Consider the following 60,948-nt stretch of genomic DNA (forward strand, 5'->3'; position numbering starts at 1 on the left):
GTCCCCAATGTCAAGATAAGTGTCTGATTCCTTTCAAAGGTATAGCGGGGGTATCGCTACCGGAACAGGTTAAAACGCAACTACCAGAGATTTACAAGGCATTTCAGAACGTCTTCGACAAGGAACAAGCCGAGGAACACCCACCTCATCAATCCTACTGTATGATTGTCCCATCAATTTCTGCCTGGCGCCATCCCTCCAAGAGGAAGCTCTTATCCACTGTTTCCTCCCGAAACCAAGGCCATGAAGGAGTATATCCAAGATAACCTTCTGAAGGGCTTCATCCGTAAATCCTCATCACCCGCAGGTGCAGGGTTTTTCTTTGTAGATAAAAAGGATGGCTCACTCAGGCCTTGAATCGACTTCCACGGACTCAACAAGATAACCATTAAGAATTGCTACCCACTGCCATTAATTTCAGAGTTATTTGATAGACAACCTGGTAAGAATTCATCAAGGAGATGAGTGGAAGACAGCCTTTAATACTCAGGATGGTGACTATAAGTACCTAGTAATGCCCTTCGGCCTCTGCAATGCACCTGCAGTGTTTCAGGACTTCGTAAATGAGATCTTCAGGGACCTCCTCAATCAACACGTAATTGTTTACTTGGATAACATCTTGATCTTTTCTAAACCTGCACAGGAGCATCCAGCATGAAGCTGGTTCTTCAAAGATTTCGAGAAAATCACCTTTTCGCAATGCTGGAAAAATGCCAATTCCACCAGACCACGACTTCCTCCTTGGGATACATAATTTACGATACAGGACTCGCTATGGATCCTGCCAAAGTCAAAGCGGTGGTAGACTGGCCTTGCCCCCGGTCTTTCAAAGCCATACAAAGGTCTCTCTTTCTCTCAAAGTCATACAAAGGTTTCTCGGGTTCGCAAACTATTATCGGAGATTTATCTAGAACTTCTCCTCAGTGGTTGCGCCAATCACAGTTTTGACCAAAAAAAGGAGCCGATCCAACATTCTGGCCTACTGTAGATATTAGGGCATTTGAAAATTTGAAGAAAGCCTTTGTCTCAGCACCTATCCTTGAGCACCTATCCAGGACTGCCCTTCACGCTCGAGGTGGATGCTTCCAATGTGGGAGCCGGAGCAGTATTGTCGCAGACATCTTTGCACTTTTTTTTCTAAAAAAAATTCTACCACTGAACAGAATTATGACATGGGAAATCGTGAACTTCTGGTCATTAAGATGGCCTTAGAAGAGTGGAGACATCTACTTGAAGGTACAGAGAGTCCCGTCCCTATTCTAACCGATTATAAAAATCTCTTATATATTAAAGGTGCGTGTCGCTTGGGGGTCACGACAAGCATGTTGGTCCTTGTTTTTCTCTCGATTTAACTTCGTCATATCGTACCTGCCTGTCTCTTAAGAATATAAAGGCAGACACTCTTTCCAGACAATTCCTGGTGGAGGATAAGACGGAGGATCATCAGGAGCCTATACTCCCCCCTGGCTTGTATACTTTCTGCCAACACCTTCAACGCCTTACCAGACATCACAAAGGCTCAAGCACTTGTCCCAGAGGGCCTCAATGTCCCAGAGGGATGCCTATTCACGCCACCTACCCTTTCACAGGAGAGTAATGCAATGGGGTCACGCAATGGGGTCACGCATCCAAGACTGCTGGTTATCCAGGTACGAGGAGGACAATTGACCTTTTGGAGCGGACCTTATGGTGGCCAGGTATGCGTAAAGACATCAAGAACTTTGTCTCTGCATGTGCTACTTGTGCTCAGAATAAAATGCCTCGTAATAGACCTTCAGGCCTTCTTCAACCGCTCCCGATCCTGGACTCACCTTTCGATTCACTTCATCGTGGAGCTGGCTAGCTCTAAGGGGTTGGATGCTATCCTGGTGGAGGTCGACCGCTTCTCCAAGCAGGTGCACTTTATCCCGCTCAAGGGTCTACCCAGCACTTCCACACTGTCTGAAGTATTCATCAGGGAGATCTTTCGGCTTCATGGAACACCCTAGTCATCGTTTCTGACCGAGAGTCCCAGTTCATTTCCAAATTCTGGAGGACCTTCTGCCAACAAATAGGCATTCATTTTCCTCTGGATATCATGCTCAAACCAATGGCCAAACTGAACGGACCAATTAATCCCTTGAGCAGTTCATTCGCTGTTTCATTTTGGATGCTCAAGACAATTGGACGGATCTTCTGCCATGGTGGAGTATTTGTTTGGTTATCTGCATCTTGACAGTGCTCTGTTTAATATGCTCTGTTTATGAGATTTGTTTGCTCTCTTTGCATTAAATTGCTTTGTGTTTAACCTCTGAAGCCCTCTTTCCTACGCTCTAGAGTGACTACGGGTACTGCATACACACACCTGTGGCTCCAGGAGATCTGACCCTCCGCTAGCTGGGAGCCTGGTATCTTATTGGCAGCGCCTCCACTTACCCAGGATCCCCATCGTGTAAGATTCCCCTGGGCAAGAACAATAGCAAAACACATATGATGGAAACGGTTTACTGTAACGCATAAATGAAGCCTTATAACACTATCATAGCAATAACACATTCACTAACTTATACTATCCTTAGTGGCTCGGCCACTCTCCTAACGAGTAATGTCTCTGTCCCGTCACCGCGTGCCCCACACCGTGTCCATGTACTGTAATTGTATATAGGCTAAGTCCTTTGGCCACTCCACTTAGTGTCCCCAAAGAGTGTTCCCTAAGGCGGGATCAGCGCCTGTTGACCGGTGTTGGTGCACTTTATTTAAATACCTTCTGCAGTGACCAGTGACAACTTCAAAAAGGATCCGCCGATCCAGCGCAGTTAGTCTGATGTCACGATGCTCAGCAACCTGGTCCCAGATGACTGCAACAACCGCAACTCAGCACACTTTGTCCCGAGCTGTTATTCAGTAAGGGGATAATGTCACTATCACTATAGGGCTTCCCTGCAGTCCACAACCTATGGTGACTCAGGGAATCTCTTAGGGTCCTCGGGGAAGATCTAACCTATGCAGGTGGGTCACAGACTCCCTGCGCTCACACTACCTCCTTCCCTGCTCCTCCGGCGCCCTCTGGCTTGCGTGGCCTCTCCCCCACGCTTCCCTTTCCTGCCTCTTGCTTATTCAGCCCTCCCATTGGCTCCCTGGCGTCAGGTGACTTCGCTAGAGCTCCTGGGATTTGTAGTTCCTGGCTGAGCCTCTTGCTTATTGGCCAGCAGTTCGCGCGCTTCCATCTCGCATGCGCGACCTCTCTCTGCTCTGACCTTACTCTCCGCTATTGCGCAACAACATGGCGGCGCCCTATGCTGTCGGGCCACCGAGGAACCTCCACCACCACACGGGAATGTACTGCAACAAGGAAACATATACCACATCCCTACATTCTCCCCCTCGCAGACTCCAAAGGCCCCGCTTGGAACTATACCATAACATATTTACATATACTGTACACCTTACACTGTATACTCTACATGAGGTTATACATTTCACTGAACATGCCAATGACAAATCTCACTTTATGGCGAGCCCACTGCTGAGCCTCGAATTGATCGTAGACCATCCTCATTGGAGGTTGACCAATTCTTTGGCTTCTGCGAAGCTGCTCTTCGGTTATCTCCTCGGGAGCATAACAAGTCTCATTTGGCACTTCAAACTCTGCCCTTGAGGGGCTCAATAGATCTACACAGTCCTTTTGAGGCACAAAGCACGGGCTCTGAGGGTCTAGTGGCTGGCTCACTGGAGTCAGCGTATCTGTCATTGGACTAAGGGGCTCTTTACCCGTAGCTCCTTCGGGAGATGCCCCCGTGGTCGGAAGGCCCCTTTGAGAGGTTCCTTCCATAGGATTCTCAGAGGTGGCATTTGTTACAGTCTCTGGGCCATCCTCTGTACTATCAGCTTCTCCATCGAGTGAAACAGTGGGCACTTCAAAGTCGTTATCCCCTACTTGAGGTATAGGGAGGAGATGGTTTGTATGCCATACCTTTTCCTGGCCCTCGGAGGCCTTGATGTGTATACCGGGAGGCCAGGCATCTGTGATTCCACTTCATACACCCCATCCCTCCACCGGTCAGCCAGTTTGTGCTTTCCAGGAATGCCCAAGTTTCGGAGGAGAACCGCATCCCCGGGCGGATGTCTTTATCTTGCACCTTGTGATCATAGCGCCTTTTATTACTCGCATTCAACTGCGCTGCTACCTTCTCAGCCAATTTGTAGGCCTGCTGCAAACTGTCTTGTAACCTTTGCACATATCGAAAATGCGTCCTATTGGATACCCCACCGTAGTCGCACATCCACTGGCAGCCTAGCTTCTCGCCCAAACATTAAAAAGTACGGAGTATACCCTGTAGACTCATGTCGAGTACAGTTATAAGCATGCACCAACGTCTCTACGTGCTTACTCCACTCAGTCTTTCAGTGTGCCCAGCATGTCAAGTAGCGTTCGGTTGAAACGTTCGGGCATGGCATCCCCTTCCGGATGGTACGGGGTAGTCCGCGACTTGGTGATGTTCAACAACTTCAGTAGTTCTTGAATGAGAGTACTCTCGAAGTCCCTGCCCTGATCAGAATGCAATTGGTTCGGCAATCCATAGTGAATAAAGTATTTCTCCCATAGCACCTTAGCCACTGTCACCACCCATTGGTCCTTAGTAGGGAAGGCTTGAGCGTATCTTGTATAATGGTCTGTGATCACCAGTACGTTTCCAATGCCCCAAGTGTCGGGCTCAATGCACAAGAAATCCATGCACACCAAATCCATGGGGCCGGAGCTCTTCAGATAGGCCATGGGGGCCGCCCACGTGGGAAGCGTCTTTCTCTGGATACAGCGAGTGCACTGCCGACAATGCATCTCCACTGATTCTCTCATCTTTGGCCAATAGAATCGGTCACGAAGCAACCCGAACGTTTTGTCAATGCCCAGATGGCCATGATCATCATGTAGCGCCCGGAGGACCATGTTTCTTAGGATTTGAGGCAAGAATAACTGTCGCCGGTTGGGATGATTATGGTACGGTATGACCCGATACAGTAGGCAGTTGTCCAGTTCAAATTTTGCGAACTCTTTCATTAATAGTTTCACCAATTCTCTGGGGGCTTGCTTAAGTAGGGAAGGATTCTCTTGTTGCAAGGCTTGACGAGCTAGTTCCACCACTGGGTCTTGAATCTGATATTGCACCATGTCCTTCCATGAAATGATCTTATCCTCCGTGATATTCATTCCTTCCGGACGTCGGTACGCTCTAGGGACTGCCCGGGATTGACACCCTAGCGAATCAGCTAGTCTTAATTCTGAAAATGCCACTGCAGCTAGAGAACATAGTGCACGTATGCCAGGCCCCAGAATCTCTTCCCACACTTCCTCATCTGTAGTAGGATGGAGCCCCGGTCTTCGCGACAGAGCATCTGCCCCTATGTTGGTGGGCCCGGGTTTGTACTTAAGATTGAACCGATAGTTAGCCAGCGCCGCTAACCACCGGTGACCCGTCGCATCCAATTTGGCGGACGTATTGATGTAGGTCATTGGGTTGTTGTCAGTCCTGACTTCGAACTGTACCCCATACAAATAATCGTGTAGCTTGTCCAACACAGCCCACTTGAGGGCTAGAAACTCCAACTTGTGGACTGGATAGTTCTGCTCGCTTGGGGTCAAGCTTCGACTAGCATATGCCACCGGTCGGAGTCCAGTATCATGTTTCTGATGTAACACAGACCCCAAGCCGTTGAAGCTGGCATCCACGTGCAGAACGTATTCTCAATCGGGATCGGCATAGGCCAACACCGGGGCTTGTGTAAGGTTGGTTTTCAGCCCCAAGAATGCTTTATTCACAGGCAGGGGTCTATTTCTCCCCAAAGGGTGTTTGTGCAGTGGTAGCTTCCTTCCTGGGTCTTCAGGATAAATCTTTAATAGGTTATTCAGGATTTTAGCTTTGCTTGAGTAACCTTCCACAAATCGATGGTAGTAACAGCAAAACCCCAGGAAGGACCGTAGTTCCTGGACATTGTTGGGTCTGGGCCAATTCACTACTGCCTCTATCTTCCCCGGATCAGTTGATATCCCTTCCGCTGATACAATATGGCACACATATGTCACGGACGTGCGGCAGAACTTGCATTTGTCCATAGACAGCTTAAGCCCCTCCTGTCGGAGTCGATCCAGCACCTTTAGCAACCGCTCCTCATGTTCCTCCAGGGTTTTCCCGAACACTATAATGTCGTCCAGGTACACCAGGCATTCTTGCGGGTTCATGTCCCCCAGCGTCTTTTCCATCAACTGCTGAAAGGTTGCGGGGGCTCCACATATCCCCTGCGGCATGCACGTGAACTGGTAGAATCCTAGCGGGCAGATGAAAGCTGTTCTCTCTTGATCTTCCAAGTCCATGGGTACCTGATAGTACTCAGACCTCAAATCCAGCACGCTGAACCACTTGCTCCCAGACAAGGCATTCAGGAGATCTTCGATTCGTGGGAGGGTGTACTGGTCGGGTACAGTACGATTGTTCAACATCCGATAGTCCACACATAGACGTACGGTCCCATTCTTTTTGCGTACTACCACGATAGGCGAGGTGATCCTTGAACAATACCGACTTCCTCCATTTCAGCTAATAGCCTTCTCACCTCTTCCACGTCTCGGGGTGCTATGCGGCGGGACCGTTCGCGGAACGGCGTTGTGTCATTCAGTCGAATAGTATGGCAGGTGCTGCGACTGCACCCCACGTCCATATCACTTATGGAAAACACCTCCCGCCGAGTTTCCAGCATGGTCTGCAATCTCCCCTTCCATTCCTCTATCAACGGCGAGTCTCCGAAGTTGAACGCCAACTTTGGAGTTACTGTATGAACGGTGACCACCGGGCGTCTACCTTCCTCTCAGGGGTCACCGGGTAGATTCGACCCAGCTGCTTCCGATGATCAATGCTTATGGGGTAAAGAGAAAGGTTTCTCACGTATACTTGAGTTCTGGATGGGATTCTTCCCGCCCACTTCTTCACCGAGGCCAACACCTCGTAGCCGAGTCGCTGGTCATCAAGTGCTGTGCTTTCCAATGAGAATAGTCGATCCTCCGGACGTCTGGCGGGATAATGACACGTTGCAACCATCATTTATCCTTCTCCGGGAGGAATCTCGGTCACCCCACACTCTTGATTGTACAACATCCCATGTTCTTCTTCGGTCGCAATTCTACCACAAGCCTCTTGTAACACCGGGCAAGCAGCGAGAGCCAGCAACGGTAGTTCACCTGCTTCCTGCAAATACATGCGAATCACCGCTTGGACGATGTCTGTATTGGTCCCCATGATTATAGGAGCGCTGGGATGGTCCTGGCATTCCAGGCACACTAACGCTTCCACCTCCATGAGATGATGCTTGCCTGTGTTCAACTGAGGGATATCCAGGTGTACTTTCACCACTCCATCAAAAGGGTAGTCTTCATGGCTCAGCCCTCTCAACCTCAGGGAGTCAGCGGATAGTAGCGTCAGCCGATGAAGATGTTGATCGTAGAAGGGTCAATACACTATGGTCACCTGGGATCCAGTATCCATCAGTGCCAAGGCATAGATACCTTCAATCACCAAATTGACGATGGCCGCCGGTCCAATTCGGCTATTCATCGGGGACGGGCCCGCCGCTTCACTGGTTTGAGAAGTGCACAGCATGGACTTGGCCGGTCGGGATGCCGTTCTTCGTTGGGAATGGCAGTACTCTCGAATATGCCCCATCTTTCCGCAGGTGTAACACTGGAGGTGGCTGTGGGAGGGGCTATCTCGGAATGTCGGTGACGAAGGCCCCGAAGCGGGGCGCTACCGGGCAGCCATAGGTTCTTCAAGGTCCTCCTTTTCCGGGTTCGCATCCCCAACCGTCTCAACTTTAGCTTCTGACTTCTTAGCTTCTTTGGCAATCACCCCCGTCTTCTTTCCTGGGGTCAAGTCACGTGCCAACAGCACAGTCTCATGTGCCTGCACTCGATCCATCAGGTCATCAAACGTCAGCGCTTGTCCCGGCACTAAGCAGCCACTGACGCGCACGGACACCGGATGCAGGGGAAGGAGTCCTCTCAGTAATTGGGTGGTGCGCAGTCCGTCGGCCTCCACCTTCCTTCTTACCAGGGTCCACAGATCCAAATGCAGATGCCTAAGGAAGTCAGACACCATTTCTCCCTCCTTTTGAGCCAGGGCATGTGTAGACGGACGTTCACAGAGGTACACACTTGGAGTCGTTTATAATGTGAAATTATAATAAGGCTTTATTGTGCCTTTTACTATTCATCAGGAAATTCATCCAAACACAGGGGGGGCAACAAAGCTTCTATTCACTTAGGAGTATTTCTAGAGAAACACTATGCAATAATTCACATCTCCCTTAGTCAAGCAGTTCTCGCAGCCCCAAAAACATAGCATGCAATAAGCAGATATAAGCAGTCTTTTAAGAATGAAAGTCTTATCTGTTCCTCGTGGTTTGGAGGAAAAATCTTCACTGTTCCTGCTTCAGCTCCCTTATCTCCAGGGTTGATCAGCATACAGGTTTAGAAGTTTTCCCTGTGTCTTGTAAGCAGCTCTGCTGTACCTTCTGGCAGGGCTCAAGACTGTTGTGAGAGTCAAAGACAATCTCTGCTCTCTCTCCCAAGTTCAGCTCTCAGTCACAGCTAAGGAGTTCTCACTTCCTGTTTCAAAAGACAGGCTTTCTAAGCCATCTAATCAGGCAGGTGGTGTTTTGTTAATTGACTACCAGCAGTTAACCACCACACTGCTGGATTAGAGGCACATTACCTGAACAGGGATAAGTCCCCTGTTACATACCTCCCCTGTTTGTGCGAAGCTCGGGCTTACCACGGCCAAAGCCCATCCTTCCACTCTCATTCGAGATCTTTCTGTGACTTGAATGAGAGTGGATGGAGGAAGAGAACCCTCTGTCCCGCTGGGATTGGAGCCCTTTCTCCAGTTTATTTTTGTCTCCTCCCGTAGGTGCTTGAGATCAGCACTCCTCAGTCGCTCGAGGAGGACTTTTTCCACGTAAAGTCTTTTTATCTCGTGCGCGGTCATGAGATTTCTGTTGCGTCGGGCACTCCTCTTTTTGTGACAAAGTGTTTGGCAACAGTTGTAGGGCCGTTAGGACTAGCCCTTAGAGTTTTCTGCTCTTTAAGCGGTCTTTCTGCAGTTTCTCCACACCACGGAGTCGCCAGTTCAGCTTCTTTGGGACCGAGTTGCACCTCCACCTCCTTTTCCAGAGAACGTCCTATTTTTTCAGCTTCCTCAGCTAAGGACTCTTCTGGTTTTGATTATGCACTCCTACTGTTTGTTGCCTGTTGGGCAGCTGTAGGTTTGGCTAGTGCTTTCTTAGGTGGCTCAAACTTCGTAATTTTGTTTTGAAGTTGCATGGAGTCCCCAACTCTCACTGTACCCTTGTCCTCACGGGCATTAGTTACTGTGGATACTGGTGCTTTCTCCGAGTCTGTATCAGAGTCTCCTTCATATTCTGGAGCTCTGTAATTTTTGTTGGCTTGTGGCGCACTATGAACTTCTTTGCTTGGGCCACAGTTACTTGTTTCAGTTTCTGGACCTTCTTGTGCTCCCTTTTGTGCCACGTCACCTGGGTTCTAAACTTGGCTTTTAGCGTTGCTTTGGTGATGCTCAGGGTAGCCTTCAGTTACTCATGCTCCTTTGCGGGGACATACTGGGTCATCGGACGTTCCTGCAGCACTTGAATTTCTTTAGCAGCCTGCAGCTTTTCTTCCTGCAGCGTTTGCTGCTTCTCCTCAACATACTGGAGGTGTGTACGCAGACCTTGCAGTTGGTTCTGCAGTCGGTGCTCTGCTTCAAACTTATCCTTGACGTCTTCTGTTAACTGAAAATTTTCTTCTTTCAGTTTTAAGTTTTCTGTTTTTAATCTTGAATTTTCTCTTTTTTCAGTATCTGTATTCTTCAGGGCTTCTTTGCAGTCCTCCTTCCATTTACGCACATCTGCCTTGAGAATGACAATCTCCTGGTGTGAGACTTCCTTCTCTAGGTTGAGGGTCTGAAGCTCCTTCTGAGAGACTTTGAGAACTGTACCAAGATTACCAATAGTTTCTTTAGCAATGTCCAGCTCCTCAGTGAGACTGTGTAGTTCCTTTCTGGAAACTTCCAGGTCTGTGCGGCAGCTGTTGGTCTCATGATGTGAGGCATCAAGCTCTATGCGAAGAGTGTGAACCTCTTGCTGGAAGACTGTCATCTGCTTCAGTGCCTCCTCATACTTCCGCTATAGCGTAGCAACCATTTTAACAGATTGGCTCTGCTTTTCATCCATGGCGGAGACAGTAGGCTTTGCAGTATCTAGCTCAGTCTTGAGATCCTCCAATTCGGTCTTGGCCGCAGAATAAATTGCGAGCACAGTCTTCTGTAGCTCAGCATTATTTTTTCTCTCTCTTCCTAATTCTTCACAGAGCAGATCACAGTCATGCCTGGCAATTTTCAGGGCGTCTTCAGGGCTGGTCAAGGGATCGTCACCCACTGGTTCCGGCTCCGCTTCCCTGGGATGACTAGTTGAGGGTTCCTCACTGTTGGCACCGGACAGACACTTCTTTGGGGTACACGACTTCTGCCTTGGGCCCTCTGGATATTCGGTTAACCGTGGGACGAATTCTCAATTTTCTCTAGTCTGCAGGGCAACTCAGTCCCCTTTTTCCTCCACAGGATCTGCGGACGTGTCTGTTCCTTCCACGGTAAGTGAAGAACTGCTTTTCTTTTTCTTTTTCTTCCTTTTTGATTTGGATGAAACCGTCCCTTCAGGGATACTGGGGTCTCCATCTTCATTTGAAGTTTTAGCAGCTTCATTATATACGCCAGGCTTTTCTTGCAGCTGATTTAGCTGACAGAAATATTCGGTGATCCACTGCTCCCGCTCTGTCTCCTGCTGATCATATTCGTCATCAAAGGGAGCGGTCTTTTCTGTTCATGCCGAGTTCAGGCACCCCCACCATTCTTGGGGTGTTTTGTGGGTGTGACTCAGTTCGGGTTCCCCGTAAGAGATGTCTTCCTCTTTATTGGACTGGAAGGGCCACTCTTCCGTGGGGTAGGGTTCATTACAGGAACGCTGCATCTTGTCCTCCATTTTTAGGTGTAATTATCTTCCTGACCACAGGAGGCGCTATTGCAGCTGTTGCCACTGTATTTGCTAGAACCCCCAATTGTGGTAGTCCTACAGATGGGCATATTTTGCTTGTAGCGGTCGTAGCTCTCACAGGCATCTCTGTAGACTTTTCTTTCTTGGATAATTTTTTTTTTTTTTCAATATCAGCAGTACTGTGCATGCATTTTCTTTTATCAGGTATACAAGTTGTGCAGCGGCTAGGTAAAAAAAAAGTCTATTTGCTATACACCATTTACTTGCTGGGTGCAATCCCTCCGCTTCAGCAACAGAATTTGGTTTTCTGCCTGTATTCAGTAATTTTCAGTCTCATCTTTGGGTATTATGGCATTCACACTTCACTCTTTGGGTGTCTCCCTTAGTCAAGCAGTTCTCGCAGCCCCAAACACATAGCATGCAATAAGCAGATATAAGCAGTCTTTTAAGAATGAAAGTCTTATCTGTTCCTTGTGGTTTGGAGGAAAAATCTTCACTGTTCCTGCTTCAGCTCCCTTATCTCCAGGGTTGATCAGCATACAGGTTTAGAAGTTTTCCCTGTGTCTTGTAAGCAGCTCTGCTGTTTCTTCTGGCAGGGCTCAAGACTGTTGTGAGAGTCAAAGACAATCTCTGCTCTCTCTCCCAAGTTCAGCTCTCAGTCACAGCTAAGGAGTTCTCACTTCCTGTTTCAAAAGACAGGCTTTCTAAGCCATCTAATCAGGCAGGTGGTGTTTTGTTAATTGACTACCTGCAGTTAACCACCACACTGCTGGATTAGAGGCACATTACCTGAACAGGGATAAGTCCCCTGTTATAGCATGAAACTTGGCCATCAGTGCAAACGCGTCCACTGGGATCCCATAAGCTTTGGTAAGGGCGTAAATTATGCCAGCCGTATCGGCATCCGGATAATCGTCCCTGTAACAGTGCACCATGTGAGAAGCTGGAGGTCGCAGGCATTCGATTATGCGCTGCCTTCGAACGGAATCCGTGCAGGACCACTTAGGAAGTACCTGTTCGGTATGATCCAACCACTCTTCAAAACCGACTTCTCCCAGAGGGGTTGGTTTGTCGCCAGAGAACGCCTTCAGCTTCCGGTATTGATGGGATTGTGTGGAGTGGTGTATGGCTTCTGCTAGCACAGGAAGAGACACGTTATCAGGCAGACTATTCCCAGCAGGGGAGTAGGCATCCAGTCTAGACATACTGGTCCTACTTAGCGCCGGCCTAATGGTGGAGTGGGTGAACGAAGCGCCTAGACCCATTGCAGCGGGCCATCTGGGTGTCAAGCTGCTCTCAGGGGTACGGAAGGGATTGGTCGTGACTGTGCGGGAAGGGCCAGGGTAACCCCTCTGTGGTGTGGACGCAGCCAGGGGTTCGGCGTTATCCACCTGTAATAGCGGTCAATGAATGCTGGAGCGTCGGGCAGGATTAATACTGAGGGAATGGCTTCAGGGCATATATCCCGGTCTGTAACGATTAATATTTTACGCCAGTTATGCTCCCCGTCATAATAATGGTCTTGCACTCGGGCAGTGTCCATGAACGGAAGCTTCCGTACTTGATCAGTCACAGTGCCCAGGGAGATGGCGACGGGGACGTGTCCAGTGGTGAGAGCACAGGTCAGGGGGATTTCATGCCGCTGGGCCCACTTATGCACCTCGGGCTGTGAGGGCACAAACATGGCGGAATAAAAATAGAGCACGGTTGAAAAAAAATATAGGGCACCCCAGGTCTGAGATCTCAGCAGCGTCTCCAAATGTAGCCCTCTTTCCTACGCTCTAGAGTGACTATGGGTACTGCATACACACACCTGTGGCTCCAGGAGATCTGACCCTCCGCTAGCTGGGAGCCTGGGGTAACAAGTATCTCATTGGCAGTGCCTCCACTTACCCAGGATCCCCATCGTGTAAGATTCCTCTGGGCAAGAACAATAGCAACACACATATGATGGAAACGGTTTACTGTAACGCATAAATGAACCCTTATAACACTATCATAGCAATAACACATTCACTAACTTATACTATCCTTAACTCTAGTGGCTCGGCCACTCTCCTAACGAGTAATGTCTCTGTCCCGTCACCGCGTGCCCCACACCGTGTCCATGTACTGTAATTGTATATAGGCTCAGTACTTTGGCCACTTCACTTAGTGTCCCCAAAGAGTGTTCCCTAAGGTGGGATCAGCGCCTGTTGACCGGTGTTGGTGCACTTTATTTAAATACCTTCTGGTCACTGCGGTGACCAGTGACAACTTCAAAAAGGATCCGCCGATCCAGCGCAGTTGGTCTGATGTCACGATGCTCAGCTACCGCAAATCTGCACACTTTGTCCCTAGCTGTTATTCAGTAAGGGGATGATGTCACTATCACTATAGGGCTTCCCTGCAGTCCACAACCTATGGTGACTCAGTGAATCTCTTAGGGTCCTCAGGGAAGATCTAACCTATGCAGGTGGGTCACGGACCCCCTGCGCTCACACTACCTCCTTCCCTGCTCCTCCGGCGCCCTCTGGCTAGCGTGGCCTCTCCCCCACGCTTCCCTTTCCTGCCTCTTGCTTATTCAGCCCTCCCATTGGCTCCCTGGCATCAGGTGACATCGCTAGAGCTCCTGGGATTTGTAGTTCCTGGCTGAGCCTCTTGCTTATTGGCCAGCCATTTGCGTGCTTCCATCTCGCATGTGCGACCTCTCTCTGCTCTGACCTTACTCTCCGCTATTGCGCAACAACATTGCAGCGCCCTATGCTGTCGGGCCGCCGCCGAACCTCCACCACCACACTTGGGAATGTACTGCAACAAGGAAACATATACCACATCCCTACACCTCTATTAGTGTCACAGCTGTTTTTGAGTGCTGCGGGTACTCTTTTATTTTTGTGCTTCATATGCACCACCCTCCATCTCAATGCACTGCATTTATTATGGAGGTGATTTCCTCCACTCAGCCACTTACTATCTATTACACCACTGCTAGTTGTTAGGAGTCTGAGTGCACGCAACTGTGGTCTTTCCTGTCATCTTCTCACCTAGGAGACATCTGACAGGACCTCTGCTTTCTTGCTAACATGAAGCCCTGACGGATGACATTGCATGGAGCAGTACCAGCAGAGCCGTCCCCGGTAAGTATCTGTCTTACTGTCCCTGGCACCGCGGATGAAGAAGCAAAAGTCGGCGGCGCCTGGGACAGTGTCTGCCATGATCGAGCTGTGGAGATCCATGCTTCTGAGTGGGAACCCCACAGCATTAATCTTTTGGTGCTGTGGCTGCTGCAATATCATGACCGCAGGTGGCAACGTAATAGAAGACACTAAGCTTTACTACATCTGTACATGTCCTGGAACCTCTCTGTGTGTTTTCCTAGTTCTGAGGAAGCAATTACTCCTCAGTGTATTGTTGCAACAAATGTAACTTTCTTGTTGGCTTCCCAGCCTGTTGCCCTGGCAACCCCCCTGCCATTTCTTAGGTAAATAGACTGTCCCTCCTCCCCGCTACTTGGCATAGTCCTAGTTGTATTTCCTGCTTGCCCGGGCCAGCATGTTTCTTTTAGATCCAGCAGCCATCTTGGAGCAGTCACATCTCCTACTCCTCTGGTAAAGCCATTGCAATGTACCTATCCCTTATACCATAGCTATCCCTATATCTTGCATTATACCATGGCCATCCTAGCTCCGCTTCCCTTCCATTGCTCCCATGCCCCAGTGTTTTCGCTCAGTACTTTTTTCCCCTTTTTATTTGTATTGTTGTTGCCCAAAATAAACACTTCAGCAAATAAGAAGATTCCCTTGCTTGGTATATGAGATTGAGTTAAGCTGCCTATCTCTACTCACTTGCCACAGTGAGCTTGAGTCAGAACAGTACATGTTAATAAAAGGGGTGAGAGGTGGAAGAACGTAAGTAGGGAGAACGCCCCCTTTAAAGTTTCTTTACTAACTAAAAATCACACACACAAAAAACTGAAACTTGTAGCTCAAAGGACTGATTCTCTTAGTAGGCTATTTACCATCTCAAGATGCAAATTCGAAATTCTGATAGCAACCTTGGCAGCTAAATTTGGGTAAATAAACATTTACAGCAGTTTCCTGTTATCTTAATTCTAAAAGGTCAGAGTACAGCAGTTTGTAATATGTAAGAGAATAATTACAATTGTAACTTTCACAAACTTTAACTTTTTTTTTTGTTTCAGTGTGCATATTTTCCTCATATATCCAATATGAGGGAAAGCCTGCTGAGTGTATATTATACAGTACATTCACGAATATGCAGGAAATAGACGTTATAAAACAGTCTATTAATAACCAACACTTCAGGTCTGACAGCTCACCCATGCAACAGATATTTTTATAGTCATTTGTGGCACAGCTTGATGATGAAAGGATCTAGAGCCTTCCAGCAAAGGTATCCAGAATTCCTATTGAATAGGACTTCCATGGCCTTCAGCTAGTATCAACCCCCAGTATGTGGTTGCCTCCCATAGCATGAACTCACTTACCAACTCTCATACTCAAACTGCTTTTCTGCCACTGTCATTCTCAGCTTGTGTGCCTTTCTGGAATTTAGAGGGTTTTGCTACACTGTCATCCTCATCACCTGGCTTCTTAACCACTTTATTACTGTATATTGCAGACCACTACTTTTTGCCTAACTTATCTACATATATATAGATAGATGTACATTAAATAATTTCACTCATGGCCCAAGATCTTCCCTTCTTAGAACTCTGAGTCTGGGATGTCTACTCTATTTAAAATGACCATGGCCAATATTTCCTAAACTAACTATACCCTTGATCTGAAACTACCTACAATTGAACCTAGAGCATGTTATTGAATGGTTACTTAACTAAAGTAGAGCCACAATAAACTAACATGTAACTAAACAGATGAACATATGGTATCCCTATCTTAAGACAGTAGACATAGAATATATATAATAAAAGTTTTTCTTGTACAGTATAGTGCTGACAATGTAAGCAGTGCTGTACATATAATGTTTGCGCTCATGAGTCCCTGCCCTGTAGAACTTACAAACTATTTTTGGTGCCTGAGGCACAGGGAGATAAAGTGACTTGCTCAAAATCTTACTCTGCACTCACTCAACTAGGCTAGCCTTCCCTTCTACATGGAGTACCTGAGGAATATATTCCACAAAGTACTACAATTACTGTAGATCCAAGTCTTCTCATATTGTAGAGCTCTCAACAGGGATTCCCCTCCATACATCTCAAAACCTCATCGGCAAATACTGTCCTTACTCTGTTATGTTCAATTGCCCATGGTCTTCTCCTCTCTTCATCTCACTCTCACTTCCAACATTTTTCTTGAGTCATGTCTCACTCTTGAAATTTGGTGCTCTACATCGCAGTATTTACCCATCCTTCACACGTAAAATATGTCTGCATGCTCAATTCTTAAAGCACGACTGTGCAACATCCTCTTGATATTCTCATTGTATCTTCTACGGCCTCTACCACACCTATCACTTGCTAACTCCCACTTCTTACCATACTAAATAGGATGCCAGGGGGCAGATTCATCAAGCGCTTGGACAAGTTAGCACACTCAATCCAGCGTTAACTCACATTGACTTGAAGTTGGCATTAAAGCCAGTTTGGGGGCGCTAACTCACATAATCTACCCCAAAGACTCTAAATTGCAAAAATTGTGTAAAGAACAGCACCAGATTAATCAAATAAAGTATTCCAGTTGAAAGCCTCTTCTTTGATAAATGTTTTGTACTGCTTTGCTCAAGTGTTAAAGCTCTGACTGATGCATAACTATTAAAGTTTATTTCTATATTACAAAAAATGTTTTATAGCCTTTTAATGCCATTTTCATCCTGCTTGCAATGAAACGAATACAGTGCTTCGGTCTACTGGGTATTTTGAATACATACTGATATAAATCATACTTTGAACAGACTCATAAAATGGCATTCACTGGAAAAAAAATCTTATATATTGAATTAAATGAAAATGAAAGCGCTCATCTATGTACCGCTAAACAAAGGTACAGTATGATGTTCTAAAAAAATCTTGATGGAGATACACTGTATACTGTAAACAGAACACCCTGCATAGTGCCCATATAGTAGCCAGCAAATATAGAGCCGGATTTATCAAGCAGTGCTCTTATATAAGATACCCTCAGTCCCTATGAGGTATCTAGTGAATGGGCTGTAAAGTATCTTCCAGCATCTGATGGTTTCGTATTCCGGAGCACCTCTTAGTAATTATGGCCTGCAGTGTGGGAGAATTCAGTATGGATGTGGGTGATATATTTACAGTTTTAGCTCAGACAGAGCTTCATCGGGAGTGACCTGAAAATGCTCTCTCTGAGGGACATGCTCATCGGGGTTGCATCATAGTGTGAGGCCCTCACCTTGACAAAGACGGCTTATGCAGTCTAAACGTTGGATTTGTTATTAAACCACCCCTTTTGCAAGACTGTGTGCCTGGCTGTTTTCCTCCTGCTCTGTGATCTCTCTGGGGTAGTACAGGATCTCCCCCATCTCCACGAGCACTGGCAGATTACCTTTAGTGCTACGATTACTGTGTGCCTGTAATTCTCTGTGCATTGTCACAATAGAGTGCCCAGGCAGTGTAGAGGCTCCACTGTGCTACAGAATGATGGATCAAGTACAGTACAGTATGTTGCAAACAACAGAGTGGGCCAATTCCTGACAGCTTCAATGATAGATAGTGAGACAGAGGTTGAATATGAGATATATTTTATTGGAGTTAGATCAGGGAGCTATGACATTTCTCTTGCTCTCTCCAAGGATTTCTTTTTCTCTATATTCTCTCCTAGTATTTATACTAACAAACTGCCTGGTATCAGCCCTCTTTTTTTTTTTTTTAAATTATAGTATTATCGTTTCTGGTTCATTTAATCTTTTACAATATCTCTTCACATTTCTTTAATGTTGTGCATAATCAGGGAATAATTACATGATACACTAGAGTGCAAGTAACAGGGGTCTTTTCTTCATTTCACTCCTCTGCACTATCTCAGTATGATTGTAAGCTCCTCGGAACAGGGACTCCTCTTCCTAAATGTTAAGTTTGTCTGAAGCACTTATTCCCATGACCTGTTGTTTATATTATATTATTTGTTATTTATATGATTACCACGTGTATTACTACTGTGAAGCGCTATGTCCATTAATGGCGCTATACAAATAAAGACATACATACAATTATCTTGGGGTCTTTAATGTTATTGAGCAGGATATACAGTACATACATACATATACATATTTGCAGTTTACTTTTGCCAAACCATAGTAAAGCTGAGAGTCACAGTCAACTTCCTACACTGAATTCTATTACAGACTTCCCGCATGTCTCATTTCCCCCTTCTAGGTTCCCTTCCATGCGTGTACAAAGAAAAACATTTGTGGCTCTAAGTATGCTGGCCGGGCTGGCAGGAAAAGCTGTTTTGTGTATTTATTTTCTCTTCTTTCACTGAGTGTTTCTGTAAAGGGAATGGGTGATTCCCAGATAAAAATAAACACTTGAAGAGTAGAATGGTAGCTGATTTGGAAGTTTATTTCGAAGCCTTGCAAACATAAGCAGCTTCTCTCCTCTATACTAAACGGAAATTAAAGGGCTTTATCTATTCCAAAATCAAACTCTAACTCTGCCGTTTCTGAAATAACCGCAAAGGTGATGTGTCATAAACCTGTAAATGAATGCCCACAATGTGTAATCAAAAGCATGATTAACTCCTCTGCCATCAGAGTGGTGACTCTGGCTATTTACAAACACGGAGTCCCACTACTTTATTATTTATAACATGAAAGCAGCAAAACATGAAATCTTATGGGTTTTTTTTATAAATCAGTTCTGTGGTATTAGGTAATAGTGATTTATTTTTATTTTTTTAACTCTTTATGCTATTTTTAATGAGCTTTAATATTGAGCATCCTTTGATTTCTAGACGGTGTAACCCACCTCCCCAGCAGTGCAAGATTTTTGCAACACTTTCCTGTTTGTGATAGTTTGTTGCCAATGTTCTCAGCAGCTTGAGCTGTAAACTGTAACAATAGATAATGTCACCATAGTAATATAAGGATACATTGTAGCTGCTGAGTTACACTAGAAGGATTGATTGGAACTGAAAAACATCCATATAGTTATGCACACAATCAGGCTTTTCACAGATCTACAACAGGAGCACCAAACAATTGCCCTTTTAGGTAAGAATGTGACTTGTCACATGCTTTACATATAAGAAAACATAGGGGGAAAAACTGTATTTCTGCTTTAAGTACTACTTTGTATTTAAAAAAAGGATTTTTTTTTTAAAAAGTGTCTCTTTTCCTTTTTTTTTTTAGGGAATAATTATAATTGTTAACCATCATTCCAACCCTACTGTATGTGAAATGAGCCCAAATGAGCCTCAGGTACAGAACAGTACCACTGCATTTGTGAACACTACACTTAGAAAAACTGCCTGGGTTTTATTAGAAGTCCAAACCCACACTATTATTCCCTTCATTCCACTGCAGTTAAACAGTTCTAGGAGTTGTATAACTCTTCCCAACTACTTTTTGTGGCTTTTAACCCGGCGTTGTCCTATTGATTGCAGTTGTGTTTGAGACATGTTCATGACATGCCTAGTTACTGCTTGAGTGTAGTGCAGGAGTTGTCGTGGGGAGGGGAGCTTTCCATGCTGCTGTACTGTTTACAGGGCGTGTCAATGGGTGATCCACTGGAGGCTTTGGCCATTCAGTTCCAGCCCCTTTATCCCTTACACAAAGCTCAGTCTGGGGGAGGAAGAGCTAGGGGTGGAGTTGCAGAATCTCCTATAAAACCCCCAGCACTGAGCCATCAGCTTTATAAAAAAACAAAACAAAAAAACATTGTATGCTCATTTATCTGGGAGACAGAAGAGACGGTGCTGCATCTGGGTACGTTTCCACATCTGGCTAGTGCAAGGTAAGAAAAGAGGTTTTGAACAGTATTTAGTATCAAAATAGTTGTCTGCAGTAATTGATGGTGACTTGTGAGTGATCCTTATTAGCCTAGTATTGGCAGGTGACGGTTTTATGTATAATATGATTAATGGTCTTCCAGAAATTTAACTCCGTGGAAGTTACTTCTTGGTGCTGGGTAGGATGGTCAGCTTGCAGGGAGGTAGGTAAGGCATTTTCTTCCACTCCCTTGAAGGTTGATTGATTGAGAGCAGCCTTGCTGATGGGAATATATATTTGGCATGTGCCTGGTTAACATACAAGGGAGTCATTAAGAGTCCTAAATACAGTGTGTATATTAGTTGTGATATCTTCCCTTCCCCCCCACCAAAAAACAAACAAAACTTGGGCACCATAGACTAACTCTAAAAACCACATTCTACAAAAGTCATGTTCATACAGCAAAAGCTGCACTATTCCAACGTATTAATTTGCCAATACAGACTTTAGGGTTTACACCAGGTTCAACTTGAGGAATAATTTTAATGCCTGTTTTTTTTTTATATTATTATACATACTATTAACATCTGTCCACCAACCGCATTCCGTTTATCAAAATGTGTGTGCTTTTCGTGCACTTTGAGGGCAAAAAATAAGGTTGGTGCATACAAGTGGTTAAATTTTGAGATTTGTTTTTTTTTTCTCCAATTGTCCTTTTTCCAGCAAAAATGACATTTGTGGACGCTTGGTACATAGGCGCCATTGTTTGAAAATGTTAATAAAGCCCCCACACAGTCCTCCTGTGTATCCAAAGGAGGCAGATTGCAGCTAGGACACATGGAGAGCAGAGAGGAATTAGCAGCAGCAGAGTTAATCTCCTCCTTGATCAGATCTATAGTGAGCTTCTTATGAGCAGAGAATGGATGGGCCCTGATTCTGCAGTGTTCTTGGCACACAGCCCTGGTTTAAGTTTGAAGCCACACTGCAAAAAGCACAATGATGGATCATCACAAATGCAACTAATATGGGGGGGTTCACATGTGCAACGTCTGCTGTAGCTAAATAGAGATTGCGTATATAGCTTTATTTGTATAGCGCCATTGACGTGCATAGCGCTTCACAGCAGTAACACACGTGACCTAATCCTATAAATAACAAATAATACAAACAACACAATGTTAGTGTTTCAGACAAAAGTAACATTAAGGAAAAAGTTATTGCCCGAAGAGCTTACAATCTAATTCTTTGATTTAATAATTCTGTTGTAGTGATTTTGGTATAACCAAAAGTATAGTTCCTCTTATGTGTTCATGCATGCTTTCAGAAAATATTGCTACACTTATTAATAAATAGTATCGGCATTGTTATATATTCTTTACACCATTCTGCTCTTTAGTGAGCTGTTCCACTCCATTTTTTTTTAAATGTATTTCTTTACAGTATTTTTTTGTGTATGACATTTACATTCAAAAGTGGCCACTTTTTGGAAGGGTCACATTGCATGTGAATTCAGCTTTTTGTTTAATAGTAGTAACTATTGGGGAAAGTTTATTTATTTATCATATGGAAATAGAGATGTACTTTTCATGCTGAAAGTAGTGATGGATAATCACATGACTTCTAGCAAACTTTTTTTTGTATTCCAGCTCATCTGTTTAGTGGCTGCAGACCTTACTTCAAATGGTGGCAATAGATTAGTTCTCTCATCCTCCTTCCTCCATAAAAGCTGTACTCTTTCACATGTCTAATTATTTGACTTCAGAATATTTTATTATAATTTGTTATTAGTTTTTTTTCGTTTAACTCCTTGCCTCTGATTTTGCCCTGATTTCAGTTTTTGATCTGCCCTCTGGCTCCCTCCAGTGGAAATATGTTATGCTACAGTAGACTAAGTACACGTCTCTGACAGTTACATAGTAGATGAGGTAAAACAGACATACTGTACGGCCATCAAGTTCAACTTATCCTAAATTTTGACGACTGATACTTTATCCTGTATTTGTACTTACCGTATATTTATCCAGAGGAAGGCAAACAGAAACCCCAGTGAAATATCATCTGATATCTCATAAGGGGGGAAAATGAATTCCAAATATTGGCAATCGGATTACTCCCTGAATCAACATCCTTCCGATGTTTACTTATTTGGTGTATCACTGTATACCTTTCTAAAAAGGTGTCCAACCTTGTTTCGTTTCACCTCCGAAACCAATGAGTGGGTGGTACAGTATTACAAAATGTGTCATCACAACAATTGACTGCAATTGTGTACATGTAGTGGCTGCTATTGTATCACCTAAAGCATTGTATAATATCCCCCCCCCCCTCCTGGCATTTGTGCATATAATAACTTTCATATAGCACTCTTCTCCTAGTGGGATATAAACTGCTTTAGAATTACTAAGTAAAGACAAACCATTAACACTAAAAAATAGGATGTAAGAAAATGGAGACTGGCATGTTCAGTATTAAATGTTGGATTTCTAGTGGTGTATTAATCAAATTCCTGGGCAAACCAATAGGGCTTGATCTTGTTTTAAATATCTGCAGAGGGGGGTGTCTTAGTAGAGTGTTTCAGAGTAGGCGCATCATTGCTAATGTTTTGTGCCACAAAAGATGTCAACAAAATTCTGGAAAATGTCCCCAGACCTTCACCTGTGGATAGATTTAAGAGAGGAGAGTATAGGTATTCATGCGCTCCTTCAGACCGCTTGGACTGTATTTACGTTGGGCTTTCAATGTCAACAAACTACTTTACAACAAATCTGGAGTGCAACTAGACATCCACTGAGAATTTCTAGTGGGTCCTTGGTGCAAAGGATAAATAGAGCTCTGTATAGCCATGATAATCCAAGCCATATTGTCTTATAATGTTGATCAGCGGTAGCATCTACTCTTTTAAATAACATGGGAGATGAGATTGAGCCCTGTGGCACACCACATGCACTGATGCAGAGGAGAATATTCCTGAAGACCCTCTCTGTGGTCTGCCAGTGAGCTGATCTGAACCAGCTGAGGACTTTTCCATCCAGTGAACAGAAATCTTTCAGGTGTTCAATTAAAATCCCATAGTCCTTGTTGACCACTGCAGCATTTTGATACTGTGAACTGATTGTTCAATCAACCCCTTCCTGTAGCAAACCAGAAGATCATTAAGCACACAAACCATAACTGTCTCGGTATAATGTCCTCACTGGAATGGGTCATAAATATCATGGTTTGACAGACTAGTTTCCAATTGGCTTTCTATTAATAATAATATTATATATATATATATATAGAGAGAGAGAGAGAGAGAGAGAGAGAGAGAGATCAGTGTATCTCGAAAGCTCGCACAAATAAAAGCATTTCGTTAGCCACAGAACGGTATCATCTATTTATTTTTTTGATTATTGAAGCTCGGCTAACACGGTACTGATATATATATATATATATTTATTTATTTTTATTATGGATCTGCTACGAAATATTATGGTGTTTTGCAGGGCCGGCCTTCAGGCAAGGTGGTTGATTTGGGGCCCGCGCTCCCTCTTCTCCCTTCTTGCATGACCACAGCTCGGCTCCAGGTGGGGAGGTGTGTGTGTGTGAAGGATGGAGGTCTTGCCTACTGCGGAGCGGCCTTCTGCAGTGTGTTGTCATGGCGATGCATTGCCATGGTGTCATTACACTGTAGGAGGAGGGCCCCGTTGCCGGCATCTTGCTTGGGCCCTGCCAAAGGTAAGGCTGGCCCTGCTAGCAGTACTATGACAAAGGCTCCATCTGACAGTTTTGAAGTCTCCCTTTTCTCTGGAGTGATAGCCCGGAGGTAATGTACTCTAACTATAGCAGTTTTTGAGTATTCTTCAAAATAGCCACTTGCCAATTTTCTGCTCGACCCTGGCAGCTTTGGAATTTGCAGTTTTTGCTCAGCTGCATATATTTCCAATTGGATAGTTGTATTGGTCCTGAGGAAGTGCAGTGTTTCTTGTGATATTTTTCTTCTTTCATGAAGTTAGTGTACAGAGCTTTCAAAACCTCACGGTCTCTTTGTGTATTGCTGGGCATGACATCCTAATTATTCTCCCCTGAAAGATTTGATGTATTTGTGATCTTGTCAAAGTTAAGATACTAAAGTGTGTGTGTGTGTTCCCAATATAAACAGTGAAGTCTGTAGCAATTCCGCAGCTTTTGGAAGAATTGACCACATTTATAGTAAATCGAGAGAAAATGTGTGTGCTGCCTAGTGTAAATCTGTGTAGAAAAAAATTAATACAAATAAAAAGCCTCTGGATAGGCGCACGCACAAGTGAGGTAAAGCACATTGAGAGAATCTCACGATAGAAAGATAGTCAGTGGATCTGGTCATCTCGCATGGTAAACAACACCAGCATCAGATTTGGTCATCGGCGACGTTCCAATCACTTGGTGGAGTCTTGAAACGGTCCAACTAGATCAGCACATAAGGGAGACTGAGCTCACACAACCACCATACAGACAGCTCCGGCATTGCTCTGATCTCCGTAGCTCACACTGACGTGATATAACGTCTTTTGTCACAGTTCATGTGACTTCATCGGTAGTACGGATAGGTCTATGCACTTTTTTTTTTTTTTTTTTTTTTAAATGGCAATTCACGAACTGCACACAGCTGTACAATGTACGTAATCAAAAGAGTACACACAACAAGCCAGCAATAAAATGCATAGACAACCAAATGCAAAATATACATTACATATATCTGATAGAGGAACATGGATATAGGTGAAGTATAAAGACTAGTACATGCAACATTAACCAATCAAATGGTAATTGGAGACTTGCATGGTATAATGTATCATATTAACACATGACATAATACTAACCACACAAAAATGGTGTGTGTGTTCTTGTGGCACCACTGAGACTGGACCCGGGTCGCAATACTCCTTGAGAGCTGAAACGTTACGCTTTTTGTATGTAGCGCATGTTCCACCCACCCCTTGGGAGAATGGCGGCTACTGCATATTTGCTGCTATACCTGCGTCTCACAGGAGGCCTGAGCCTCTACTGCTGGGAGCCTGGGGTGTACCTGAGTAATCACTTGGTAGCGCCTCCACCTGTATGGGATCCTACTATGTAGGATAACCCCATTACATGAACCCCATACAAAAACACACGCTTGTACGTATAACCGTTTTACTGCAGGCAAAAGAATACATATATATTTCCACCCACCAGGTCATGCACGATCGTGCCCTCCAACAACCCCCAACCCGGTGTCCATACATTGGCAATATAGTCCTCCCTCTTTCCTCCACAGTCCTGAGGGACCCTTGGGCAACCAACCACCCCGGTGTCCACAAGAAGCAACTCCCACCCAAATGTGTGAGACAGTGCACCCCCACTAATGTGTGTATAGTTGGTGCACTTGCTGTACCTACCGAGTGCTCTGTCACCCAGTGAAGCCGACAGTAGCTACATGCCTTCGGTCCCTCGCCATCAGCGACGAGTCTTCCTCCGCGTTGGGTGGTGTCCGGTAGGAGGGTCCCACATTTGGATAGAGTCTTTCCGTATGGTGGCTTGGTACCAGACTGCCACAGCATCAGTCCACAGCCGTGTCCTGACTGTATCCCTAACTGAGATGCTAAGCGGGCAATGTCCCTATCTAAGGGCAAGTCCCTAGCACAGCCACAATCTATATGGGAGTCGGGGCCTAAGGGGTCCCTGTCCTAGTGCAGCGGTCACTGACACCCTACCCCTTCCTCGTCCCAGCTCTGACTGGCAAGCTCCAAGTGCGCGAATAGTATCGATCTGTGTGCAGGGGGGTTGTAGCCCCATTGGCTGTGCTGATTCACATGGTCTCTGCCCCTGGGCATGCTGGGGTCTGTAGTCCCCACAGCTACCTTCCCTGGGATGGCCACCTACTCTGCACATGCGCAATCACTCTATACATGGCGGTGCCCTGCAAGGGGAGCCACTGGCGACTCTGTCACCTCCACACACTCCCAGATGTAAGGGGGCCCGGGGGGGGAACCCTGCTATATAATATTTCACTTTTTTTTTTTTTTTTTTTCTCCAACCAGTCCTGGAGATATGGATGTAGATCTATACCTTCTAAATGAGTGACAATGTAGGATTAATATGAACAAGAAGAAGTTGTATTACTTCATATCATTTTGTACTACAACACGTTCATCGTTGGCTTTAACCCATGACTGGTGTAGGCCTTCAACATGGAAAACTGCACTGTGCCCATTTCTCCCTTTCCCCCTTCCCCTACAGCCAAGAGCTAATCTGTCTTGTAAACAGACAGTGCCTCCTACCACAAAAGTGAACTATGGACCGAGGCAAGTAGCTGGTTTGACAACAAAAAATATTAATATATGTGCACGCTTGGCACCCTTCGGTGAATCTGAACCTTTGTGTAACTTGATATTGGCTAACTAAACTTGAAACATGGACACTGAAATGGAGACGCTTTGTGAAGCACAGCTTTTATAAACTCTGAAGGTTTGGTGTTTCTTGGAACATGAAATAGAAAATCTAAGCTAAAGAAACATTAAGCTTTCAGATGTCCACAAAAAAATAACTTTTTGTTACTTTTTTGTGTTGTTGTTGTACTAAGGGACTAATTCTATATACGCCAAAGCAGCTAAATGTGAAACTATCCCATTCAAGTCAGTGGGGGAGGTTTTGGCCACACGCTGTATGATCAGCTGCTACTGCGTATATTGAATTGGCCCCAACTAGTCCGACTTCGAGGGAAAGCTTTACTAGCTTGGTTATTATTTGAGAAATCTGACTAAAAACATCTCGGTAGGCTGGTCTTTATTCAACTGTATTTCAAGTTACCGTACAAACTAACCACATACAGAAGTGAAAGCATCTGGACTGTTGTATGCAACGTTCAGTGGTTACTCTGAATTATTTCTCTTGACAAACATTGCAGCATGTGATCATTAAACCGAGGGCAATAAGTGACTCTCACTACTTTTTTAAATGTTCTCCTTTTTTTAAAACCTTTTCTGTTGGACCTTCTGACACCAAAAGGTAGTTTTTATTGTAAGGGGGTTATGCGTTTCCAGCGATCTCCAGCTCGTGGGCTAAAGACTTTATACTGATATCCTGGCCGTCCACATTCCTCACTTATGCAGGTGTAATCGTTAACATCAGATCAGCTCAATGTTCTTTTCCACTCCTTTCTAAAATGACTTTGTTTTGCCGTTAATAGTGGTCACAAGACCTGTTGAGCATTTATGGGGGTTATTCATTAAACTGGGAGGGTGCTGATTGGGGAACCAGCGTACTAAACGTCCCACTGACTTCAATCGCAGGTTAATGAAGGTAACAAAGGTTAAGAATCGCCTGACAAAGCATTATAATATCTTATAGACAAAAGTAATAGACAGCACTCACACAAAGTAGATAAGTATACACAAAGCGGGGTGCCACGGACTAGAGAGGGCCCAATCCCTCTCAAACACAATAAAGTACTGAAGAAAATCCAGCACACCCTAATAATAGATACAAAGTCACTGGTATATAACAAATGTGAAAATGTAATCAGTGCACAAATAAGTCAAACAACTGACTACGCCACACTAGGCAAACAGACAACATATAAGTAGGGCCATATATAGGATGTACAGGAGGATAAGGGATAAAGGAAAAGTAGGATGGGGCAACAAAGGGAAGGTGAGGTGAATGGTGGAAGGGGAACAAAGAAAACAAAAAAATTATTATTATATTATAATATCTTAATACATAGTGGACAGACAGAGCCCCTGTAGATAGCACTCTGTTTCTGTATGAATTGGTGATTTATTTAAAATAGCTTTATTAATTGACAATATCGTTAAAATTTTGGGGTTTAAAACAATGATTAAATGATGCCAAGTGTGGCTAACTCTATGGATAGGTGTATCCAGAGGAGTATACAATGGTGTATTAGTGCCCAGTGTTAGGGTAATTCACTGGCCCTAGTGTTCCTCATATGGAGAGAATGGGCTAGAGTTCTAATAAATTACCACATATGAAGAGCACTACACCAACTAGGGAAAGGTCTTTCATAATAGACCGATATTAATACCCTAAAAGGAGCAGTACTCAGCTGTTAATTAGGTATATGTATATACAGAATTTACAGCAGTGCCACTAACTTACCAGTATTGCAAAACTAATACTAGTGTCTATTCTAGCCCTGTTATTACACACTTGGGATGTACACGTGTTAAGTATCACACACTTGTATTTAAATACCACCACCCACACATGCTGGTGTTAAAAACTCATAATAGGTGCACATAGACCTAGATCTATATACACAAGTCTATAATGTACCAATAGCTGAAGCCCAAAAGCAGCTAAGTACAGGTCCAATCAACTAGTGCACCTACTAGTATTTCAATACTTGGGCACTACATCTGTGGTCCACACAGCCGCTACTTTCATTACAAGAACTCTAGCCCATTCTCTCCATATGAGGAACACTAGGGCCAGTGAATTACCCTAACACTGGGCATTAATACACCATTGTATACTCCTCTGGATACACCTATCCATAGAGTTAGCCACACTTGGCATCATTTAATCATTGTTTTAAACCCCAAAATTTTAACGATATTGTCAATTAATAAAGCTATTTTAAATAAATCACCAATTCATACAGAAACAGAGTGCTATCTACAGGGGCTCTGTCTGTCCACAATGTATTAAGTTATACGCCCTTTGCAGCACCAATTTCATTGTTCTATAGTAAAGCTGAAGCGGGGGTTAACATACATATAAACCTATTATAATATCTTAACGGTGTATCACTCGTACAAATATCTGTTCTTAACATTTGTGTGTGTGTCTCTCTAATTCATAGTATCTTATTTTTTTTTTAAAGTATAGTAGTCAAAATAAACAACTTGCTGTAAGTGGCTACTTTAGTTTAAAAAAAAAAAAGTGTGGAGAAGGAAGTACCTGAGCCTGAATGTCACACGCGTAGGAGTGTAAAATGTAGGCTTGACAGATACTTCTCTGCACTTTAACTCTTTTTGTAAAGTAATTGTAATGTTCTCTTTAGCCAAAAGATAAACCATTAATAATTGACTTGCAGATCCTGGAATTCGTGTGGGGTGTTTTTTTTTTTTTTTTTTTAATACCCTAAATCTGGGCAATTAGTGATTTTGGTTATGTCCCCACTGGCAACTGCAGCGCCCGCTTTGGCGGACGCTGCAGGGACAAGAGCCGCCCCACAATGGCCACCGCACTGCGTGGTGAGTTTTTTTTTTTTTTTTTTTTTTCTCCCTCCAGCCTGCAAGAAAATTGTGAGGGGAACTAGCAATGGAGCGCTAGGCCACACCCCCAGCGGTTCAGCCAATGAGGGCGAACCTGCTAGGTGACATCACGGCCGCACCCCCGTCACGCCCCCCTCATCTTTTCCCCTGCAGCTCACTGCAGACCGGGGAACTCGGCTACATGCGCCGCCGCCAGCCTCGCAGGTGCGTGTGCAGCGCAGGCACTGGGGCCTTAGCCTAAGCTTTGTAATATGCCACTGCTACTAATTGCTGTTGGTCCTAGGAAGGACATCCCTTTTAAACATGCTGGCTGACTAGTGGTTTTTTGTTTTTTTTTTTTGTTTTTTTTTAACTCAAATGTCCTAACTTGGGCATCTCCCTAGCCATTTGTACAAAGATTTACCAAAATCCTGGGTGTCTGTCCTACTGTATGTCCGTCGGTAACATAGCAGCTGGTGATTTTAATGTAGCCCTTTTTCTGAACCCTTCCAAAGGAACTACTGGTCGCTGTTCAACACCTGCGGCTCCAGGAGATCTGAGCCTCCGCTAGCTGGGAGCCTGGGGTAACACTCATACACTTAACGCAGCGCCTCCACTTACCCAGGATCCCCGTGATGTGAGATTCCCCTGGGCAAGAAATACAACAACACACATATATGATGCAACCAGTTTTACTATAAGATAATGCACGATACCATATCACTCTATCTTATTGCAATATGACCCAACACATATAACCTTATACTATAACTGTATAACCTTAGTGGCTCGCCCACTCATCAGGAGTAACGTCTCCGTCCCTTCACCGCGTGCCCCACACACCGTGTCCATATATTTTAAAGTGATGGTATAGGCTCAGTTCTTTAACCATTCACTCAGTGTTCCTAAAGAGTTTAGCCTAAGGCGGGATCAGCGCCTGTTTACCGGTGTTGGTGCACTTGATGTTATAGTACCTTCCGGTCACGGCGGTGACCGGTACCTCTTCGCAAAGGGTCAGATGAATCACGGTCTGCCTCTTGGGTCTTAATGTCCAGCCGTCTGGTCCCAGACAACTCTCCAGCAACCTGCTCCGCACGCTTGCCTCTTTGTCCCTAGCTGTCTACACAGTAAGGGTGACGCTCGCTACTACTATAGGCCGTCCCTGCAGCACAGCAACCTTCGGTGACTTAAGGGAACACTCCTAGGGGCCTACGGGGTAGCCTGTCCTATGCAGGTGGGTCACTGACCCCCTGCACCCACACTACCTCTCTCTTCACCTCCCGGATCCCCTCTGACTACTCGACCTAAACCTGCAGCAACCGCACTGCACTCACACAGTACCTGCAGCAACCGCACTGCACTCAACCGGTACCTGCAGCTACACTGCACACACACACTGTGCCTACTTGTCAGTGCTCACAGCACTACCAGCCGTGACACTAACAAGACTGCACACTCACACCTAAGGGCAGGGTCCCTAACCTAGGGGCCGTCCCTCAATACCTACCCCCTACCCTGGTGGGGATTGGGGCCTTCCTGGGATCTGAGGAACCTTACCTGGTGTAGGAGCCACTTGCTCCCTACACCCTTCCTTCCCCTTCCTGCTTCAACTGACAAACGTGGTCCCCGCAACATTGTAGCCTTCCTCCACAGGAGAAGCTGCAAAACCCTATTTGCTGGCTGGCTGCACGTGATGTGGGTGAAAGGGCAATCCCCAGAGGCTGCTGGGAATTGTAGTCCACTCAGGACCTCTTTAGCATTGGGACCGCGTGCGCTACCCTTACTGCGCCTGCGCGACCAACGCACACGCTCGCGCAACCTGTCATGGCGGCCCCCCCTAGCCGGGTGTGCCACAGAGCCTCGGAGCGCTACATGGGGGGTCTCTGGGGCTGATAAGAGACCGGGGTTACATTAATAATATATTTTTTCTTCTGGAGCTGGTTTAGTTTTGTCAACTAAACAGAGGAACGCATGATAGGTTAATTGCAACTTAATATATATAGGGTTATTTTTTTTTCTAGAACTACTATGAGAAGCTGGCAGAAATTAATGTCTCTATGTAACTTGGATTTAATGCCTAACTCTTAGGAATAGATACTACCCCCCCCCCTATAGAAGTAGGTAAGTGTACTTGCTAGCCAGGACAATCCCTTGAAGTGCGGCCTTCCTCTTGCAATGTAGCGGTGTCGGCAGCATTTGGTGCCGCATCATCATGGCAACAGTGCAGAAGGAGGGCTGCTCCGGAGAAGTAAGATCACACACCCCTTGGGTGAGAAGTAGTCTGTGGGCCCCAGGCTTCCTCATGTCAGGCGAAAGTTGGATCCTGTTGCTGACAAACGAAGGTCAAGGGGCCTGGCACCAAACGTCACCCTGGTTCAACTTGCAACATGGGACAAAGATCCTGGACATGCGTTTTTTTATATTTATTTTTATAGAAAAATGGCTTACAGCCTCTGTAAGGAGTGTTTATTTATTTTAAGCAGCTGCTCAGACAAAGCCAGTTTTGTGTGTCAACTGCACATAATTTTCTATTTTTGCTGTGCTTCCTGTCTTGTTTGTAACTCCATTTCCTTTGCTTGGCAAACCATACCCCCCCCCCCCCCCCCTTGCACATGTGGTCCGCTTCAAAAACTTTTTGTTATACTATTGAGTCAAAAGCTTGGGTTTGTGTTGGCTGCTTCTGCATATGCATCTAATTCAATCAGTATATGCCTTTGTGGCTACAGCTGTGTTGTGATTCATTTAGTAGAGCAGCTTGAGATTTATAGGTGTAATGATGAGGTACAGCACTCTCAAACCCTCATGGGTCTCTTCTTCAAGTGTACTGTAGGAGCACAGACAAATCATGTTTATAGGAAATATGTAAGGCTGGAGGTAATGGCTGCTAAATACCAGAATAAAAGTTATGCGATCTTTCCAGGCTGTCTTCCCCAACAGCAGCAGTTTGTACTCATTGGTCCCATTAGAAGCCACGTGTGGGAAGACTGTGACCAGCTTCAGGTTGGTCTGATGCTGCACTAAACATGCACACACCTAATTTTGCCCCCTACATAAATATTAAGTTGCCCTTTTTTATGTTCTAACACTCCTGTAAATTAACATCATGTGAAGCAGGAGTACTTGCCAAAGAGCATAGTGTTGTCTTTATGGGGAACCAAAAACCTCCTATGCACCAAGTGTTAAAGAGAACCTGGCTGTGAGACTGGACAGGAAGGATGAACAATACATACAATGAATACTTTATTTTGCAGTCCTGCCAATATCTCAGGAATCATGCTATATGTATATTTTTGTCCCCCGTTTTCTCTTTATATACACAAAATAGAGGTGTATATGACAGGCCTCTGATCGGATTAGCTAGCCCAACTGTAGATTATTTTCTCACATCGTAGGCAGTCTGTGATTTTCAGGTCTGTAGTGTTTTATTTTTGTACTGATGACAAAGTTAGAAAATCTTGGCACCATTTGGTAATCTTTGGACCAGGAATGCTGTTGCTTTTCAGTATAGGAGGAACCTGCTTCTCCCATTACATCAAGAAGGGAAATTATCCTGTTTAAACACAGGAAATTATCTTTTGGGACATTTAAAAGGGCATCCCTCCAATCCATGTTAATTTCAGCTCCAGGGATCCTCTGGTTCCCAAGTTATTTGCTGGGAAAGGTGCAGATTGTACGTCCCTGTATTTAAATTCCCAGATCCGTTAATCCTCCTCTACAATGATTGAGACTTGTTTCCTCTGGAAGGGATGGTGTCGGTGCTGCTGGTCCTCCTCTCATACTCTGCATTGAGGATCCATCTCCACATTTTGAAGGATCTGCTTGTTAAGTTTTTGAATAATAATAATAATAATAATTAATATATAGAACTGTGCCAGCAAACTAGGTCATTTTTCTTCATGCAATTTTATCGAACACTCTCTATCCTTAATGACACCCCCAATCAGCATTTGTTTGTTTTATCTTCCATCTCTTGGGCTGCCGTGTCCTGAATCTCTTGTAGGCTCTCTACCAACAATTTGTTCTTTCTGGCTTGTCATTATCCATCTACTTTTTTTTTTTCTTTGAGCCTTTAACATTTTCCCCGACTCATTTTTTGTTATCTTTCCTAATAACGTCCAAGAAAAACTCCTGTATCTATCTGAGGAAGACATGCTGTCCAAGTAAAATGAGGATGTTTCCTGTGGAAATATATATTATTCCTTGCATAGTACTGTACTGACAGTGTATGCAGTTCTGTACCCCAAATATGTGCTCTATTTTTTTAGGTCTGGGGCACAGAAAGATGAAGGGATTTTCCCCAAGCAGAGAGGACACTTTGGGTTGCCTCCTGCTCCTTATACCCTTTAACTCTTTGTGTAGCCTACTGTACTTTTCAAATTCAACATGAGCAAAATAGTCAGACTGACTCAATTCTAACTATCTTTTTGGTTGTGCACACGCTCCAGGAACATGACCCAAAATAATTTGGCAGGCAGATGTTTCAAGGAATCTGGGATTCTTTACAATAAAATATCTTTAAACCAGAGTATTTATAGTGGCTCCCATCCACCTCATTACCGTCCCATCAATATAATGGGAAGGAACGTGTCACGCTTAATAGAATATGCTATATTTAAATAATAATGCTGCTCTTAATTTAAAGGCCATCCGGAAAATTGAACTTGGTCAGTGTTGCAACCTAGTATTGCTCATTCCTAGCTTACTTTAGTAACACCTGTGATCTACTTTTACCTCATGGTGCTGTCCGTGTTGGCGCATTTAACAAGGCTCCAGAATTGAGATTGGGACACATCACCCTTTTTACTGCACCTTGCAGTAAAGCTTGCAGAAACGTCCTGCGAGGTGTTAACCTTGAGGCTGTGGCTCACATTGACACATGATACATTGTTTACTTAATGTTCAACAAAACTTTTTTTTTTTTTTTTTTTTATTATTATTGGATTGGTGTAGCTCTACTCCAAGAGAACATTATTCTGTTAACCCTTTGTGTGTCGTGTCAGGTTAACAATATGCTGGCCTCAGTGCTAAAGGGGTAAAAACGGCAATTTTTATGCAAAGCATGTGACGAATGTAGAATTATACATTCTTATCTGAGCTGGCGATCGTTTGGTGCTCCCGTTTATACATCTGTCAAAATCCCGATTGTCTGACTAACGTAATGGCTGCTTTAGTCAGTGTAACTCAGTAATATAAGGATACATTGTAGCTGCTAAGGTAACATTAGCTATTGTTACAGTTTACAGCTCAAACTGCGGGGAACATTTGCAACAAATTATCACAAACGGGAAAGTGTTGCAAATATCTTGCACCGCGGGGGAGGTGGCTAAACCTGCTATAGAAATCAAAGTAGGCATTAACACTCATTAAAAAATGGCATTGAGTTGGATACTATTTATAGCATATAGTATTATTATTATTTTTTTTAAAAATAATAATTGAATACTCCAGAACTGGTTTATTTAAAAAAAATAATAATAATAATTTCACATGTTTTTTTGCTGCTTTAAATAACCAGGCAAAGGTTTAGGTTGGTTATTTTATGATGTGCATCATATGTTGCTTGGCATTATGGCAGCAAATGGATACAGTTCTGTGCATTGAATGCCTTGTCTCTTTGTTTCAGGTAGAAGAGAGAACCATGTCTACTCCACTTCAGGACCTGAATTTTGCAGAGGTGAAACCTCTCCTTGTGGAAAAAGAAGACGTATGTGTTTGTTTTTTTTCCCCGTTCTTTATAACAAATTAAATTTAAAAGCCCCTAAGTATTTCTATATTGGCAAGTTTGTGACTCTTCTAGGTATTTGTATAACCAGTTACCAAACCCCCTGCCGTCTCCTACAACTGGTGTGTCCTCTTCTGTAGAACAGGACAGACCTGTGAGGGCAACAGTAACAGAAAATTGACAGTTCTCTCACGCATTGAGCAATGATTGAGGCACAGGAAGATACAGGTGCGCCGACAAGTATTCTAAAACTTGCCTTAAACTTGCCTTGGAAAATCTGGGGCAATCACCAACAAGACCCAGGTACATACTGGGCACATGCTGCAACATTTCAGTGACATTTCTGCAGAGACTAATGGCCCATCGGATTAACACAGCAGGGGTCCCAGGCAGTCCCATTCAGTTTGAATGGGACTGCCAGGGACCCCCGCTGTTAATCCGATGGGCCATTAATCTGTCTGCAGAAATGTCACTGAAATGTTCCAGGATGTACCTTGGTCTTGTTGGTGATTGCCCCAGATTTGTTTTGGAATACTCGTTGGCACTACAGTAAAGTGATGTTTGTTAAACCTTTCTCATTCCGGCAGAATCAGCCAATCGATGACTGGGTTAATTTCTGGCCTCAATACTTGGAAGGGTTAAATTGCATTTTAGACACACTTCCTAGTCTGGGTGTTTTTTTTTTGTTTTTTTTTAAGTGCAAGAGTATGATAATGATCGGACCGGCAAATGCTGTGCAAAACTACATTGTTTGCAAAGCCAATATAGTGTAGTCACAGATAACTCGCTAAAAATTTAGTTTTCATGAAGGTAAATAATTGTATAATAGCTGTACATATTTTATACATTGGTGTGTACTATACTTGCTTTCAAGCTCTATTGCTTTATATGAAACAAACTAGCAAAACGGAAATGAGGTTGGTGCGGATCATATAGGGGGAGGTTTGCTGACCTCTGGTACCTGTTCACTGGGATCCCATGTGATCTGCTATCCACGGCAGTTCTTTATCCTGCACCACAGTTTAGTGAATCTCCGCCCATATGTTTTATGTTTTCAACTTTGTTTTTTTTTTTTTTTGTTTTTTTACTGCTGACAAATTTCCTAGGGAAGATCTGAAGCTATTGATTTTAACTGCAATCTCATGTATTTTTTTTTTTTTTTTTTTTTTTTTTTAGGGAATTACTGTGTTGCTTCCGGAGTATGAGATTCAGGTAAGATCGCCTGTACCTGGATGTCTCCTGGAATTCACTTGTTCAAATTAAGATCTTTAAATGCACTTTGACAGATGCGCATTCCATGCAATCTGGTCTCCCATTTCTGGACTGGAACCCAAAAGGAATTATTTATTTTAATTCAGTTAGAGGATTGTACTTTGCGTTCTCTAAATTTGCTTTTATAAAGGGCTATCTTTATTTTATATCCCTTATCCTATACTGATCTCTGAATGTTCTGAGGGCTTGCACTGTATGGGTCTTTATGACTTGCAGGGAATGTCATGCTATTAATGCTGGTTTTCTAAGGTCAGATCACATTTCCATGCTTCATTGGAATGTGAACAAGATCGGAAGTGGATAATGTGGTCGCTAATCTGGAAGACTCGTGGATCTCGGGTGCACTGGTTTTCTGGCACTCTAGAAGTTAAAACTGCCAAAAAGTGGGCAAGAAATAAAACTGTGATATCTCCAATGCAAAATTGGCTGAGAAAATGGGCGAGACCCAATTAGTAGATGGCCCATTTTATTTATATCCCTCCAAAAGATCAACCTATACAGGCATACCCCGGTTTAAGGACACTCACTTTAAGTACACTCGCGAGTAAGGACATATCACCCAATAGGCAAACGGCAGCTCACGCATGCGCCAGTCCGCACGTCCTGAACAGCAATACCAGCTCCCTACCTGTACCGAAGCTGTGCGCAAGTGGGAGACAATAGAGCCTGTTACAAATGTGTTATTTACATCAGTTATGCACATATATGACGATTACAGTACAGTACATGCATCGACAAGTGGGAAAAGTGAGTGCTTCACTATAAATACATTTTCCCTTTACATACATGCTCTGACCCCATTGCGTATATTAATGCGGGGTATGCCTGTACTCCACATAGTGAGTCTAAATGTAGCTGGGAATAAAGATGTGAGGGGGGGGTGGGTGGTTCTTGTGGAGTTTTGCGAAATCATATTACATTTTCAATATTTTCTTGTGAAATCTGAACTTTGCAAAAAAATCGCAGCATTAAAAGCCAATTGGGCACATGCATCAAGAGCTGGCTTGGCTCCCATAGTCTTGAATGGGAGTTCCTCAATGTGCATTGCAAATTCACCAGAAATTCCCTAAAATGTCCAAATTGCTCTTGCTACAGAGACTAATGAATTAACAGGCGACACACAAGTGCACCATCTGGATACGCATACTACCATTTGCGCATTGTCCCACAATTCCATGGTTGGCGAGCACAAATGGGGCACGAATACTAATTTCGCGAATTCCTGAGGCTTGTGAACTTGCGCGAAAACTTGTTCTGAACGCGAAATGTAAGCGAGAATTTGAAGACCTGGGCACATGCCCGAGATACCTGGGGAATATGTAGTACTTATTTGCATATTTCCTAGGTATCACTTGTAGATGCCATGAGGACTTCATGAATACGGAGAGATGCAAACGTCCTTATCACAGTTTAATACATTGCTCCTATAGACTGTTATCCCCAAAAAATGAGTAAAACCTAACGGGGTCATTTAAAAAAAAAAAAAGGAATGTGGTTAAAACAAGAATATAACCTGTGGCTTTCATATTTATCTTGTTCCACGAGTCCCTGCCACAAATGTAATTTTATGTCCCTATAGCAGTCAAGGAGTTAAAGGGGGAGATTTACTATAGCTTCCTGGCTGTAATAAAGAGACCAAACCAGCGCAAAAGAGCACCATATTTATCAACCTGTACAAATTGTGTTAAAGCCAGTGGGGCTTTTCCTTTGACGCTGGGGTATTTCTGCTGCTATTATTACGGCCCAGTTTTGCAGCCGGGGGGGGTTTAAGCAAAGAACCCCCAAAATGTTAAATGCATGACCACATATATTTAAATCTGAAAACTGCAGTTTTTTTTTTTTTTTTATTATTATTTGTTACCCCTAATTGTGGGTCAGGTGCAGCAACGGCTTGGGTAGCCATTTTTATCAACAGCGTCTTGTTTTGCTCTTTGTTTACCTAGTTGGCGGACGTGCTATATACAGTGTGTCCTAATAAGCAAGCAGAGGCTAATCCGTCTAACCGCTGCTGCCCGTCAATCTCCAAATCCTTTGAACTTCTAGATCTACTTAGTATGTTGGTAAAACAAAATACGTAAACAGCGATGACGCCCAGAGCTTTGAGAGGGCGTTCTGCAATGGAACGCAACAACAAGTGAAGACACACTTCTATCTATAGATCCAGATTGAACAAACAATAGAAGCTCTTTTGAGCCCTCCCAATAATTACACCTCCCCACCACCTTCCCTTCTGCTCCAACATCCTCTGAATACCAGTAACTTGCACTCATGCTGTAGGTGCAGGTGGGAAAGTTGGTTACATGGGTTAGTGTTCATACTGTATTACATTAGTATGTAGGTTTGATACCAATGGGAGTGTCCATGAGGTGCTGCCCTGATCGCCGCTACGGCACTTTGCAGGGTATGTTCACGTGAGTGCATACTTTTAAAAGGTTACTTTGACATTTTCTATTCTTTGTATGCACACAAGTCTAACATTGTGATTGTGACAATGCTGTGAAGCATAGAGGTCAGCAAGTCTGGACAGATGGTGTTTGTCTTCATCCCTCCATCAGATTAGTGAACTAGACGAGTTTCCCCCCCCGTCTGTCCTGAGATAGTGTTTTAATGCGAATTGCTGGTTAATAACATAGACGTTTGCTTGTTATGTGCAGCCATCTGTTTCCAGAGGGGGGTACATAGGCACGAATAGTAGGGGTAAGAGAAGGCAAAACCACTATTGGGGGGGGGGGGGGAATAGTTACAGGTGACGGAGAGCAATGTATTGCAGGCCCCTCTGGCACTGTAGGGGTTAAAAGTGCATTCTTAATCGTAACTCTATAATAGACTAACATTGAAATGTGCAGGGGAAGCTCTTGTATATTTAAGAGATATGGGGTTCGAGCTTTGATCTAACCTCGCTCTGCCCATTGGCAGCAAAAGTGTGAAACAAAATTGCACTATGTTCGACGTACTACTGTCTAGAATAATAAGCATATGCCAAATAGTGCACCCTCTGTAGATTTTAAGCCTTTTTAAGTAGTGCAGCTGTTGTCTAGCATTATTCACGTCTATTAAAAGACCACTACTCCATGTGTCAAAATACACCATGGGAAACAATCCCTCTGTATTTCCTACCAGAGGTGACCGCTAATTTTTTTACTTTGCAGAGCATTGCTCCACAGCAAAGGGGTCGCTGTATCAAGGCCATTTTGGAGCACAACCAGGCCATTTTTATCCTGCACCTAATGTATCAAATCATTTTGCCTTGTCTGCTCTAGCTTGCACCTTGGAGTGACAGTAGGGGGTTGGAGAGGAGTTATACAATGCACAGAATTTGAGATGTATCATATTCTGCATCTCTGTGCATTGCACTTCTTGCATTTTATTTGCCAAAAAGTGACTTCATATCTAACGTGGCGTAAGCCTGACACACAGACCCCCAAAGTGATTTAAAATACTCCAAATACTGCAAATAATACTAATCCATATTTTCTGGGCTTTGAAGTACACAGACAAGGAACCACTCTTTTCTGTGGTCCCTCCTATAGGATCTCAGGATGTATAACTGTAACTCGAGGAATCCGTACAGCACAAGTCCTATGCAGAGTAGCTAAAGTATGCGATCCACAACCCTTTCAGTCTTCAGCTTTATTGAATGATGCACTTTGGACGTGTTTGGTTATACTATGGGTGCTTTTTATGCCGGTACAAACTGCTGATGAGCAGTAAACCTTAAAACTAAGGTTGTTAAACCCAGGGTATAGAAACGCACACTATCCAATCCAATGATTCTCGGTGTCTGATGGATCTCCTTTTTAATTCCGCTTACTGAATCACTGGAGGGAAAAATGAACAGCACACATCAGAGGTTCTATCTTAGTCTGCAACAGTATGAACTCTACAATAGGCATTAACAGAGGTGTGCTATCCGTTTCATTATATTCATTTTAGAGGGGTGCAGTGGTCAAGGTGCTATTAAAGTTGGTATGGGGGGTATAATCCCTTTGAATGAGAGCAAAGCCTTTTTAGAGACTTCCTATTGTTGCAATTGGTAATTAAGCTAAAACGAGCCAGAGCTCCTTCATAGTGCTCAACTTATGTTGTGTGAGTAGTGGATATGAGGTGAAGCTGCTTTGAAGCATAACTTGTGGTGGGTTCAGATTGTTTTGTTGCATCCACCTCAGAAGCTCTGAAAAATACCAGGCTTATGACCATAGCCATGTGTTCTTAAGAGGCCAGGAAGGCATTAACACTTCTGGAGTACTGCCAACACACTTGGCGTCCATCTTTTTGTTTTGTCTTAACCTTGTTTTTGAGCTGGATTTGAAAAGCATTTGTCATATCATGAACCTTTGGCACAGATCTCGTTTAAGAACATCCTCATCCCAACTTAACTTGTTTTGTTTGAAATGCATGCTGGGAGTTATTGTGCTTATGCAAAACAGCAACTGGTCTATATAAACCTGTTGCATTGAAATCTCCTTGTTGATGGTGGACACTAGCAATAGGTATTAGTTCATCTGCTTCGTTGACAATGGTGTCGGGTGTGGATGATTCTGTTTTCTGTGCCAGCAGTCATGTAAGTAAGATTTAAACTCCTAATTCAGAGCTTCAGAAGTGCTTGCCCATAATTGTTTTGTTATTAGAACATGGCACGCAGACCCGTGAGAAAAGACAAAGATGATGGTCACTCTTGCAGATCTGTGCTTCTGTCTTTATTGTACAGTCGAATTGATTAGGTTGTTGTCCTATAAGGCTGGCAGTTAGAAATATTCACTTTCGAAGCAACTCAGTGGACTTCTCATATTTTTGCAGTGCAAGCACACTAACCTCCACTTACTTACTGATCAACATGTGACAATTAACAAAACCTTTTTCTACAAAGTAGCTGATTTATAAGAGAAGCTAATGTACTATGAAACCAGAAGTGTATGTTCCACGGATCAGCCGTATTATCAACATGCTATAATTATTATTACACATCACAAAACTCTGACTGGTACTTCCATCTGCTGGTGATGGACGACCACATTTTAAAGCCTTTAGGGCAAATTCATCAGTTACTCAATTTGTAGTCTGTTATTTGTGGCTAAAATGTACTGTGAAACAGGAGTGAGGCTTTAGTTCTTCAGTGACATTTTAATCTATATTGCCATGGGAACGTCTACTGTACAGCGCCTTTTTATATGCATTGTTAATTTTGCCCTGAAGTTTTCTGTTTAATGACAGGCTTTTTATCTATTACAAACTTAGATCTAAACCCTAGTAAATTGTTCCAACATAAAAATGTTTTTATTTACCATAACTTCAGTGTGAAGGGTTGCAAACATAACGTAAGCTCATTTTTAATAGCTACAAATACATTGGGTTAAACTTTCCCCAAATCTAAACAAACATTGTTTTCTTGTATATTTTGGAATTGGATTTGATCACTTTGCAGCAATTTTTAGGGAGACTTGTTTAGATGCGACATTACTATGTGCATTTACTGTTTTATAAAGAAAATGGTTTTAAAAAACTACAAATTAACACTTGCTGCACGTTTTCATAACTGATTTTTTTTTTTTTAAGGGAGAAAATGGAAAAAAAATAAAACACACTACAATGAGAACTGCAGCTATATTACAATCACATTTTAGCTTTCAGATTGTCGCAAAAAAACAGTTGCTATTTTATGCCTTTTTTTGACAAGGTTCAAATATTTTATTAAAGAATATATACTGTATAAAAAAAGTTTTTATTATCCTTGAACTTTTTCACAAACCTCTGCTTGATTACATTTTTAATGACAACTGAGTATATCTATCATGTTTTTTTTTTTTGGCTGTGATTGCTTTATTGATTTCATGCAATCTTTCAGGAGCACGACATTGAAACTGCACATGGAATTGTCCACGTCACAATGTGTGGAACGCCCAAAGGGACCAGGCCTGTGATTTTAACTTACCACGATATTGGATTAAACCGTAAGCACTTTTTTTTCTCCCCCCTTACAATTCCTTCAAATATCCCAGTAATTTTATTATTGGAATAAATTGAATCCTATACTGTACATGACAATCTTCCTATCTTGCAAGCCACCACAATGCATAACCAAGCAACATACGAGTTCCACGCACAATGTATTAAAGTTGCTACTGTAAGTGCCGATCACTGGCAACCTTGACATACTCCACCAACAGAGCAAGATCCAGAGCTAATATTCACTCAGTGTAATCACTCCAATGTAGTCTGTAGACTTGCATGCACATTGTGCAGCCCTCCACACCCTACCATGCATATCAACACTGGACCAATAGCAAAAAAAGGGTGTTTATTGACCCATAAAATACATGGTTGGCCAATGTATCAGTCTCCAGAGAGAGGGACTTCCTTCTGGAGACTGAAACATCGGGTTTCCGTTGCTGATTTTGAATACTTAGGTTCTCAATTTTCTCTTGATTCCCCCTTTTTTTTTCTATCTAGCACGGATGCCCCCTATAGTGCAGCCATTTTCTAAACACCATTTTATATATTTCTATATTTAGCACTAGTATACAGTTTCCCCCCTCCCCCCCCCCCCCCCCATCATTAAAACATTGTAAGATTGCATGGTCTGCTGAGAAAATAAACTGTTTAAGAATTAACCTCAGTACTCCTTTAAACACTAGAATTCACAATTAAATGGGCCATTAGGTGTCTTCTGAAATTACACCATGGTAAATACTCTGGACTCTGAGACCCATCTTTTACTAAACCATGTTAAATTGGAGCCTGTTTTTACTACTGCAAATACAATTCCTCTAACTGCTTGTGTGTATGTGTGTGTGCTTTCCCCCCCCCCCCCCTCTACACAGATTCAACTTGTTTCAACTCCCTCTTTAACTTTGAAGACATGCATGAAATCACACAGCACTTCTCTGTCTGTCACGTGGACGCGCCTGGCCAGCAGGAAGGAGCACCATCGTTCCCAGCTGGGTAACACGCCCATCAGTTTATTGGTGGTTTTGCCTTTGAAAAGTGGCTGAGCACTTCTTTAAGCTACTGTAACATATATTGTATTGTATGTCTTTATTTATATAGCGCCATTAATGTACATAGCGCTTAACAGTAGTAATACATGTGGTAATCAAATAAATAACAGATAATATAAATAACAGATCATGGGAATAAGTGCTTTAGACATAAAAGTAACATTAAGGAAGAGGAGTCCCTGCCCCGAGGAGCTTACAGTCTAATTGGTAGGTAGGGAGAGAGACAGTAGGAGGGAGTTCTGGTAAGTGCGTCTGCAGGGGGCCAAGCTTTATGTATCATGTGTTCAGAATATCCACAGTGCTATTCATATGCTTCTTTAAGCAGATGTGTTTAAAGGTGGGTCTTAAAGGTGGATAGAGAGGGTGCTAGTCGGGTATTGAGGAGAAGGGCATTCCAGAGGTGTGGGGCAGTCGGTGAAAAAGGTTTAAGGCGGGAGAGGGCTTTAGATACAAAGGGGGTAGAAAGAAGACATCCTTGAGCAGAACGCAAGAGTCAGGATGGTGCATAGCGAGAAATTAGGGCTGAGATGTAAGGAGGAGCAGAAGAGTGTAAAGCTTTAAAAGTGAGGAGAAGAATGGAGTGTGAGATGCGGGATTTGATCGGAAGCCAGGAGAGGGTTTTCATGAGGGGAGATGCTGAGATAGATCTAGGAAAGAGTAGAGTGATTCTGGCAGCAGCATTTAGGATAGATTGTAGGGGAGACAGGTGAGAGGCAGGAAGGCCGGACAGCAGGAGGTTACAGTAATCAAGACGGGAGAGAATGAGGGCCTGAGTCAGAGTTTTAGCAGTCGAGCAACAGAGGAAAGGGCGTATCTTTGTTATATTGCGGAGGAAAAAGCAACAGGTTTTTAGATATGTTTTGAATGTGAGGGGCGAATGTGAGAGAGGAGTCGAGTGTGACCCCCTAAGCAGCGTGCTTGGGCTACTGGGTGAATGATGGTATTTCCAACAGTAATGTGGAAGGAGGTAGTAGGGCCAGGTTTGGGAGGAAGTATGAGGAGCTCTGTATGTAATATATATAATATATAATGTGGTAATTGGATTCTTGGTCTGCAGAGTCACCAAGTCCTTTTTGTATGACTGGTATTTGGGTGGGGGCATTAAGGTTTAACCGCGATCTGTTTGTTCAGATCTCCTCAGCACCAAATGTTTTGCCTTGAGGGCCTCTTTTTAGTATTGCCTTGTTTTTGTTTAAGGCAGAACATTACATTATGTGGTTTAAAATAAATAAAATGTTTAAAGTAAGAAAAATTACCAAACACCACTTTGTCTGGTTGATATCAATTTTTTTATTTTATTCTTTAGCTCTTCCACTAACATAATTTTTCTGAGTGGAGAAATATCTACAATGTCTGTTAATTCTAGAGCTGAAATTGCACAGGTGTCTGTGCTTTGTTTTTTTATTTTTTATTTTTTTTTATTAAAGAGTGCTCTTGACCTAAAAATCTGTTCCTACCTTTAAAATTCGATGCTCCGTCCACTGGCTAGAAGTGGTTCAAATATTAAGTGTCTGGGAAATTTAAATATAGTAGTTTGGGATTGTAGTACTCTTCACAAATGTAATTGACATGATCTTCTCCTCTTGCATAGGTATGTGTATCCATCAATGGATCAGTTGGCCGAAATGCTCCCTGGTGTCATTCAACAGCTCGGGTAACTAGACTTGGACTATCTTTCACTAACAAAGCTTTTCTAAAAGTGTTTTATGCATAAATTGTTATATATAAAACTTTTACATCCACCTATTGGTTTAGCACAAAAAAATACGTTCTCGTAACCTAATCTAGCCTTACTGTAAGTATCTCGGGAACTAGCTGTATCCCCAGAGCTAAAAATATTGAGGTTCAGCTCCGGAAGATTCCCCGGTTCGCATTCTTAAGTAAAATAAATAGAAGGCAGATTGCTGCTTTAATTTCCATACATGCTTTTTGCTCTGATCTTCTATTTTCACAGTCCTTTTTCTTCTTTTTTAACTGTCCATGACTTGTTCTATTTTTGTATTGCAGCCTGAGGAGCGTGGTTGGAATGGGAATCGGAGCTGGTGCCTACATCCTAACCAGATTTGCTGTTAGTGTCTTTTTTTTTTTCTTTTTTTTACTAAAACTTCAGAATCACATACAGTACTGTAAAGACTTTGGGGTTACGCATGAAAATGAGGATAAACTTTTGATCACCTCAGTTCAGTGTTTCACATCTGCCTTCCCTGAGTGGGTGGCTGCTTCTCTAACTTGTTGGGACGTAAAAAAAAAAACAAAACCATAATTTAAAAAAACAAAACCAATCTAGCTTTTGCAAAATCAAAACACCATTTAATATATTTTTAGAATCAGAACACCACCCTTGCATAACATATTTTATTTATTTTTATTTATAAAATGTTTTACCAGGAATAATACATTGAGAGTTACATCTCGTTTTCAAGTATGTCCTGGGCACGAGTTAAGATGACAAATAATACATGGTTACATAAGTGGACAGGGTATACATTATATACAAGACATAGCATGCACAGTTGGATAACATATATTATAGACGTATGTAGCAGTTACAGACCAGGTTAAAATGTGAGACCGCTTTTGGTTTTGAAAGAACTTAGACTGGTGAGGCTGTGAGTCTCCGGTAGATTGTTCCAGTTTTGAGGTGCACGGTAAGAGAAGCGGCCGGATACTTTTCTAAACCTTGGGACCATGAACAGTCTTTCGGAGTCTGATCTCAGATGATAGGTGCTGCATGTGGTAGGGGTGAGGAGCTTGTTCAGATAGACGGGTAGTTTGACCAGAAAGCATTTGAAAGCAAGACAGGAAAGATGGAACTTTACGCCTAGACTCAAGGGATGACCAATCTAGTTCTTTGAGCATTTCACAGTGATGTGTGTTGTACTGTAGTTGCATTGTAGAACAAAGTGGCATATTGAATTGTAGAGGGTGTCAAGTTTTCAGCTAAACCTTTGTGTTGCATGCTAAAGTCCTTTGATTTTGATTCCCAGTCAGTGGCGTTTATTTGTGAAGTGCAAACATAGTTTGCAGCGTGATACACTGGGTGGGGGGGGGGGGTACAGAGTTATGTATATTGCATAAACGGTAACATACAGTACAAGTGAGGACAGACATGCACAGATACAAAGATGTAGTGAGGGCCCTGCTCATGAGAGCTTACAAACTAGAGGGCATTGTATACTTTATTTTACGTTTTTTATTTTGGGAACCATTGTTTTGCTCCATGAAACTTAGTTTTTCCTTTTGTACAAGGGGAGATCACATCATATGCCTAGTTTACAAGAAAACTGGCACATGGATTTGAATTTAACAAGCTAACTTCTCCCCAAGTGAGAGATTCTGATTGTTTTGTTAGTGGAGATTAACAGAATTGTGCTTTGAGTGAATAACTCTCTCTTTTTATTGCAGCTGAATCACCCCAGCATGGTAGAAGGTTTGGTGCTCATTAACATTAACCCGTGTGCAGAAGGTTGGATGGACTGGGCGGCCACCAAGGTAAATTTAAGCCAAGCACTTCACTTTCCCATTGTTCTTTGAAATGCCAGGCAGTGGCAAAACCACCGTGCCACTAAACCCTACTATGTAGGGTTTGACTCAACTGCCCGTTCCTTGCCTGCATGGGGGGATGCTCACAAGGCTACTGACACAGGGACCCCGGTGGAAACTAATTTTAATTTAGAAGGCCCTTAAACTTTTTTTGCAGGGGACCTGTAAAACTTGTCTGGATTGCCCATTAGGCACATGCCTGGGGGGGGGGGGGGGTGGAGCACCAAGAGAACTGTCCCTGGCAGGATGCAGAGCATTGTGCTAATGGCTTCCTTATACAAGTCTCCATGCTTTCAGGTCACTGCTCCCAAATTGCTATATATGCTGGGGCTTCTGGGAGTTGTAGTTCAGATCCAATATTTGTACACATTATGGTAGCAGGACCACAAATTCCATAATCCATTGTGTAACCCCACAGAGGAGATCACATGACGGGTATCAGCCAGTCAGTACACCGGCTCCCAGGGATGTACTAGTTCCTATAGGGAAGTAGGACCTGTACCCCCTGCCATCCTCTCTCCGGCACCCCCTGCTTCTTATCTCTGCCTCTTGCACCTCTACTCCCTCTTTTTCTCTTCTCTTCCAGCCACAATCTCTCTCTTTCTCTTTCTCTCTCTCTCTCTCTCTCTCTCTCTCTCTCTCTCTCTCTCTCTCTCTCTCTCTCTCTCTCTCTCTCTCTCTCTCTCTCTCTCTCTCTCTCTCTCTCTCTCTCTCTCTCTCTCTCTCTCTCTCTCTCTCTCTCTCTCTCTCTCTCTCTCTCTCTCTCTCTTTCTCTCTTTCTTTTTCTCTCTCTTTCTCTCTTTCTTTTTCTCTCTTTTTCTCTCTTTCTTTTTCTCTCTTTTTCTCTCTTTCTTTTTCTCTCTTTTTCTCTCTTTCTTTTTCTCTCTTTTTCTCTCTCTCTTTTTCTCTCTTTTTCTCTCTCTCTTCTTTTTCTCTCTTTTTCTCTCTCTCTTCTTTTTCTCTCTTTTTCTCTCTCTCTTCTTTTTCTCTCTTTTTCTCTCTCTCTTCTTTTTCTCTCTTTTTCTCTCTCTCTTCTTTTTCTCTCTCTCTTCTTTTTCTCTCTCTCTTCTTTTTCTCTCTCTCTTCTTTTTCTCTCTCGAGCGCTCTCACAAAACCTAGGGGCCCAGAAGGTCCTAATCTGGCACTGCGGAAAAATTTAGTTACGCCATTGATACCAGGATATTATATAGGCAAATTGCAGTGGTATTCTGTCCATCTGCGTTAACCTGTTCGGTACCAGAAGAGTTTGAAACACGTCTTGTAAAAATTGCTCCTATTCCCTCTCCAGCATCTAAGGGGATACTGTGGCTTCTCCTGCTATATATGCCATCAAAATAATGCTTTGGTGGCTCACAAAATTAGAAATTGTCAGATCAAATAAATGGCTTAATATTGTTTTTGTGCAAAAATCAAGCTCGCGCTCTGTAATGCTCTTTATACTATACTATCCTTTATACTATGGCACTTCAGATGTCTAAACTAAAGATGTGTGAATGTGTCTAAAAGTGGTTCCCAAGTTATTATATTTTTTTGTGAATTATGCCAAATTTCCCCAGAGAATTATCCGTTTGTCGGAGCCAGTGAGAAAACTAGTCCGATTTTAGTAGAGTACCAGTTGACATTTCTCCCCAAAAATCCCCTATACCACATGTGGACCAGTAAACATACCTGGAGAAACATGCCAAGGAAAGTATTTTACATATTCTTTTTGCCATGTATTTCCATGTGTTGTATAGATGAGATTTGGGGAGGTATAAAAGTTGATGGATACGAAACAGAGGACTCTCTCCTCTGCAACTCTCCATATCCCTGTAGCAAGAACCCAGTTTCCGTTTGTATCTGGATTACAGCAGATATATATATATATATATATATATATATATATATATATATATATATATATATATATTTCTAGTTCTGGGGTTTTTTATTTTAAGTGTGTGGTGGTTTATTTTTTTATTTTTTTTTGATCAGCAAAAAACACGTTAATTTGATATAGTCCCTTAGAATTATTTTGTTGGGGATTGCATTTTTATACCGGTATTAACTTTTTTGTTTTCCCCCAAAAGATTTCTGGATGGACTAATGCCTTACCGGACATGCTGATTTCCCACCTGTTTGCGAAGGTAAGCTTGTTTTATACATGGCATTGTATGCTGCAAAACGATTGTGACTGCAATTCTGTTGAAACCATAAAAATCCTGGTTATACCAATAAAATATCATACAAACTTAGACATGGATTTCCCTTCCATATGAATAGAATCACGGTCTTATTGAGGTGTTCACTTATTATAGGCTCTTCATAGACTCTGCACAATAACAGCTAACATTTGACAAAATGTCACTGTATTACAATATCACAAACTCTACCCTTCATATTACACAGCATAGCGTTCCGTTTTTAGATGATTTCATCATGTTTGGTTTAGAAGAGCAGCTGGCCTACTGATATACTTTTAGAAATCCATAATTGCCTTTGGCATGGTACTGTACTTGCCCCTGTTTAGTGTCTGAAATGTAATTTTATTTTTAAACCTAATTCAGGGGTGCTCAAGCCCCCCCACACCCCTCAACAGGTCAGGTGTTAAGGATATCCCTGCTTCAGCACAGGTGGCTCAATCAGAGGCAGTCTTTACCTATGCTGACGCTGGGATATCCTTAGAGGGGCAGGGGGAGGAGGACAGGACTTCAGACCCTCTGCCATAATCTATTCTTTTATGTCTTCAAATCTAGGAGGAGGTTCAAAGTAACCCCGAGTTGGTGGAAACCTATCGGCAGCATATTATGAAGGACATGAACCAAAATAATTTACAGCTCTTTGTGAAGTCTTATAACAGGTAATACTGATTTTTGTATCTGGAAGCGAGCAATCTTAATAAATTATTATGACATTTAATATGAAAACATAATGCACATAAAATCCTATAGCGGTGTCATTTTAAAGTCGATGTAATGCTGAGTGTTTTAAAACTCGGTTAAATACATAAATGTGTGGATTTTGTTTACTTTTTTTTATTTATTTATTTATTTTAATAATTTGCAGCCGACGAGATCTGGAGATTGAGCGTCCTGTTCCTGGGTCAAATAATGCTACCTTAAAGTGAGTACAATGTTTTCTGTTGGTGGGGTGGATCCTCACATGTCCTTTTAACATTGGAATAGGATCTTCTAGGAGGGACCCTGACTATATAGCACGTTGGACTCTCTTAACATTTTGCTGTGCAAAGCTGCCCAAAAAAAAACGTTCTGATGGAGAAGTCTCAAGCAAGAATAATATGCTTAACCCTTTTGGGTGCTGTCTATAGTTACTGCGTCATGGGGATCTGACACTCCAGGGGAATCCATGACGTAGTAGCTACGTCCATGTGTTATTGCTGGGTTTCTTCAGGAGTACATGTGGAGCACCAAACGCAATCTGTCCAGCTGAGGAATGGAAGAGGGAAGACTCCTGCTTTTCTGTTGCGTCATTATGATGCAGTCACACGATTCCTTCCACGTCCCCTCCAACACTCAACGGGTTAATTTGACGCAATTTGTTAAGCCACTCTTAAGCAATGTTGTGACGTTTTATGAGAGTTTATCTCCAATATATGGAAAATAAACTTAAGAACACGCACAACCTATCTGGATCTCCATGTGCTACTAGGAGTTATGCTTTCTACCTCATTGATTATTGTAGCAGTGGTTATTTCTAGTTTTAAGAGAGCTGGCACTATTCCTGTCTAATTCTGGTAGTCGCTATCAAATTGTACTGATGTGCTTCAGCAGAACATGGGAATGCGAAACTAGTAAAGATGAGGCTGGTGACTCGCGGTTGGGATGAGAAATAATTTTGGGATTAAATCCGAGATGGCGACAAAGCAACTTTACAGACTAATTATTTTCAACCAAAAAAGTAGTTTTAATCGTGTACTAGGAGTGAACTTTTCTGAAGTCCTGGAGGAAAAAAAATGAAGGGATGAGTTAAAATGAATGACTGACTAACTATGACTCAAATTACGTAGTGATGAATAGTCTTTAAATGTGATTTGGTTTGTGCAGTAATAAAGCTCCATCTACCCGACCAAAACCTACTTTGACCTACTGTAGATCCACTCAACGTGACGTTAAACGTGGTTAATGCTTACACGATATCCACTAAAGACGTTAATACAATATTAACGTCACAATAAGAGCATAGCCGTAATAGTAATGGCTGTTCGTTAAAATGATATGCAAATCATGTGCTAAATAGTAATTTATAATGAGCAAATTCGTTCCACAAAACTCACTTTAATATTAAAGCGGGGAGTTCTGTTCTGTTGAAGTCTTAACTAAACTTGGCATCAAGAGTTCATTCAATTAACTCTTATCTACTTTTTGAAATCTATAAACCCCTTAGCAGCCCAACTGGCCAACTGAGCAGATCCAATGACCTGCTTGATGTAACAAGTTGGATGGTTTTAACATGTGGTTAAATCAATCCCAACTGATTTGCTTGATTCTACCAATATATGTGGGCCATGACCTCCTAACATGGAAATCTTTGACCGAGCGTTCTTGGCGGGAGGGGACGTCCTAGAATGTGAAGAAAGGAGTGTGTAATATTATTAATATGTATGTATTTGTACTTTTAACTATTGGTACTATTTGCCTACAATGCCCTCAATCATATTATCCACCTTTTGGCTAATAGGCCTATTAGCCATTCTTATGGGGGAGAGGGATGTAGGTTTGTTGGGATGGTTAATGGGGGTAAGTACCCCAGGGGATTATCCCTTATCTGCCATTTGGTGTATGTATATCTTTTTATATAGCGTGTTACAATCCATGTGCTATAATATAACACATTGGGAATAAGCGCTACAGATATAAAACCATAGGAAAAGAAGTCCCTGCCCGACAAGCTTACAATCGGTGTAAGGCAATGCCTTGCTAGCCTCTTGTGTTGAGTACCCAGGGAAGTTTTGGGGTATATTTTAACCCCTTGGTAGCCGACAGAGGTCCACTTGTCAAGAGTTGCCCATGGTTAACTGGCCACTTGGGTTACTAAGGGGTTCATTACATAATGCATACAAGTTAACTTATCAAGTAGGGATGGGAGTTATTTTAAGATAACTTAGAATTATAATGAAATTACATTATGGAAATTAACCTTGTAACATCATGGTGGGTTTTTTTTTTTTTTGCATATTAGCTTTGTGTTAACCATGTGTCAGAAAATATCAAAAAGAACACTGTAATATCCAGCACAAAATCAAAATGCAAACAACAAATACAATAAAAATAAGCAGAACTAGGGATGCCTCCACCTAATATAGTAGTCTCTTAACTCGACAGAACAAGCTGGGAACTCTAAAAACTGAGGTTTCGGTCCTGTACCAAGACCTTTATCGGGAATAAAAAATTAAATCTTGCATTTTGACGCCCTGATCTTGTATTTTTCATCCTGATGGTCTGACTATAAGTCCCAAACATTGGTACTATGGCTTTTTTTTCTCTCGTTAGACTGCCCTGTGTCTTGATATTTTTAAGTCGGATAAAAGAACATCCGTTTCCGTCTTAAGTAATGTTGTGCCCCCTGATAGCGGAGTTTAGTGGAAAGGGCCTGGGTGTGTTTGCAGCCAGATTAGCAATTTATTGATAATGCCATGTTATTGGAATATTTGCATGGTGCTTGAATTTCCATGTACAGTACTGCTCCACTATTACATTGGTGTAATGAAGAGGTGGGGATTTTATTATAATTGTCTCTCCCTCTCCTCGGTTTGTGACTGTTGCAGTCTGTCTTGCAATCCCTGGAGGTCGTCTTAACCTACACATGGCACCCTGCATTTCTAGGTTTCCTATCTCAAGACCTGAAAATAACACCAAGATACAGTACAACACCAACAGACTAGGGCAAGCCGCTTACTGAGGGAAAAAAAAACTAAGTGGTGGATCAGGGATTATTGTTTTATCTCTTAAACCTCATCCCAGCCCGTCTGCAGCACTATTTCCCCACAAGCACATCACTAGCTCTGAATAATGCAATAACATTCCCTAGAACCTCGTGTTCGAATGTGTAGGAGCTTTATACAACCCACCTGCCTCATGACATGTAGCTGTATTATGGGGGCTGTTGTAATTGGAGACTGGTTGTGTTTTACAGGTGTCCTGCACTGTTGGTGGTTGGTGACAGCTCACCTGCTGTTGATGCTGTGGTATGTTCACTATACCCTCCCTTTTTTTTTTTTTTTTTTTTTTTAAATAAGATCTTGTCCTTTTATCTCAATTATTTGAAGTGAGTGGGACATGTCCAAATTACTTTAGCAATAAAATGCAGAAGAAGCAATACTACATTTACCCCCGGCTGCCTTTTATTTTTTTTAAATTTTAATGTGTGTATATATAAAGCATGTGGCAGTGTAATTTTACATTGTTACCTGAGCTGGCAATTGTTTGGTGCTCCTGTTCTAAATCTGCCAAAATCCTGATTTGTTTGCCTGACGAAATGGCCGCCATCGAACTTTGTGCTGCAGTCGATATGCAACATATCGCTTAGTGTAACAAATTATTGTTACAGCTTTCAGAGCAATAGACGGTCTGTTTGGAACACGGTAACAGATCTCTTTGATACTTTGTTGCCAAAAGGCAGAGCTCAAAAAGGTGTCGGAGCCTGTTTCAAAAGATGAAATGGCTATGACTTTCGAAATTGTTGCTGCAGCAACCAAAAGAGGATCAGTACATTAAAAATGGCATTTGGTGTTAAACATTTTTATTAAAAAAAAAAAAAAACCAACAAAGGATTTTTCATTTTTGCTGCTTTAATCCCCCACCTGTGTTCTAATCTGGTCCAAATCACTCCATTTTTAGCATTGTTGCAACATGTTGCTCAGTCGGGATAAACTCCCAATAAAAGCAACGTGTGTTTTACAATTCTGTTTTATTTGTAGTTGTGTTTTTTCACATTGCTGCTTTATGGCTTTTGTAAGGATAAGACGTTAAAAAATGTCTTATGAAAACTTTTAGATTGGTCTTCAGCCCTAGTCGATCCACTGCTGCATAAAGCCCCACAATTAGGTATATGTTTAGCACCTTTTTAGACTATTCAAGGGGCAGCAAAATTCAAGTCTGTATCATAATTCTTAATTGTGCAGGGCCCTTTCAGGCTCCACATACGTACAGTATATGCATTGTTTGGCTCTACAGCTTTTGCCTAAACCAATTGTTGATGAGGTTTTTTTGTGTGTGTGGAGTAGAACAGTAATAAACTTTTCTTTCATCAATTTAGGTCGAATGTAACTACAAACTGGACCCTACCAAGACCACTTTGCTAAAGGTAACACTGCAGATGGTTTAAACAAAATAATTTGGTAGCTCTTCTAATTTGACTATATTTGCCACTTCACTGTATGCTGACATGAGCAGTTTTTTTAATGAAAAATACTACGGTGAAGCTGCCAGAACTGTATTAATTTGAGGTCGGGATCCCCATGCTTTTAAAGGTACCCATCATGCAGGAAATGGTCAGTATCTTAAGAAGCAGGGTGTCCTACGGAGCTGAAATTACCATGATTGAACTCAGGAGACCCCCTGCCTTTCTATTCGTGTAAAAGGAACTGCTTCTTTAGACTGTTCGTGCGTCGTCACTCGCGCCTGTAGCAGGAGAGATTTGTGGCCTGGGGGTAGACGCAATGGGGTGGCGTGGCCGTGACATCACAGACCTTCATTGGGCGAGCCGCTCAAGTGACCCGGACATCAGGTGACTGAAACCAATTCGTTTCCTGGCGCATCACGAGCACCGGCGCTCTGTGGCCTGCCTTACAGGCATTGCATTTTTATCGCACTGTCGCGCTCACCCTGGACACGGCCTAAAGCAGCATTTCCTTTTCTTTTACATGAATAGAAAGCAGGGGGTCTCCAGAGTTCAACCATGGTAATTTCAGCTTCGTAGGACACCCCTAGAGGAGGACAATCCTGTAGCGCTACATTGTATGCAATCTCGGTATAGTGTTTCCCCTCTGAGGTACTGTCTGATTATTAAACCGCACTCCCGAGAGGTGAGGAGCTGGGAGACTCGTACATTACAAAGAGGCATTTTGGATTTTCACGTTGGACACCTTGCTCCTGCATTTTATGTATAGTAATGCTGAAATATTTACCCAAGAATGTGGCTGCGTATTATACCTGATTTTAAGGCCTCGATTCACTAAGCTCCATTAGCATATTTAATGTGACATTAACGCCCATTAATCATAATACAGTATTCACTAAAGTAACGTGATGTTAACCAGGATTTACTCCAGTAAAAAGCATGGTATTTGTAACAAATGTTGTAAATAGAGACAGATTCAGGCGAGGGACCACTGACTTGTATAGCTCCACTATAGAGGAACCTATACTGGAAATGGGGAAAGAGCTGGGAACACCCCATATACCGGCAATGTGTCTAGTTCTCTGCAGCCTTCCAAGCCCATTTATTTATTTATAAAATGTTTTACCAGGAAGCAATACATTTGAGAATCTCGTTTTCAAGTATGTCCTGGGCATAGAGTTAAGACAAATAATACATGGTTACATAAATGAACAGCGTATACATTATATACAAGACATCGCATGCACAGTTAAAGAAAATATATATTATAGGCGTATGTAACAGTTACAGACCAGATTAAAATGTGAGACCGCTTTAGTTTTGAAAGAACTGGTGGTGGATGTGAGAGTCTCCGGTAGGTTGTTCCTGTTTTGGGGTGCACGGTAAGAGAAGGAGGAGCAGCCGGATACTTTGAGCCTTGGGACCATGAACAGTCTTTAACACTTTATAGTGACAGGCTGCTTTGTGCCCCTATGGTCATTGCACTTGGCTGGAACTGCCCGAGACTTCAGTAGCATTGCATTGCTTTTTTTTATGGTGGAGGTTAGTTCTGTAATACTGCTAAATACTCTGCTAGATGGAGTAGCTGGTAAGAATATTGAGCAATATTTGGTGCAGCTGTGGTGAGCGTGTAGTAGGTGCTGCGTGTTGGGCTCTCCGGAATCCGTGACCGATTTTTAGCATAGGGAAAAACAAATCCTGCTTTCAGTTTAGCATTGTTATAATATATAAACTATATTAAATATAGAGGCTGTTCTTTTGGTTGTAATAATAAGCTAAATGTGAAAGATAAACGCAAAATTGTGGCCATACTGGTAAATGATCTCATTTTTACTGCAATTAGTGGGGCGAGGCGGTCTGAGGTCTGTCTTTTCTCTGCTATAAATGATGCACCACAATGTTCAGGCAGCTTGTAGAGTTACAAGCATACATGTATTTATTTATTTTATTCTGTAGTTAAATAGATGAGGTTGGAAAAAGACATACGTGTGAGTTCTTCAAGAGTTTGATTCCATACAATTGACATTTCACCCGTTTTGTTTCCTAGATGTCAGACTGCGGAGGATTTCCTCAAGTTGTTCAGGTAGATTTATTATTTCTTTGCTTCTTCTTTTTTTTTTTTTTTTTTTTTTAACGTTTATCCCGATACATTTCTAGAAATTCAGACAACATATGTAGAACGCAAGCAAGCTTTAGCAAACCTTACACCATTGAGGGAGTTGAGGTGGCCAAAGGCTTGGCATCCTTGAATGAATGAATGAATGAATGAAGCCTAAAGCCCTTATGTTATAAAATGTGATGGAGTCAAATCTGGCACTATAGCACGGAAAGACCTATTGATTTCCGCGATGCTTTCTGTGCGACAGGGCTGGATCAGTGTTATTGCATCTTCTAGAATAAGGCCCTACATGTTCAGGCAAAGGCCATACCTAATCTGTTAAGGAATTCTGTGCAGGACATCAAACACACAATTAATAAATACAATTGAACTTTTTTTTTTTTTTTGTATCCTGTGACAATTACATTTATTTATAATCTTGGGTCTGCTGAATTCCTGGTTATCATTCTTACATATGATGCAAACAATAGACCAAGACAAAAATCGACAGACACATTTGCATTTTTATTTTGAGTATTGACACCCAAATAAAATTAGATGCAAATTAAAGCATACTAAAACTCCCTGACAATACTAGTCTGATTTCGTCACAAAAGGCACCCCTCGCCCACATCTAATCTACTAAAATGATCATGCAATTACAGTATCTTAGAGACAGGGTGGCTTTTTTAATATTTAAAAGGTTTATGAAAAACATTGTCTCATTCGAGATAGATACAGTAATATAAATATATATAAAAAAAAGTCTGAGCTGCTTCAGAACTCTGCTAGACGCTTCATCTTTACAATCCTTTCAATAGTCTTGTTATTTATACCTGTACTTACAGTATGATTAATGGCATTTACCACTTTGAGCACAAAGTATCCGTTTTAACCATACAGTAAGTAACTCACTCTTTGTACACACTTTTATCAATGTGATGTACTTTGACTGTTTGGACTTTCAATGCCGAGACCGACATTGCGCAGTTATACAGAATGTCCTGATTAGTCGTGCAAATCAATCTTCAACAAAGCTAATTGCTTCTTCAGCAATAAATGCATTGGGATATTTAAAGATACTTTATTTTTTATTACAGCCTGGAAAACTCGCCGAAGCATTTAAATATTTTGTTCAAGGCATGGGCTACAGTAAGTACTGAAGTTGAATATAATATTTTGATTAAAATGATGGAAAATTGTTGGCACTGAAAAGAAGAAAAAAAGACTTTTCTATCCCAGGGGTGCTGATCTCCAGTTCTCCAGATCCCCAACAGGTCAGATTTTAAGGATAGCCCAGCTTCAGCACAGGTGGCTGTCTTTGACAGAGCCACTTGTGCTGAAACTGGGATCTCCTTAAAAGCTGACCTGGAGTTGAGCACCACTGGGATAGATGAAGGTATCCGGTCACAAAAATAAAACTTTCTTTACATCTATGGAAGTTTACAATATATGTATTCTTTACAACATACTTTTGTTTTTTTTTAGTGTTGTGTAAATTTATTTTGCGCTTGATAGAATATCTTCTAAAAAAAAAAAAAAAGGGGATGTCTTGGTTGCAATTATATTCTTAAGGTTTGGTTAATGTGCAATGCGTGATTTAAGAACTAACCAGACGAGGTGTTCCAACCGAAGACGTTGATCATCCTGTTGCTGATTTTGTTTGTTCACTTTTTTCCTTCAGAGTTCTCATGAGCAACAAATAGTATTTTTTGTTTTCTCCATTCAACAGAAATGCTCATACAGATATCAGCACCTACTGTAACACCAACAGGCTTTGGTTCTATCACTATATCTTGCCCCTTATCTGATACCTTATGTATGTAATTTTCAAAAGTGTGTCTGCATCTTTCATGTTGTAATGCAAAAGGGATTACCTAAACTGTAATGCACCTAATTCTATGGTGAAAAACGGTTGCTTTTGTTTACACGGTACCAATTGAAATGTAGAGTGAAGCCTTGATCCATGAATTCTGTTCTAGATGAGATTAGCTATTTGAAAATCTACATTAATACTGGCAATTAGCTCAGACACAGATCTTGCTAAATGCGACTGCTTTCTTCAATCATTTAATACATCTAGATATTAAATTATGCATTTTTACCTAAACTTAAAACAGTTGCAAGTCCTAAGGCACCTTACTACGCATTCAGTGCTTTCATTCTTAGAACACTGGGCCCAATATCTGTAAGAAATCGCGTCCGGGGAAAAAATGTTTCCAATTTCCAAAAAAGCACCAAGGTGGCTTTTTTAATTTTTTTTATTTGGTGGTGATCTACATGAATGTGTGAATCATTGGGGATTTGTTGATTTTGCTGCTACATTGGCTAATATCTGCTTCTCAGTCACAGTAGCGATTGTAGGGTTTTTACATCCTTTTTCTAAATCGTTTCCCCATTTTTTAAATGTTTTCAATTGTGGTTGTATTTTGTATTTCTCTTTAGTGCCGGCAGCCAGCATGACCCGACTAATGAGGTCCCGCACAGGTTCTGGTTCCAGCGTTACGTCCATGGATGGTAACAGAAGCAGATCCCACACTAACGAGGGGTCAAGGAGTCGCTCCCACACCGGAGAAGGAACCAGGAGCAGATCTCAGACCGGCGATGGAAATCGCAGCCGTTCCCACACAGACACCCGCATGGATGACACCTCCAACAACGCGACCAACCCTGACCACAGCAGTCCCAAAACGATGGAGGTGTCCTGCTAAGTCAGGTCACATTGTAGTGATTAAAACCTTTGCCTGCCAACTGTACAGATTGGGAAAATCTTAACCCCTTCACTGCCAGAGCCCTTTCTGCCAGCAAAGGGGCTAAGCTTGTTATAGACTCTCTGTAAACCAGAGTGATCTGAGGACCAAAGATAGCAAGAGTAAAGCCTCTTAAAATGCTTTAACCCTTTGTGATAGCTGCTACTAGCGTTTAATACTCAAACTACTGGGATATTTGTCAAGAAGTGGTATTAACAAAGCTGTAAAAAACAAGGCTATGCTAACACTGCCTTCAGTACAAATAGTTCATACAGCTGGGACCAGATGCTCTCGGCTAATATGAAGGCCTCACCAGTTAGGGGTTTTCCCCCTCCTATAGTGTGGTTGCCTTTTTAACACCATTCAATTGTGAGCGGATCTGAGAGCACACGGGGTTAAGTTGCTTATCTGGAGAAAAGCTGGAGCTAACTGTAAATACATAATTGAAATAGTGAATATTTATAAATGTATTGTGCATTTAAAATCTATTTTAATAGTTGACGTAAGCTAGGAAAAAAAATAGTTTCTACAATAAGCCACTGAAGCGTGACACTCTTTTTGTATGTAAAATTGTATTTCAGATTTTTATTAAACTCTCTTTTCAGAAACCTAAAAAAAATTGTTTAAGTTCAGATTTCAAACTAAATTTCTTTCATCTAATTGTAGCTCTTTGTAACATTTGCAATTTGTGTAATGACTTCTAATTATCAGGAAAAAAAACAATCTAATTCTTATGGGTTTACTAGAAACCCCTCTTACTAATTTCATTGGATGCTGTGCTTAATTATGTGACTTTAAATGAAAGCTGATTTAATCTTCTAACCATATAAGGAACTGTCAAGGAAGTTGGTTGGTTCCGAGTAAGCAGTATAATGCTGCATGTTTAATTAATGCAACCATATTCTCAAATGTATGGATCCTTTGGTGCTGACTGGTAATAATGTCTGCTAATTAAACTTTATTGGATTGCATAGTTGCTACTTGACTTTTGTATTTCTCTGCATTTTTTTTTTTTTTTTTGTATAAACTGTATGTTTCAAATCTTTTATTGTGGTTTTTGGGAGAGCAGTAAGGAACCATCATTATGCTGAGTTTCTTCTTTTCTCCTCCCTGCCCCACCCACTTGACACACATTTAAAAAATAAATAAATTGGATAAAATTCTAACCCCGGCTTTTGAATTGTGCATATTTTGATTCCATAAATTTGTAATCATATCTCCAGTGTTCAGATTCTAAATAAAATCAATGCGGTTATTCTGCCCAAAAATACTTGCAGAACAAATCTGAGGTTGGAATAGTGCATTGTATACATGAACTATATTTAATAAAGACTAATAAACTTGTAACTTGTGTAGTGTGGTTTTTAAAAAAAAAAAAAATTCTCTTCTCCCTCTCTATAATGTCCTGACATTATACGATCTATAATCTGTTCCAGAAAACCATTTCATTTCAATGTTTTGCGCTTGGGTATACTGTAGATGTGGGAAACTATCCAAAATGAGTAACAATTTTTTTTGTTGTTTTTTCCTCCCCTCCAAGACCTAATGTCACCTAATTGGTAAGATTTGAGCTAAATCCTGCCAGGCCACTTATGTTATGTTGTGGTGTGTTTAAAAAAAAAAAAAAAAAAAAGTGCACCACACAAACTTTTAGCGCAAACACACCTTAATTGTTTTTTTTTTTTTTTTTTTTTTTTGTAACGGGTCTGTGTGTTGCACTTTTTTTTTTTTTTTCCCCTCCCCTCACTGGGAGGCGGTTCTCCTCCTCTCCTCCACAACCACCCACCGAAGGCAAGCTCCACGGGTGAGACACCATGCAAGGAAAGACACCGCGTGCACCAAAGGTCCAGTGACCATGTATTCAACAATGTTTAAGGGATATGATCCCAGTAATCAGGGCTCAGCTGCAACATGGAAATAGATATATATATATATATATATATATATATCAAAGACAACACAAAAATTAAGTAGCGCTAAAGAGGATGTGAAATAACCCTAATAAATGATAAATTATAATAACATA

General features: G+C 42.3%; 1 protein-coding gene across 2 annotated transcripts; it reads left to right on the forward strand.

The window, feature by feature from the left end:
* The first annotated feature begins 19,853 nt into the window (after nt 1–19,853).
* Nucleotides 19,854–60,269, forward strand: NDRG1 (N-myc downstream regulated 1). 2 transcript variants are annotated; one of them, XM_075581836.1, is made up of 16 exons: nt 19,854–20,008; nt 34,828–34,908; nt 36,103–36,138; nt 42,041–42,146; nt 43,017–43,137; nt 44,785–44,847; nt 45,201–45,261; nt 46,599–46,685; nt 48,806–48,862; nt 49,472–49,575; nt 49,782–49,838; nt 52,869–52,920; nt 53,991–54,038; nt 56,122–56,157; nt 57,273–57,324; nt 58,618–60,269. In XM_075581836.1, the coding sequence occupies exons 2-16, from the start codon at nt 34,843–34,845 to the stop codon at nt 58,881–58,883; spliced, it is 1,212 nt and encodes a 403-aa protein (XP_075437951.1). In that variant the 5' UTR covers nt 19,854–20,008; nt 34,828–34,842; the 3' UTR covers nt 58,884–60,269. The 2 variants fall into 2 exon arrangements, with proteins under 2 accessions (XP_075437951.1, XP_075437957.1); XM_075581842.1 differs by lacking the exons at nt 19,854–20,008; nt 34,828–34,908; nt 36,103–36,138 and adding an exon at nt 40,607–40,759.
* Nucleotides 60,270–60,948: the final 679 nt, after the last annotated feature.

This window comes from Ascaphus truei, chromosome 2 (genome assembly GCF_040206685.1).
Source record: "Ascaphus truei isolate aAscTru1 chromosome 2, aAscTru1.hap1, whole genome shotgun sequence".
Taxonomy (NCBI): Eukaryota; Metazoa; Chordata; class Amphibia; order Anura; family Ascaphidae; genus Ascaphus; species Ascaphus truei.

Excerpts from the sequence above, each read along its gene's own strand:
- NDRG1 (XM_075581836.1), top strand. The coding sequence starts at position 34,843 with ATGTCTACTCCACTTCAGGACCTGAATTTTGCAGAGGTGAAACCTCTC. Across the intron at positions 46,686-48,805 it reads TGGACTGGGCGGCCACCAAG|ATTTCTGGATGGACTAATGC; the intron begins GTAAATTTAAGC and ends TTCCCCCAAAAG. Across the intron at positions 56,158-57,272 it reads GATTTCCTCAAGTTGTTCAG|CCTGGAAAACTCGCCGAAGC; the intron begins GTAGATTTATTA and ends TTTTTATTACAG.